The sequence below is a fragment of the Ahaetulla prasina genome, chromosome 10, assembly GCF_028640845.1.
Source record: "Ahaetulla prasina isolate Xishuangbanna chromosome 10, ASM2864084v1, whole genome shotgun sequence".
In the NCBI taxonomy this organism is placed as follows: Eukaryota; Metazoa; Chordata; class Lepidosauria; order Squamata; family Colubridae; genus Ahaetulla; species Ahaetulla prasina.
Genome location: NC_080548.1, coordinates 10,459,910 through 10,522,277, shown reverse-complemented (window position 1 = coordinate 10,522,277; position 62,368 = coordinate 10,459,910). Strand labels below are relative to the sequence as shown.

Sequence of the window (62,368 nt, the reverse complement as noted above, 5' to 3'; positions counted from 1 at the left end):
TAAGTAAGTAAATCAATTTATATGTTTAATGCGCATGTCCAAGATGGCGGCCGCACCACTGAACAGCTGATGCGGCGACGGGCCTATTTCGGGCCAGACCGGGTGGGGGGGGGTCTTTTTGACAGCTTGGACCCCCCGCCCGGGTAGGTGAGAGTCCGGTGAGTCGGAGGATGGGCAAACTGAGGCGGGGCGTCTCCGGGTTCCCTTGGGAGGAGTCCCGGAGCGCTCTCCCTCCGGCGGTGCGGCCGATGATGGCGGCGGCGGTGGCAGCGGCGGCGGCCCGGCCTTTTCCAGCGGCCGGGCCTTTTCCAGCAGCGGCAGCGGTCCGGCCTTCTCCAGGCCGGGCGGCAGCGGCCTGGCTGGGCGGCAGTGGCCCGGCTTTTCCAGCGGCGGCGGTGGCGGCCGGTTTTTTCCGGTGGCTTTCGGCGGCGGTGGCGGTGGCGGCCTGGCTTGGCCCTGCCGGGAGGGCCTGAGCCTCTCCCCTTTGTCCCCCCCTCGTCTGCGGTGCCGGTGGTGTGAGCAGCCTGTCCTTATCCAACAATGGCGGCGGCGGCCGAGTTCTTCGGTGGCGGCGGCGGCCTGGCCTGGAGGCTCTTTCTCCCCGGCAGCGGTAGTGTCGGTGGCGGTGGCGGCGGCGGCCTGGCTGGACCGGCTTGGCCAGGGCCTAGCCTGTTGGTGGTTGACTGGGTCCGGTGAACTGTGGCATGACCCAGCAAACCCGGCGGGTGAGTGGCCTATTCCAGCTGGAGGCCTGGCTTAGCGGCCACGAAGAGGCCCGACGGTCGCCTTCTTTGTCATCTTGAAGGCTGTCCACGGGTCCAGGGGACGCCCTCGCTACCATCTAGAGGACGTCTATAGACCGTCTATGGGGGCTTTTTGAGTCCTTTGCCCCCCCCCCGGACTTTTGGAGAGAGATGCCTCGTCGGTGGAGCAGCTTGGCCCATTAGGCGCGTGTTTCGTCCTCTTTGTCAACTTGAAGGACGATCACGGGCCATGTAGGCACCTTTTTACCATCTCTGAGGATGCCCATGGGCTGGCTGCAAGGGGATCGTCTGAAGACCTTTGGTCCCCAGCTGGGGGAATTGAGGATGGTCCTGGACAATCCTAGCTTGTCTACTGTAGGACTATATCCTCTCCCCCCCCTCGTGCCCATAGACCACCCCTCGGGACTGGAGATGAGGGGTTGGAGCTCTGACTGAATCATGGCGGTCTGTTCATCTACCGCCCAAGACCTATATCCCGTCTGTCCTCTACTCGGAACCACTGGTGCGTCAATTTCCATCTTGACAGGTCCAGGATGGGTCCGTTTGCCGGATTTTTATCATGCGGACATTTACAGCGGCTGACCTTCTTGCCCTCGAGATTCCCTCTCTCATGGTCTGGCCCCCACATTATCGAGGCCCATCTTGAGGATGGGTTTTGGAACCCGAGAGATGGCATGCCAAAATAGGAGACTCAGGGATTTTTAATTAATTATTTTAATAGGGTTTTAAAGGGAATTTTAATGGGAATTTTAAGGGAGGTGGGAACTGACGGGTCTGGGTTGGAGGGAGGTAGTGTCGGTGGGGTGGGAGGGTTAGGGTGGGTGAGGGGTAGCCCGTCGGGAGGAAACCAGTTCCAGCGCATGCTCGTGGCGACTATCAAATGGGTTCGGAGGTTATGGAAGTGTGTTCCTTTGTGTGAGGTGAGTCTATTTGCACGGTAAGTGGGAGGGGCAGATATGGCGGAAGGGGATCGTATCGACATAGGGGTCACGCGTTCGATGTCTGCAGGCGATCGCGTGCCCGATCTGACTTCTCCGTTCCCGGATGGTCAAGACCCTCAGAGCCTGGGCCTCGTCTGATGTTATGCAACGCACGGTCCGTGGCCAATAAGGCCCCTAATACATGATCTGATTCAGGGGTGCAGCGGATATTATAGGCGTTCGGAGACCTGGTTGGGCACTGAAGGGTGTGCCCTGGTCGAGATGTGCCCACGGGTTTCCGTGCATTCATCAGCCGAGGCCCAGGGTAGGGGTGGAGGGTGGCGGTTGCTATTAAGAGAGTCTAGAGCCGAGGGAGACCACTGTACCTCAGATTGCCGGGTGTGAATCCCTCTTTGTGAGGTGGGGTCATAGATGTCAGATGGGCTTGCTGGTCGCGTACCTGGCTCCTTGCTGCGTGACAGCTGCCCTGCCCGAGCTCCTGGAGGTGCTTGCTGGGGTGGCAGTGGAGACCCCCAGACTTTTAGTCATGGGGGACTTTAACTTGCCATCTGCCGGCTCGTCATCGACAGTAGCTCGGGAGTTCTTGGCCTCCATGACGGCCTTGGACCTGACTCAAGTAGTGGATGGCCCCACTCACATCGGGGGAGGCACACTGGACCTGATTTTTGTCTCTGGTCAGTGGTTGAGAGATCTGGACTTAAAGGAAATAGTCATTGAACCTTTGTCATGGTCAGATCACTCTCTCCTTCGCCTGGACTTTCTGACCGCTACCCAACACCGCAGGGAGACGGAACCATTACGTTGGTACCGTCCCAGGCGCCTGATGGACCCAGAGAGGTTTCGGACGGAGCTTGGGCCACTTCCTGAGGGTCTGGCTCACGGCACGGCAGAGGAACTAGCTGCAGCCTGGGAACGGGCTGCGGCTGGGGCTTTAGACCGTGCCGTGCCTTTGCGCCCCCTGCCCCGGCGCAGACCCCACCCGGCCCCTTGGTTCCCGGAGGAGCGGAGGGGGATGAAACGCCGGAGAAGACGCCTAGAGAGTTCCTGGAGGTCCAGCCGTTCAGAGGCTGATCGGACACTAGTTAGATCCTATACTAGGACCTACCTAGTGGCACTGAGGGAAGCGAGGCGTTCTCGCCTCCTCCCTCATTGCGTCGGCAGATAACTGCCCAGCTGCCCTGTTCGGGTGACCCGCTCCCTCCTTCACCAGGGGAGCGGGATGACCCGCTATGGGACGTGCTGAGGAGTTTAACGGTTATCTATACGATAAAATCGTTCAGCTTAGGGACGGTCTGGACCAAAATTGTGGCGATTCAGGCGGGTATCTGAGGCGGTCTTGGTGATGTTGTTTGGGATGAGTTTGACCCTGTGACTCCGAGGACATGGACAGGTTGCTGGGTAGATTGAATGCCACCACGTGTTTACTGGACCCGTGCCCTCCTGGCTGGTGCTGGCCACTCAGGAGGTGACACGAGGCTGGCTCAGGGGATTCTGAGTGCTTCCTTGTTGGAGGAGTCTTTCCGGCCGCCTTGAAAGAGGCGGTGGTGAAACCCCTCCTCAAGAAGCCTTCCTGGACCCGGCTGTTTTAGGTAATTATCGTCCGGTCTCCAACCTTGGCGGCGAAGGTTGTAGAAATATGGTGGCATATCAGTTTCCCCTGCACCTGGAGGAAACTGTCTATCTGGACCCGTTCAGTCCGGCTTCCGACCGGTTACAGCACTGAGGCGGCTTTGGTCGCGTTGGTGGATGATCTCTGGAGGGCCAGGGATAGGGGTTATTCCTCTGCCCTGGTCCTATTAGACCTCTCAGCGGCTTTTGATACCATCGACCATGGTATCCTGCTGCGCCGGTTGGAGGGATTGGGAGTGGGAGGCACCGTTTATCGGTGGTTCTCCTCCTATCTCTCCGACCGGTCGCAGACGGTGTTGACGGGGGGGCAGAGGTCGACCCCCCGGCGCCTCACTTGTGGGGTGCCGCCGGGGGCGGTTCTCTCGCCCCCTCTGTTCAACATCTATATGAAGCCGCTGGGTGGGATCATCAGTGGCTTCGGTGTGAGGTACCAGCTGTACGCTGATGACACCCAGCTGTACTTTTCCACACCGGGCCACCCCAATGAAGCTATCGAAGTGCTGTCCCGGTGTTTGGAAGCCGTACGGGTCTGGATGGGGAGAAACAGGCTCAAGCTCAATCCCTCCAAGACGGAGTGGCTGTGGATGCCGGCATCCCGGTACAGTCAGCTGAGTCCGCGGCTGACTGTCGGGGGCGAGTCATTGGCCCCGATGGAGAGGGTGCGCAATTTGGGTGTTCTCCTGGATGCACGGCTGTCTTTTGAAGATCATTTGACGGCCGTCTCCAGGAGAGCTTTCCACCAGGTTCGCCTGGTGCGCCAGTTGCGCCCCTTTCTAGACCGGGATGCCTTGTGCACAGTCACTCACGCCCTTGTGACGTCTCGTCTGGACTACTGCAATGCTCTCTACATGGGGCTCCCCTTGAAGGGCATCCGGAGGCTGCAGTTGGTCCAGAATGCAGCTCTTGTGGTGATAGAGGAGCCCTCGTGGCTCCCGAGTGACACCTATCCTGCGCAGGCTGCACTGGCTACCTGTGGCCTTCGGGGTGCGCTTCAAGGTGTTGGTGAACGTCTTTAAAGCGCTCCATGGCATAGGGCCGGGTTACTTACGGGACCGCCTGCTGCTACCGAATACCTCTCACCGACCCGTGCGCTCTCACAGAGGGACTCCTCAGGGTGCCGTCGGTAGCGACAGTGTCGTCTGGCGACACCCAGGGAAGGGCCTTCTCTGTGGGGCTCCGCCCTCTGGAGCGAACTCCCCAGGACTTCGTCAACTTCCGGACCTCAGACCTTTCGCATGAGCTCAAAACTTACTTATTTATCTGCGCTGGACTGGGTTAGTTTTCTTAAGTTATGGGTTTTTAATGGGTTTTATCTCTAAATTTTAAGTGTGGCCAATTCAAATAAGTTTTTTATTAGTATTTTAATTGTATCTACAATGTATTCATTTTTTACTTGGCTGTGAACCGCCCTGAGTCCTTCGGGAGAAGGGCGGTATACAAATTTAAATAATAAATAATAAATAAATAAATAAATAAGTTGCTTCTCTCCTTGATTAGTTTCTTGTCCTGCCTTCAGGTGCTTTGGAGAATGTTTGACTCCCACTTCTTTGTGGCAACCCCTGAGATATTGGAACACTGTTATCATGTCTCCCCTTGTCCTTCTTTTCATTAAACTAGACATACCGAGTTCCTGCAACCGTTCTTCATATGTTTTAGCCTCCAGTTCCCTAATCATCTTAGTTGCTCTTCTCTGCACTCTTTCTAGAGTCTCAACATCGTGGCGACCAAAATTGAATGCAAATTAGGTGAGGAAGGTCAACCATGCAGAAAATATGTACAGTTAACACGCGTGACATAATCCCCGAAGTTGACAGTCATTGTTTCAGTTTCTAGCAAACAGCTGGATTTTGTATATTAAAGATAACCATGGGAAAGCCACCTAGCTGCTGGGATGGATATGTTGACATTCATCTTTCTCCAAATGGCACCCCACCACTCTGTCATGCTGGCTAGGCAACCTTGGTGGGGATTATGGGGATTTTGTCCAGGAGATGTTTCATATGCCAAGAGAGGATAGACTAATTGAAAACTCAAATTTTGAAGGATAAAGTTTGCATTGAAATTAACCTGGGAAAAGGCCTTGGCAGGATTCACAGGTTTGAACTAAGCCAAGATACATTTTAGATAAGGTTGGTTAAACAAATCTCAGTGGCTGAGTTCACGCATCACTCTAAGCAAGAATGTTTTTCAACCTTGGCAACTTTAAGATGGATGGAGAATTTTGCCTGTTGGAAGTGCTCTGATCTTAAAGTTGCCAAGGTTGAAAAATACTATCGTGAGCCATAAATATGGTTTAGAATCCACGGGGATAGAATATGAGCATCAGGCTAAGGCCCTGAGCATTTTTAAAGCATTATTTATATTTTAACATGTGTGCAGCGGCATCCGAAGAGGGTGTTAAAACCAGCAAGATGCCAGACACAATGGTATCTCTGCCATTTTGACTTATGGGCATGGCTGAACACATAATTCTGACCAGTTGTGACTTATTCAATTGCTTGTTCAAACAAGCTATGGATTAGTGCAATGCATAAACCAGGCTGATACATTTTTTCTTATGATTTGACACATAGCTTGGCTAAAACTCTCTGAGCCCATCTGTGCTGCTAAATAGGGGCAGCAAGAATCTCTCAGAGTGGCTTACCAAAAATAAGCTGAATACAGATAGTCCTTTACTTACAACCATTTCATTAGTGACCATGTGAAGTTATAATGGCATTGAAAAAAATGACTTACAACCAAAATTTGGGCGCCTGGTAACTGACCTGTGTTTTTTGGTGGTTGCAGTGTCTTGGGGTCACATCAGAGGTGGGTTTCAGCAGATTCTGACCAGTTCTGGAGAACCGGTAGCGGAAATTTTGAGTAGTTCGGAGAACCGGTAGTAAAAATTCTGACTGGCCCCATCCCCAGCTATTCTCTGCCTCTCAAATCCCAGCTGATCAGAAGGAAATGGGGATTTTGCAGTATCCTTCCCCTGCCATGCCCACCAAGCTACGGCCACCAAGCCATGCCACACCCATCAAGCCATACCCATCAAGCCACACCCACAGAACCACTAGTAAAAAAAATTGAAACTCACCACTGGGTCACATAATCACCATCTGCAACCTTCTCAGCCAGCTACTGAGAAAAGTCAATGAAGGAAGCCGAATTCAGTTAATGACTGCATGGTTTACTTCACAATTGCAGAGCTTCACTTAACAACCCTGGCAAAAAGGATCACAAAATCAAGCATGACTTTCTTCACAACCGTCTTGCTTAGCAATTAAAATTCTGGCCCTGATTGTAGTTGTGAGTCGAGGACTACCTGCATGAATACCAGTTTCCAAGCTTACAGTTGAAAAGATACAACACACAAGGAATCAGGGAAGGGGTGAAGAAGAAACTGTATGAATTTCAACATATCCATCCCAGCATTTAATTTGTCAACGTAATTTGGAGTATAAGACGCTCCAGACTATAAGACACACCTACCTTTTTGGGGGAAGAAAACAAGGGGGAAAAATCTGCCTCTGCCTCTGCCTCCCAGCAATTTTCCTCCTGGCAGCAAACAGCAAACAGCCTGTTTCAGTTTCAGCACAGCCTGATTACCACAAGAAAAAAAATCTGTCTCTGCCTCCCAACAATTTGCCTCCTTGCAGCAAATAATGGCAGCAAAAAATGGGGCACGTGGAGGTGGCAATAGGCTATGGCAATCCTTGCAGCCTGAAACAGCTGATGATCCGGAGGCTGATCCAACTGACAATCAGCTGCTTGTGCTAATCAGGCTGTGCTAAAGCTGAAACTGAAATGGCCTATTTACTGTTTGCTGCAAGGAGGTAAATTGCTGGGAAGCACAGGGTGGGAGCCGGTGGGTCGGTGGGGCTACATTCGGTGTATAAGCCGCACCCAAATTTTCACCCTCTTTTGCGGGGGGAGTGTGTCTTTTACTCCGAAAAATATAGTAGTTCCTATATTGGTCAGTTAGGGCAAGGAGGGTAGGAAGCCTGAAGAAATAGCAAAAGGTTTTTCATCGTAGACGATGTCATAAGAACAAATTAAACTTGAGTATTTTTCTTCTCCATCTTATCCATAATGAATTTCCTGGTGTTCCTAAATAAGGTTTTTTTGTGTAATTGCCCTGCTTTGTGCACAGAATTTGATAGGCAACTAGACAACCAGGTTCCTTACTGCCTTTAAAACTGAGAGAGCTTCTAATGCACTTGCCTTTATTGGAACAGTTGGAATACATTCAGAGATGTTTCTGCCTTGGAAACAGCTCATGTTGAATTGTATAGTACAGGGGTCTGCAAACTTGGCTCTTTTAAGATTTGTGGACTTCAACTCCCAGAGTTCCTCAGCCAGCTTTGCTGAAGTCCACAAGTCCACAAAAAAGCCAAGTTTGCAGACCCCTGGTATAGTAAAATTAAACATCAGCACAGAAAATATTTTGTGGCATTTTGTATTAATGTCATAAACTAAATGTCTGTGGAGATTGTCAGTCATCCAGGTCACAGTTGTCCCAAAGGTGTTTTTTCAAAAGACAACTGGACTTTGGTTTTTTCTTGAAGATGTTTCATTTCTCATCCAAGAAGCTTCCATTCCCCAGCATTCAGTCAGAAATGAAGAAGCTTCTTGGATGAGAAGTGAAACGTCTTGAAGAAAAAAACAAAGGAAGTCCAGTTGCCTTTTGAAAAACCACCTTTGGGACATGTCATAAACTGTTTTATGGCAATGTTTACATCATAATATTGCTTTATAAAATTGGCCAAATTTCGATTTTACAATCATGGGTCCTAGATTTTGGATGATTCTGAGTTAGCCCATTTGAGGTATTTTGGTTCAAAATACCTTATTTGCCCTATGATGCACTGTTTTGCCCAGCGGAATGTTATGGGAACAAGAGCTTTAGTGCTGTATAGATTCTGATCTTTTCACCCTTCGGGTATAACCAGTGGTGAAATCCAAATTTTTTTACTACCGGTTCTGTGGCCGTGGCTTGGTGGGCATGGCTTGGTGGGCATGGCAGGGGAAGGCTACTGCAAAATCTCCATTCCCACCCCACTCTGGGGCCAGCCAGAGGTGGTATAGTATTTGCTGGTTCTCCTAACTACTCAAAATTTCCGTTACCGGTTCTCCAGAACTGTCAGAATCTGCTGGATTTCACCCCTGGGTATAGCCTTCCCATTTTTCCCACTCCTGTCTTCCCTCTCTTGCTGGGGATCAGGAGGAGGATTGGGCCAGTCCGTCTGGAATCACCTGCTGGCAGCTTTCCTTTACACAGCCGGTTAAAATCAACTGAGCAAACTTCAGTACTTGATTGCTCTCTTTTTAAACCTCCCATCCCAGCCTTCCGCCTCCTTCATCTCCTCCTCAGGGCGAAAAATCTTGCAAAACTGCTCCTTCCCATCTAGACCATTAGCCTCTGCATATTTTCAATTTTACATGACGGGTGTGCTCATTAAAATCCCCGAAATCCAAATATTTTGGCGAGCTTAATCAGTTTGATTTAGAGGTCACTGGAGTAAGAATTCACTGCAGTTTGACAGATTTTTAAGTAGGGAGTATCCTTATCTGGACAGAAGTTGCTCTTGGTGAGCATTTTGAAAATGATCCACAATATTTTTTTAAAGGTTAGAAACTTCATTTTTGCTATTTCCAAGGACAAAAGAGTTGGCACCTCATTCCCTTCTGTACTAACCTCCTGCATTACCTTTACCACGAGTGGAGAGACCCATGTTTAGGGTTCCTTTGGTCATAGAATTTCATGGGACACTGTTAGACGGTCACAACCTCTCAGCTTAGCCTCCTTCACAAGGTTGCTACTCTAAAGATAGCATCAAAGGAGATCCTTATTTTTATTGTACTTATTTATCTGTAGGTACATCTGCCTCGATCACAGAGTGGCTTCAGGGGTTTGGAGAGTAGGAGTACAGTGAAACAAGAAGGGAGGAAGGGAGGGAAATGCAAGCTATGTATTGGAGAAGGATAGCCAAGCATTTTCCCAGTTGGAGTTCCCTCCAACTTCCAGAGGGAAAGAATAATATAAGTATAATCAATCAACCAATGAATAAAGAGAAAATATCGCTATGCAACATTCCTAGGTACACTACTATTGAAATGGGCAAGTTTATTCTACAGTTTCCTCCTTTCTTTTCCTTTCCTTTCCTTTCCTTTCCTCTCCCCCTCCCCTCCTTTCCCTCCTCTCCTCTCCCCTCTCCCCTCCCCTCCCTTCCCCTCCCCTCTCCTTTGCTCTCCCTTCCCTTCCTTCCTTCCTTCCTCTCCTCTCCTCTCCTCCTCCCTCCCTCCTCCTCCTCCCTTCCCTTCCCTTCCCTCCTCTCCTCTCCTCTCCTCTCCTCTCCCCTCCCCTCCCCTCTCTTCTCTCACCCCTCCTTTATTTCCTTATTTATGGTAATATATATTTATATTCGTGGCACACTCTTCTGCCATTTGTCCTCCAGCCTCTCAATGAGGAAGTTTGGGGTGAGAGAGATAGAAAATTGCTCAGAGTCACCCAGGGAGCTTCTATGGCAATCTGATGCAGTGACTTCACCCATCATATTTTAGGTGCCCACTGTGCCCCTGAGGGTCTTCTAGATCAGGGGTTTCCAACCTTGGCAACTTTAAGCCTGGTGGACTTCAACTCCCAGAATTCCCCAGCCAGCTTTGCTGGCTGGGGAATTCTGGGAGTTGAAGTCCACCAGGCTTAAAGTTGCCAAGGTTGGAAACCCCTGTTCTAGACAAGCCCTTGGTCACAGATACTATTCATCTGGGAGAATGGTTACCCTGATTTTCTTCTGGAATCTTGACCTCTCAACCATGCAATGGATGAAATGGGCCTGGGACAGCCACAGTGTGAATATGAGTGTGTGGACGTGTGGATGTGTGAGTGTCAAAATAAATAAATAAATAAAGATGCAGTTTGAATAAACAGAGTTTCTCCATTTCTGAATGCAGAGTACACTGTCAATTTAATTTTGATGTTCATCCAGTGTTGTCCATGTGTAGAACTTTTTTTAGATTGTTGGAAGACAGTGTTTGCTGTAAACATTAACTTTTCTTGGCTGAACTCTACTCATTTCACTCCTGTTTCGTTTTGTACATTGAGGGAAAACTTTCTCATTATTCCAGATGTTAGTTTATGTTCAACTTCTATATTCCAGGCTCCTATAATTACTATGATGGCCCTTGTTCTAATCTGTATCTCCAGTATGTTGCAGCAGGTCTCCATAGAATAGTTCATCTTTCCATTTTTTTGAATCTATGTAGCACTTCAATCGTTCTATTCTCGAATGGCTTTTTTTGGATTGGAATCAAGATCGTTCCATAATTTGGAATGTCGAATCCAAGCACTTACTTGTGTTAATAACGAAGGCTTCCCGATTTCTTTTATAATTTTCTCATCTACCATAAAAACCTGGAACTCCTCTGAAAGGACCCATTCCTTCCCATTTCAGTTTGCTGATTCCTAGACAATCTGATTTCAGTCTTCACACTTCTGTCCTAGCACAACAATTTGGCCAATGTTCATTCTTCAAAGATTTCAGGTGCCAAGGAAATCTTGCAAGATCGTACTGTCCTTCTGCTTTTAGGATGTCTCTTTCACTTTTGAGCACATCACAAGCACTACTTCTATTTGTGTTTTCCTTCTGCACTTCTTCACCAGCTCATTGCATTCTATACTCCCTTATCTTCAGGTATCATCTTGAGAGAGACCTGGTTGCAAAATCCCATTCGGTTTGTTTGCTACTATACTGGTAGGGGGAGGGATTTTATTTCCTTCTGTGAGCCATCATCCCAACAGTGGAACCTGCTCCTTTGTTTTTGCAAAGTAATCATAGCGATAGTTCATCTTTTAGTAGCCTTCATTTCTTAGTGTCTATGGAGATCCAGGTCATGGTTGTCCCAAAGATGTTTTTTTCAAAAGGCAGCTGGTCTTGTTTTTCCTTGAAGACGTTTCATTTCTTATCTGAGAAGCTCCTTCAGTTCTGAAGAACTGAACTAGAGAAGCTTCTTGGCTGAGAAGCGAAACATCTTCAAGGAAAAATGAAGTCCAGTTGCCTTTTGAAAAAGCATCTTTGGGACTTCATTTCTTAGCTTATCTCTTTTACAGAAATGTTTCTCTTTTTAAATAGGGACATGAATCACCAACAACAAGCATTCCCATCACGATAAACATCTAATCATCTAATCAATGAAGTACGTGTCCCAATGTTCATCTTTAGGGGGGAAAACATTGCAGCTTCTCCTCACTTATTGGAATGGCCTATCCTGTGAAATCCATGTCTAAATACTCCATATCTTTAAGGCTAGAGAGGCCTATAGATTGTGGATACTTTGGAAATAATTCCGAACAGAGGTGAGGGAAGAGCACAGGTAGTTTTTGACTCCTGACCAGTGGCTTAACAACTGTTTGAGGTTACAACGGACCCTCCAAAAGCTACTTACATCCCGGTTTTGAAGTTCCAATGTCCATTCTCCCGGGGTGATGTAAGGCACTTTTCAATTGACCCATATTTATGGCCATTTGCAGTGCCCCGTGTCACATGACTGCGATTTACACCAGTGTTGCTGGAAACCAGTTTTTAGTTCTGTTTTCCAGCAAAACCAGCCCATCACAAACAATGGTTTTGCTTAACGACTATGGAATTTGCTTAATGACCACTGTGAAAAAGATTGTAAAATTGGATCCAGTCATGTTTTATAACCCTTTTTATAACCGCCAGCCTCACAGGAGGAGTAACTCGAGGAGTAACTACGATTAAAAAAAAAGTCAGTCAGATTACTGTGATAGTGTAATGAAGTTCTATCCTTTTTTTATTGTGTGTCACACATAATGAGGAGAACAAAAATAGCATTTGAACCCAGCCTCTCACAGATCCTCAATGGTAGAGGTACCACACTGGTTATTTTTCTCACTTGAGCCAAACTGAGTCCTATTTCCATTTTGTGCCATTTTCATATCTAAAACCAATTGCTTTAAGGTCAACTGCAGCACAACACGTATGAAAGTTACACTCAGTGGAAAGTTGGATAAGATTTTCCTCATCAGTTTGAATTCCAATTACTTGTAGCTGAGTTATTATTTTGAACGTTGAGCCAATGTCCTGGTTTGAATGGCTGGCTTACTGTTCATTTTTTAAAAATGGTTTTCTATAACTGTCAGCCTGATTTGTGAGATAGTTTTACTGTTGTTTTTAAAGTGAAAAAAAAGTGCAACGTTGCATGGTTTGCTTTATGCAAGCCACTGTGGGAGGCAATTTTGAAAAGTTGGAGGAAAATATTGAAAACAAACCCAGCAGTGCTTTTGGGGTTCGTCTGAATCTTCTTCCAATCTAGTAACTGGACTGTTGCTGACCATATCAATGGCCACAAAAATGTAAGAAAAAAAAATAGGCTGCCCTTGAATTGAACTCAAATCTTGGTCACCATAGACGTGTCCGAGCAGTGGTGTTGGCAGCAGGACAAAAATGGCTGAGAATTGATGTCTGAGATGTTTTTTCAAGGCCCTATTTTAGTCCATAACTCTGATGGTATCCTGATGGTATCATATTAAAGTGCTAACCAGAACTCAACTATGTTTACTTCTAAACTCAAACCAGGCTCTAGCAATTTCGCATCACAATAATATAGGTAGATCTCACGATACAACCATAATGGAACCTGCCCATTATGGTCGTATGTTGTGAAAGCGATTGTATGATTTTTTTCATGGCTGTGATTGTTAAGTGAACCTTGTGGTCTTTAAGTAAATCAGCGGTTCGCTATAGGCACAGTTTTGTCCCAAACCAGAAAGGCAGCCAGGTGCCTGAAGTTTGGTCACTGCAGAACGGGGACTAGACCATCAAAACTTTGAATCCAGATTGTAAATTCCCTTTCATTGGGTTAGTCGTAACTTTGAATGGTCGCTAAGCAACCGCTTGTAACCAAGAATTATCTATACTATCAGCTTGGAAATAATCTTTCTTGTTTAGCAGTGATGAAGCATGCCATCCAAATGTAGGTTATTACCACTTTAGATTAGTTGTGTGGGGTTTTTTTTCCAATTTATTTAAACTCACCTACCATAAAATATGGTTTCACTCTCTGGTTTCTGATCCTTAGAAATAGTTGCACACAGGCAACCCATGTGGCCAGGAGATGGCAAAAACCGTCTGAGTTCAGGTCCCATCATCTCCTCTAGTAGCTTGACCACAGCACATTTCAAAACCCACAAAATCTTGTGAGATCTCACACCGATTCTCCCACATTAATGAAACTTGTGAGATTTCTCCAGGAGGCTTCTGGATTTACTTATGAGTTGTTAAAGAACTTTGCAAGGAAGGTATGGAAGTGCCTCTTAAGGATTTGAGGCTGCCGGATTTCTCAAGCAGTAAAAAATCAATCCAAGGAGCAGCCCTGGTTTTTCTCAGGTTTGTATGATTTATCCAGGAAAAGTAAAAGGAACAACAGAAGAATTGTGACCTACTATATTTTACTTTCAGATTAGAAGCATTTATATACATTAATCCATTCTTGAATAATTCTCCTCCTCCTCCTTCTTCTTTTTCTTCTTCTTCCTCTTCCTCTTCCTCCTCTTCCTCCTCTTCCTCCTCCTCCTCTTTTTCTTCTTCCTCTTCTTCCTCCTCCTCCTCCTCCTCTTCTTCCTCCTCCTCTTCTTCCTCTTCCTCCTCCTCCTCCTTTTCTTCCTCTTCCTCTTCCTCCTCCTCCTCCTCTGTGGGATGGCTGCTTCTTTGGAAAAAATGGGACAGCCTGTATCTGCAGATCATTGAGAACCAACTCTCAGAGATACATTCAACGTCACGCTGCTAAGCTATTCAATAAAACATTGCCATGTACTAGCTGATGATTTGAACAAAATCAGTCCTTTTCCATCTACTTGTGAAGAATAACTAACATTTTGCAGGGCACTTACAATACTCCTGTTCTGTAATTAATACAGTTGTGTAATTAATACTAAGCTAATTTGGTGTAGTGGAAAAGGCATCAGGCCATAAACCAGGAAATCCTAATTTCTAATCTTGCCTTAAGGCACAAAGCTGGCTGGGTGACCTTGGTCCAGTCACTTTCTCTCTCTCAGCCCCAGGAAGCCGATAATGGCAAAACCACTTCTGAAATCTTACCAGGAAAACTACAGGGACATATCCCGCAGTCTTCAAGAATTGGATCCGATTAAACAGAAGACGCTAATAAGAAAACAATTAATGCTATAATCATGCATACTATGTTCCAACCATCCTTTCATTCTGCACACCTCACATACATCACAACATTGGAAATCCCCAGGTCTGAACAGATCCAGATGCAAAGCATAGATTTCTCACACTGCTTGGCCTTGCGGTTTGGCCCTTGTCAAAAGGTAGACCTTGCCTGTCATTTGGTTTAAAATTAAAATTCCATTCCACCCCCTCTCTTTTTTTTAAGAGTCCACTCAAATCAACAAGGTTTTTGTGGATGCCTTCGGCGTTTCCCAGATTTTGGCTTGAGATGAAGAGTGGTAAGGGCAGGCTTCCCAAAGTCAAAACTACAAAAGAAAAAGATGAATTGTGTGGAATGATCTCACCTGGGCCAAGAACCAAAAGCAGCATAAAGCAGCAAATTCTTCTCTCCTTCTTGAAAAATGATTCCAAGGGCATCAACAGGAGGAGGGTCAAAAAAATAATAATCAAGGTGTGATCCAAAATCTTATGGTCACATCTTGAATTTATCCCTGCACCTACAGACTCCATTGAAACATTCCATTACTAACCAGGCTGTATAATCATCAACTTCAATTCCAATCACACAATGACTCCAGAGTTGAGTGTGGATTAGAACCTGGGTCTCACCAACGCCAAGAGGTCCTGATGAAAGATGTGCAGTTGACAGGGGTAATTTATAAAAGACTTTGGAGGTGTCCTTGGGCAAAATCTGAAAGAGCCGTTAAGAAGAGAAGAAAGGAAGAAACCATCGAAATAGTCATAGAAGCAATTACAGGTAGTCTTGGCTTATGACCACAATTGGGATCAGCATTTCCTTTGCTAACCAAGGTGGTGTTAAATAAGCTGCACTTGATTTTATGACCTTTTTTGCCATGGTTATTAAGCAAATCACTGCAGCTGTTAAGTGAATCATTTGGTTGTTAAACAAATTCAACTTTCCTCTCCCCTTGACTCCGCTTGTCAGAAGATGGCTGGAAAGGTCCCAAAAGGTGATCACAGGATCCCAGGACACTGCATCCATCATAAATTCATACCAGGGCCAGGCGACTGAATTCTGATCAGTGTGGGGGGATGCTGCAACAATTCATAAGTGTGAGGACCGGCAATGAGCAATGTAAACGAATGGTTATAAGTCAAGAACTATCTTTAGACAATCCGAAGATTGAATCAGGCACAATACAGAAATTCATTACAATGCTATCCTGATACTGTTCAATATTAGAAGGAACAAGAGAAAACTGGTCAGGCTTTCATGATTACAGTATGTTAATCCTGGATAACAATAATAAAATAGTATTATTTGAAACCTTGCAGTGTCTGTTTCTTGACCTGAGCCACCAGGTCCAGGAATAATTTTAGGAATTTGGGTCTTTATTATCTTTTATCCAACATTTGGGAGTAGAGCAGGGGTCAGCAACCCACGGCTCTGGAGCCGCATGTGGCTCTTTCATCCCTCTGCTGTGGCTCCCTGTTGCTGGTCGGCTCCACCATTGATGGGGCTTTCAGTTAGGACAGCTAGAGGAAAAAGGATGCTGAGCTAGGAGGAGACTCTATGGTGGGGGAACCAACTTCCAGTCGGCAGAAGAAAAAGGACGCCGTGCTAGGAGGAGACTATGATTGGGGAACCGGACTTCCAGTCGGCTCCAGAATTGAATGGGGGCTTCCAGTTAGGACCTTTGTGGCTCTTTGGGTGTTTAAGGTTGCCGACCCCTAGAGTAGGGAAATGCAAGTATTATTAGGAGAGTAATACATCCCCTTTGAGGATGTGAAACAGCCATGTTGGAAGCTCACTGTTAAGATATCTGAAAGCACCCAGTTGAGAGTGGCTAGTATATATTTTACTCATTTGAATTCAATTTGTGCATTGAATGTATAAATGATGGTTCTTCCAAGAACTTAAGATTGGATTCAGAGCATTGATTGATTGATTGGCTCAAAGTCACCAGTGAATTTCCATGACTGAAGGTGGAATTCAGGACCATCCATGGATGGAAATAGAAGAAGTCAAGATGATGCCTTTGACTGCTGAACGGAAAACCCCATTTATTTTTATTTTATTTATTTAATTTTGTCATAACAATATACACAAGCATTACACAAAAGATTATATAATATATAAACATATATATGAGGAGAAATAAGGTAGTATAAGCATATATATATATATATATATAGGGGAAGAAACAATAGGACAGGAACGGTAGGCACATGCTCTTATGCACCCATCTTTTTTCTGTGTCTAGTAACATACGATAAGGCTTTGGTCACCCACTCATGGGTACCATCTTGTTTTTTTTTTAACTCTTGTTCCAAATACTCCTGAGTGGGTTGAACCTGGGTCTCTTCTTTCCCTATAATTAAGATTTAAAAAATAAGCCAGCCATGACTAATCCAGATGTCACTTCCCCAGGCCAAAAAGTCTGCAATTTTCTTGAGTAGAGAAAGAAGAAACAAGGAAGGAAGGGAAGACCAATCTGTATGAAATTCCATGGGTTGGAGCCATAAATATTTACTGGAATTAATAAGTCTAGATTGACCTTCGCAGGAAAGAAGAGTGTTTTTGGCTTTGCGTTAAAACATTTTTCTAAGTAAACAGATTGTACTCAAAGAATGCAATTTAGAAATCTAATTTCAAATGGAAAGTCTTTCAGTTCAAGATATTTACATAGGCTTGTTTTCATGCAGAGTGTCTTAAGAAGTGTCATAAGTACAGAATAAGTACAGTTGGCTTCACCCTTTGCCCTATGTTTTCATCAAACTATGGTTTGATGAAAAAGCCATAACTGAATGCATTCAGACAACAGTCTGTTTCCAGGCATAGGGTTACAAGATTAGCAGGAGCCCATGGGATGTTGTTCATTTGTTAGATGCGTGGTTAGTATAGGTTTTATATCTTAATTGTTTGGGAGAGGGGTTTATTTTATTTGGCATTTAATCTCCCCCAATGCATTCTTTGTAACTATAATTTGTTTAAATTTTAAGTACTTTTGCTTTGTTGACACTAATCATTTTAGATACTGTTACTTCGTTGTAACTTTAGATGTTATCATTACTTTTTTATTGTAATTTAATAGAGGCTATATCCTGGACCTCACATATAGATGTTAGATTATTTTACAAATGTATTTTAATTCTGTCTTAAGTTTTATTCTGTTTATTATCTGGATTGGTCTATGACAGCAATTGAATTGAATTGGAATATATGGCATTTTATTAACATAAACCATAAGCCTGATTTACAAACCAGAATGGTAAGATTTACAGATACGTCATGAACCAAACCCAAATCAAATAATATTACTGGTAGTCCTCAACTTATGACCACAGTTAACCCCAGAATTTCCATCACTAAGTAAGTCAGTTGTTAAGTAAATCACTGCAGTTAATTTTTAGCAACATGGTTATTAAGTGAATCTGGCTTCTCCATTGACTTTGCTTGTCAGAAGGTCACAAAAGGGGATCACGTGACCCCGGGACACGGCAACCATCATAAATACATGCCAGTTGCTGGGTGTCCAACTGTTGATCACATGACTGTGGGGATGCTGCAATAGTTGTATGAAAAATGGTCATAAAATCACTTTTTTTTCAGTTGTGAACTTCAAACAGTCACTAAGCAAAATGGTTGCAAGTTGAGGACTACCTATATAGCACAGTGTGGTTATTTATTCAGCCAGAAGATTAATACGGAAGTGCTATTGAATTATTCTGCAGAAAGTATGAAATTACTGGGGAGGTGTTTATACAACCCGCCCCACACTCCAAAGGCACACCCATGGCAACATTTTCACAGATTCAAAGGTATTTTCACAGCAGGATCGGTGAGCAAATGACAAACTCAATCAATCAATCAATCAGAATAGAGCTGGAAGGGACCTTGGAGGTCTTCTAGTCCAGCCCGCTGCTCAAGCAGGAGACCCTATACCTTTTCAGACAGTCCAGTCTCTTCTTAAAAAATTCCAGTGATGGAAAAGGAAGGGAGGGAGGGAGGGAGGGAGGGAGGGAGGGAGGAAGGGAGGAAGGAAGGAAGGAAGGAAGGAAGGAAGGAAGGAAGGAAGGAAGGAAGGAAGGAAGGAAAGCAGAATAACAGAGTTGGAAGGGACCTTGGAGGTCTTCTAGTCCAACCCCTGCTCAAGCAGGAGAACCTATACCGTTTCAGACAGGTGGTTGTCCAGTCTTTACTTAAAAACTCAATTAATATGCTTAGAATCCCTTTCCGATGATGAAACTGAACACATGAAGATCTGAAATGGAGCCTCTTCTTTCCACTCTCTTCTACCACTTTGTGGGGGTGAGGGTGAAATGGAATTGGCACGTTTAAGCTTAACCTTAAATAGAGAGTCCTGAGGATGCTTTTCAAAGAGCAACTGGACTTTCTTGGGTTTTTTTCCTTGAAAACATTTCGCTTCTCATCCAAGAAGCTTCTTCAGTTCTAACTGACAAGTGGGGAAAGGAAGGAGTTATATTCTTTGCAGTTAGCTGGTCGTTAGAGTGCCGAAAATCCAGATGACTGCAAAGAATATAAATCCTTCCTTTCCCCACCAGTCAGTTACAACCATTCATTTAATGACCATTTGAAATTACAATGGTACTGGGGAAAAAAAAGTAACTTTCACACTTACGTCTGTTGCAACATCCCCACAGTCATGGGATCAAAATTAGGACACTTAGCAACTGGCTGATATTTATGAAAATTGCAGTGTCCTGGGGTCAAAGGTTTTGCAACCTTTTGATAAGCAGCTTCACTTAACAACCATGTTACTAACTTAACAATTGCACTGATTCTGTTCTGTCCCGTCCCCCCCACCTCAGTCCGGGAGGTACGAGCGATGACTTAATTAGCGAGCAATTCAGTCCACGGCAGCTATCAGCTCTGGCAGCAAACTAGAGAGCGTCTTCCAAGTTTCTCTGTTATCTTTTCTTGATGCTGGTGAGTCAACTAGGAAACCAGGAATAAACAGTACTTCAGCTCAAGTTCTCTCTAAGCAGTTGATTTGTTCGCCATGGAGTAGTATAGCAGCCCCTGCTGCTTTTATACCCTGTGGGATGTGGCTCCGTGACTCAGCACTTCCTAGGCCTGCCCCACCCCTGCTTCTGTTGTTCCCGCCTCTCCTGTCTACGAAACCTAGGGTCCAACCAGGACTGATTGTCCTCAGCTGGATCTGGGAGCATTGCTTGGGCGGGGCGAGATACAGGAGACAGAGGCCTCATTATTTCTTCCATCTGGCCTGCCTCTGGCTCCTGGAGCTGAGCCAGAGAGGCCGGCCCTGCAGAAGGGAGCCCTGACGGCCCTTCCCCCTCACTCTCTGAATCACTCTCTGGCAGGGGACCAGGCCCTGAACGTGGGGGCTGGAGCCACAACAGATTCACTTAAACACTGTGTCAAGAAAAGTTGCAAAATGGAGTGAAACTCAATAGCTATCTTGCTTAGCAACAGAAATTTTGGGTTTATTGTAGTCATACTGTAATTCATCATTCATAACTCAGATGCTTCCACAGGTCTTTTAAGAAGAAAGGTGCTTCGCAGCTCTGCAGCACCATCTCCCATAGGAGCTGCCGGGATTTGGGTGCTCTGCTTAGGCAAATATCCACTTTATGAAGTAAGAGTGTGGTTAGAAGGTGTAAGCAATTTATTTTATTCTCTTTTTTATTCCAAATCCTACAGCAGCTTCCGAGAGTCTAGACCATAAATTGCACTACTTTTTAAAATGTAGCAGAATTTTGTTTAGATTCCTCCAGTCAAACTCAAATCCTACATGAAAGGCCCACATAGGTTTTTTTGGCAACTGTGCAAATGGTTTTTCTGGAAGTTTCTTTACTTTCCTAGCCTACAAGTTGGAATTTTCAGGTAAATAAATTTCCCATCCAAACATTCAAACAGGTCCAGTCCTGCTGAACTTCAGGTGTCCTAGATGCTGCTGACAGCTGAGCAACCATTATAGAAATTGAATTGGGTGGTCCAATTGACTTTAAGGGAGCTGACATTCTGGTAAGACTTCTAGGTACGACCATAAGTATTGATGTAAATGCTGCAAATATTATGGATTATTGTTGGGGCAATATGTTGACTCTGTAAACCGCTTAGAAAGGGCTGTAAAAGCACTGTGAAGCAGTATATAAGTCTAAGTGCTATTGCTATTGTCCAGGTTTCTTATATGTTATTATGTTTAGCATATTATGTTATATACTAAAAAATATAAAGAACGATTGCAGGAACTGGATATGTCTAGTTTAATGAAAAGAAGAACTAGGGGAGACATGATAGCAGTCTTCCAATATCTTAGGGGCTGCCACAAAGAAGAGGAAGTCAAGCTGTTCTCCAAAGCACCTGAGGGCAGGACAAGAAGCAATGGGTGGAAACTGATCAAGGAGAGAAGCAACCTGGAACTAAGGAGGAATTTCCTGACTGTTAGAACAATTAACCAGTGGAACAACTTGCCTTGAGAAGTTGTAAATGTTCCAACACTGGAAGTTTTTAAGACGAGATTGGACAACCATTTATTTGAAATGGTATAAGGTCTCCTGCCTGAGCAGAGGGTTGGATTAGAAGACCTCCAAGGTCCCTTCCAATTCCTATTCTATTCTATTCTATTCTATTCTATTCTATTCTATTCTATTCTATTCTAGTCTATTCTAGTCTAGTCTAGTCTAGTCTAGTCTAGTCTAGTCTAGTCTAGTCTAGTCTAGTCTTGGGAGTCTTGAAGGGAGGAGGAGTTTGTAGTTGCAAGAGTTTTTACTGTGGGTGAATCTTCATGGTTCTGTGGGAATTGGAATTTTATGGTTCTGAAGAGCTGGAAGAAGTTTCCATTCCTGGAAGAGAGACCCCCACCAGCTAGGGCCCTAGACAGCGGGTTGGACTAGATGACCTACAAAGTACCTTTCAACTCTGTTATTCTATTCTATTCTATTCTATTCTATTCTATTCTATTCTATTCTATTCTATTCTATTCTATTCTATTCTATTCTATTCTATTCTATTCTATTCTATTCTATTCTAATTCCTATCCTATCCTATCCTATCCTATCCTATCCTATCCTATTCTCACGCCCCATCAGGAAAGGAGGGTTCTCAAATTTCTTCTTCACCCCCAAACTCCGAAACATTTCTGCGCAGCCACATCCTGACATCCCGGCGATTCCTGACCGGTCCAGCCTGCCAGGAACCCCGCTCGTTGGATCAAGGCGCAAAAGGTCCCGGCCGGGGCTGTTGACTTAGGAGCGCGTGTTTTGGCCCTCCAACGATCTTCTGCGAAGCGGGTCTCGCTCGATTCGGCCCGGGCGGGCTTCCAAAAGCCAGCAGGGGGGCAAAGGAGGGAGGGGGCGGGAAGAGGCGGAGGCCGGAGTGGGTGGGAAGGCTTCAAGCCCCCACCCCCATCCCCCCCCGCCACCCCCACCCCTTGCCCACAGGAGGCGGGGAGCCAGAGATCGCGGGGCGTCCGGACTTCTCAGGAGGAAGGCAGACCAGAGCCCGCTGGAAACCACGCAGGAGTTTGCCGGCAGGTCCTGCCGAGGAAGGTCAGGATGGGAAGCTGGAAGGTCCTGGCGTATCTCTTGCTGCCCGCCTGGGCAGGGATGCAGCCGGGGGTGCTGGGCAAGGGGTCCCCGGAGCGCTCTCAGCATCGCCTGCAACACGGATCTTGCACCTACACCTTCCTGCTCCCCGAGCTGGGGGGCTGCGATGGCGCGTCCGCTCCTGCTGCTGCCGCCGCCGCCCCGTTCCAAGTGTCCAACTCGCTCCAGAGGGATGCGCCGCCCTTGGCCGAAGCCCAGTGGCCCGTCCAGCGACTGCAACAGCTGGAGACCGTCATGGAGAACAACACCCAGTGGCTGCAGAAGGTGGGGAGGAGGAAGGCGAGGGGGCTAAGGCCGAAGGACCTGGGCGAAAGCTGCAGGGATCAGCCCCTGGGGATTGGGGGAGGCAGCTGGGGAGGAGTGTGTGCAGTGGTGGGATTCAGCCAGTTCGCACCACTTCGGGAGAACCGGTTGTTAACTTACTGAGCAGTTTGGCAAACTGGTTGTTGGAAGAAATTATTAGGGCAGAGAACAGGTTGTTAAATTACTTGAGTCCCACCACTGGGGGTGTGTGTGTGTTGGCTTGGCTTGGCTCGGCTCGGTTCGGCTTGACTTTGGGGTGTGAGTGGAGGAGTAAAAAGCATGGTGTCAACTCAGAACAGTCCATGATCTGGTGCAATGTCCAAAAAATGGATTCATTACAACCAGGGTTAAGTGGTGTGTGTGAATGCAGGAATGACTTTCCCTGGTTGGGGACTCGGGCCGTAATAGCTCAGGCTGTTAGAAGCCTGTTATTAGAACACAGCAGCCTAAAATTACTGCAGGTTCAAGTTGACTCAGCCTTCCATCCTTTATAAGGTAGGTAAAATGAGGACCCAGATTGTTGGGGGGGCAATAAGTTGATTTTGTAAAATATACAAATAGAATGAGACTATTGCCTTATACACTGTAAGCCCTCCTGAGTCTTCAGAGAAGGGCGGGATATAAATGTAAATTTAAAAAAAAAAGGTAACTATCTAAGGTAAGGACATCCTTTGGTGGAGGTCTCAGCACTGGGCTGTGCTAGTGTCTTTGCAACAGTGGCCCAGGCGAGACAGACAGACAGACACAGAGAGAGATGTGGGGGGGGGGCGGGAGGTCCTTCATCTGCACTGCATTGAAGCCTTGCAAGAAAAGCAACAGACTATGAAAAGTGCCTATGGTGGCCGGCTGATTTTGCAGTTAGCCATGCAGCAGCTTGCTTGTGGTTTAACGCAGGGGTCTCCAACCTTGGCAACTTTAAGCCTGGCGGACTGCAACTCCCAGAAAGCCCCAGCCAGCAAAGCTGGCTGGGGCATTCTGGGAGTTGAAGTCCTCCAGGCTTAAAGTTGCCAAGGTTGGAGACCCCTGGTTTAACGTATTCTGAGTCCCGCCATAACGGTTTGTAAGGATTTATGACTTAGGATGCTGTGCAGACCAATGGCAAGCAAGTCAGTCAACCAACATGTGAAATCAGGACTGAGACGTTATTTATTTATATATTTACTTTTATTGGTTAGAATTTTATCTAGAAGTAATCAGTGGAATGGCTTGCCTCCAGAAAGGAGCACCAACACTGGAGATTTTTAAGAAGAGACTGGACGACCGTTTGCCTGAAAGGGCCTAGGATGTTCTGCTTGATCAGGAGTTGGACTAGAAGACCTCCAAGGTCCCTTCCAACTCTTGTTATTCCGTTATCTCAACTTTATAAGTAACTTAAGGCAGCAAACATACTAATGCTCCTTCCTCTCCCAAAATCCCCCAACAACCTTTTGAGGTGAGCTGGGCTTAAGAGAGAGTATCCGGCCAAAGTCACCCAACCAGCTGTAATGCATAAGGCAGGATTAAAACTCAGTGTCTTGGTGATTGGCCCAAAATTACCCAGTCAGCTTTCTGCCTAGAACTAGAACTCACCGTCTCCAGGTTCCTAGCCTGGTGCTTTAAACTACTGGACCAGATAGATTGTCTCTAGTGATATGGTTTAATGGGTAGGTTCATGCAGTATACTAAACTAAAACCAAGCAAATCACATTTTGGTTTGACAGCAAACAGTACTCCTTAGTAGTACTGATGATGTTACCTTGTTTGGTAATGAAACGTCTTCAAGAAAATAAGGAAGTGCAGAGAGCACCAAGGATCCCTCATTTCAACCCTGAGCTCCAAATATTCTCCTTGATTGGTATATTTTATTGTAATGGGTGACTCAAACCAAACTTCTGATCCTTAAACTTTTATTGTGGTTCTTCTTCTTGTTGTTGTTAATACTCTGTGTCATTAAGTCTGATGGCTTTAATTTTAATCAGTTTGGGTGAAACAACCACAAGGGACTGGCTTCCTCACCCTAAGGCAGGGGTGGCATATATTTGAGTGACTAGGCCTTGCTGTTGGGGAGGGGGGGAGAATTCATTGGGAGGAGTCGTGATCCAAGATGAGTGGGTGGGATTTTCACAAAAAGTGATCAGGGCTGGGATCTTTATTTCTTTCCCTATTACTTGGAAAGGAATTTTCTTGGCTTTTCAAAAACTTTCTACTGCAGTTTTGATACAGAACGGCAGAAAACCCTGACTATTAAATAGCAGGGGGGAAAAGAAACTATTGATTTTTGACAGAGATTGCTCATGCCTGGCATTAAGTGGGCACGATGTTGTGGGTTCATATTACATTAACTTCAATCCAACAAATCATATTATGGCTTTGGGGGAGGTTGTGGGGCCAGGAAGAGGCATCGAAAAGCTGTCGGTCTAGAATCTGGATAATTTTGGTGGCCAAGATTTTTTGCCCCTTCAAAATTAGTGTGTGACAGAGTAGCAGGAGAAGTGTGCATCACTTAGAAATGAGCTAGTAAAGGACCTCCAGATCTAGTATGTGTGTTATTGCTGTACTTTATTGGCATAACAATTCAGGCCCTGTAAGATTTTGGTCCTCAACTTATGATCACAATAGGTACAGATAGTCCTTGACTTACAACCGTTCATTTAGTGACTGTTCGAAGTTACAAAGGCACTGAAAAAAGTGACTTATGACCACTTTGCACACTTACGACTGTTGCACCATCCCTGTGGTCACGTGATTTACATGCAGATGCTTGACAATGGGTTCACATTTATGACGGTTGCAGTGTCCTGGGGTCATGTGATCCCCGTTTGCGACCTTCTGTCAAGCAAAGTCAATGGGGAAGCCAGATTCACTTAACAACGGTATTAATAATTTTAACAACTGCAGCGATTCACTTAACAACTGGGGCAAGACAGGTCGTAAAATGGGGCAAAACTCACTTAACAAATTTCTCATTTAGCAACATCAGTCTTGGGCTCCATTGTGGTCGTAAGTCAAGGAGTACCTGTACTAGAAAATTCATCATTAAATAATGTAGTCGTTAAGCAAGGCATCACAGGACAATGCTCAATTTTGCAACCTTTTTGCCGCAGTCGTTAAATGAATCACACAGTTCCCTATTGACTTTGCTTGCCAGAACCCAGCTGGGAAGGTTGCAAATGGGGAGCACATGACCAGAACACTGCAACCGTGGTAGATAAAATGCTGGTTGACAAGCAACCAAATTTTGATCACGTGACCATTGGGAGGTTGCGATGAATGGAAGGGCGGGATCTGGTCGTATGTCACTTGTTTTTCCAGCAACATCATAACTGCAAATTGATTCTAAATGAATGGTCATAAGTCGAGGACTTTCTGTACATTCCTTGAAAATGTAGCCAGAGAAGAAAGAAACTGGGAACTGTAGTTCATTAATACCTCAGATTCCTTATCTCATCTTGCAGGTTCAAAAGATCTCACAGTTGTGACCAAGGCCCAAGTAGTGATTACCAAACACAATTCAGTCCTGAACAAACTTAGTTTATTAAAACAGCTGAGAATTAATTCATTCTCAGCTTAGTCCAAAACAAATTATTTATAAACAGTCCTTTGGCCTTATCACCAACCTTTGTTGTCTTTGGCAACCTGCCAAAGGCTTTTCTTGGCAAAACCAAGAAACCACAAAGTTCAAGAGACGGTGACAAGAAGCACTGGAATCAACATTGCTTTTCCACAAAGAACCCAAAGGCTTGTTGCTGCTCTTTTAAGCCTTATGGGAGTGGCCAGTCATCTTCTGGCCTTACTCCCAAGTCGTCCTTTTTGCTTCAGCTGCTCTTGCCTTCTGGCAGCTCTTCTCATGCGTGCACTAGGAACAGGCTCCTCCTGTTCCTCTGCCTCTCTGCTGTCTGCCTCTGGAGGCTCCGGAGTCTGTGCATCGTTCCCAGATGGCCCTGGCCCAGCGGTGAAGTGCTCCCGGTTCGGACCGGATCGCGTGATCCGGTAGCGATGGGGGCAGGTAGTTTGGAGAACCGGTAGCAAAAATCCCTGCCCTCCCCCACTGATCAGGCCTCGTTGTTCCTCTTCTCTGTCCCTGAAGCACTCGGTGGTGATATAGCTGCAAACGGCCTGAAATGATTGTCGTGGCACTTCAAAGGGCCGCACTACAGCTGATCAGCGCTGTAGGCAGCTTGCTTCTATTTTTAAAGAAGGTAGACTGGTGCCTGCCAAAAAAAGGCAGTTGGTAGACCAGGGCCTCTCAGTAAAAGGCAATTGATAGACTGGGGCCTCTTATTTTTAAAGAAGGTAGACCGGTGCCTCCCAAGTTTTGTATACTTTATTATTTTTATTATTTATTATTATTGACCGTGCCCATTCAGTCATCTGACCACCAAGCCGCACCCACCAATTAAGCCACACCCACAGAACCGGTAGGAAATTTTTTTAGATTTCACCCCTGCCCTGGCCCCATCTCTGCCTCCGACGTAGTCTTCATCCGGGCCTTCCCCTGACTCCAGGACTGGCCCATCGTCCTCCCCAGCCTCCTCACTATCCGACTCCACTGCCAGGTCCGCAGGCTGCTGGCGGACCACAACACTCACCTCCTTTTTATATCAGCTTCTGAATAACCTACATTGTTGTTGTTAGTTGCGAAGTTGTGTCTGACCCGTCATGACCCCATGGACAACATTCCTCCAGGCCTTCTGTCCTTTACCATCCTCTGGAGTCCATTGAAGCTCACACCTTCAGTGACTCCATCCAGCCACCTCGTTCTCTGTCGTCCCGTTCTTCTTTTGCCCTCAATCGTTCCCAACATTAGACTCTTCTCCAGTGAGTCCTTCTTTCTCATTAGGTGGCCAAAGTATTTGAGTTTCATCTTCAGGATCTGGCCTTCTAAAGAGCAGTCAGGGTTGATCTCCTCTAGGACTGACCGGTTGGATCGCCTTGCAGTCCAAGGGACTCTTCGGAGTCTTCTCCAGCACCAGAATTCAAAGGCCTCAATTCTTTGGCGCTCAGCCTTTCTTAGGGTCCAACTTTCACAGCCATCCATTGCAACTGGGAAAACCATAGCCTTGACTATATGCACTTTCATTGGCAGGGTGATGTCTCTGCTTTTTAACATTGATCATGAGCTACATTGGGGACTTAGCAAAATCTATTTTCATGCTTACAGTTCAGGGTTGGAATGAGCTTCACTGGGGCTGCCAATTCTTGGATTCCTGAAAATCATCTGAGCAGGAAGGAGAGGCAGTGTGTGTGTCTGTGTGTCCTCGACTTATAACAGTTCATTTAGTGACCGTCCAAAGTTACAACGGCACTGGAAAAAGTGTCTTTCACACTTATAAACACTGCAGTAGCCCCATGATCCAAATTCAGACGCTTGGCAATGTCCGCTACAATGTCCCAGAGTCATGTGATCCCCTTCTGGGAAAGCCAGATTCGCTTAAAAACCGTCCTACTAACTTCACAGCTGCAGCGATTCACTTAACAACTGTGGCAGGAAAGCTTGTCAGATGTTGCAAAATTTACTTAACCAATGTTTCACTTAGCAACAGACATTTTGGGCTCTGTTGGGGTCATATATCGAGAACATTCCCTCGCCAGACTAGTCAGTGCTCACAGCCATGTCGGATCCCCGAGTAAGAACACATGGCAAGTTTCCCATCCTTAGAGTCCTGCCAGGGGTGAAATGCTCCCGGTTCGGACCAGATCACCTGATCCGGTAACAATGGCGGTGGGTGGTTCGGAGGAAAAATCCCTGCCCCGGCTCCAGCTGAGCCTCACGATCATCAGAGGTTTTTTTGTTTTTACTTTTAAAAGCATTTTTTCTTCTGCCGAAAAAATGCTTTTAAAAGTTAAAAAAAAAAAGCCACTGATGATCGCGCAGGTCAGCTGGGATCGTCAGAACCCTTTAAAAGCATTTTTTCTACAACCTCTTCGGCCAAAGAGGTTGTAAAAAAAAAAGCTTTAAAAGGCTCCTCTGGCGATCCCAGCAGAGTTGCCTGATTGCCAGAACCTTTTAAAAACATGTTTTCTACAAGCTCTTCGGCCGAAGAGGTTGTAGAAAAAATGCTTTTAAAAGGCGATCTGGCGATCAGGCAACTCAGCTGGGGTCGTCAGAACCCTTTAAAAGCTTTTTTTCCCTCTGGCGATCCCAGCTGAGTTGCCTGATCATCACAGGCTTTTAAAAGCATTTTTTTTACAACCTCTTTGGCCAAAGAGTTTGTAGAAAAAATGCTTTTAAAAGTAAAAAAAAAAATTGGCCACACCCACCCAGTCACCCCTGAGTCCTGCCCATTCCACCTCTCCCCCACCCCCATTTCTCAGCCTTTAACCCCGGCGAGATCTTCAGATTGCAGCCTTGGAGAATCCCATGGATATAAAGGCACCAGAGGAAACCAGACCCTTTCTCTCCATTTCCATCCATTGGCAGAAGTTAAAATGATTTGGGAAGCCACATAGACTGGTGGAACCAGTGATGCTTCTGCCTAAATTTTTCAAAAATATCTGAATGGTGGAGCAGAAGTGGGCAATTTCCTGCCGTGGAACCTCTCTCCATTTCCCAGCAACGCCAGTTATTTAATTAGCATTCTTGGTCTTAAAATAACAAGCTGGCCAGTTATCAGCACACAAGCACACATACTGGCAGGAAAAGGCAAGAGCAGGAGGAGGAGGAAGACGAGAGGGTGATATTTTTAGGGCTGCTTTTGTAGCTACTGTTCGTCTTCCAGGCTATGGATTTTGAAAATGGCCTAACCTTCCATTTGAAAATGTGCGTGCTGTGTTTTAAAGCTGATTAAGACACGCTTAGCTTACGGTAATCGTCAAGATTACATAAGTTTTAAATTTTAAATTAAAATTATCATCATTATTACAAAGAAAAATAGATAACTGGGAAATGGGAAAAGGAACGATGGAGAAAAGAAGAGAGTGGGAAAGGGAGTGAGGGGAAGCATTAACTTCCAGTACAGGTAACCACAATTGAGCCCAAAATGTATGTTGTTAAGTGAGCCAGTTGCTAAGTGAATTTTGCCATTTTGCAACCTTTCTTGCCACAGTTGCTAAGTGAATCATGGCAGGTGATAAACTAGTAACCTGGTTGTTACTAGTTGACAACCCCATTGAGTTTGCCTGTCAGAAAGGCGCAAAAGGGGTTCCCATGACCTTGGGACACAGCAACGGTCATAAATATGAATCAGTTGCCAAGCATCTGAATTTTGATCACATGAATGTCCGGATGCCGCAAAAGTTGTAACTGTAAAAAACGGTCATAAATCACATTTTCCAGTGCCGTCGTAATTTTGAACGGTCACTAAATGAACTGATGTAAGCCAACGACTACCTGTATTTTTCAATGCAACAAAGTCCAAAATAAAATTACAGCCTCAACCTTTTCCTTTTACCAACTTAGTAAGTACCAAACAGATCAACAGATGATGCTGTTAATATGGCTCTGCACTACATCCTACAACATCTTGAGTCTCCAAAGACCTATGCAAGGGTCCTTTTTGTAGACTTTAGTTCAGCATTCAATACCATCATTCCAGACATTCTTCTAACTAAGCTAAACCAGCTACAGGTACCGGAACAGACTTGTAAGTGGATCACAAGCTTCCTAACAAACAGGAAGCAGCAGGTGAAGCTAAGCAAGATCACATCAAATACCTGTACAATTAGCACAGGGGCCCCCCAAGGCTGTGTGCTCTCTCCACTTCTCTTCTCTCTGTATACCAATGACTGCATCTCCAATGATCCATTTGTTAAGCTACTGAAGTTCGCAGATGACACAACAGTGATTGGTCTCATTCGAGACAATGACGAATCCGCATATAGACGAGAGGTCGAACGACTAGCCTTGTGGTGCAACCAAAACAATCTGGAACTGAACACACACAAAACCGTAGAAATGGTGGTAGACTTTAGGAAAAACCCTTCCATATTTCCACCTCTCACAATACTTGACAACACAGTATCAACAGTAGAAACCTTCAAATTTCTGGGTTCTATCATATCGCAAGATCTCAAATGGACAGCTAACATCAAAAACATCATTACAAAAGGACAACAAAGAATGTTCTTTCTGCGCCAACTCAGTAAGCTCAAACTGCCCAAGGAGCTGCTGATCCAATTCTACAGAGGAATTATTGAGTCTGTCATTTGCACCTCTATAACTGTCTGGTTCGGTTCTGCAACCCAACAAGAAAAACACAGACTTCAGAGGATAATTAGAACTGCAGAAAAAATAATTGCTACCAACTTGCCTTCCATTGAGGACCTGTATACTGCACGAATCAAGAAGAGGGCCGTGAAAATATTTGCAGATCCCTCGCATCCTGGACATAAACTGTTTCAACTCCTACCCTCAAAACGACGCTATAGAGCACTGCACACCAGAACAACTAGACACAAGAACAGTTTTTTCCCGAAGGCCATCACTCTGCTAAACAAATAATTCCCTTAACACTGTCAGACTATTTACTGAATCTGCACTACTATTAATCGTTTCATAGTTCCCATCACCAATCTCTTTCCACTTATGACTGTATGACTATAACTTGTTGCTGGCAATCCTTATGATTTATATTGCTATATTGATCATCAATTGTGTTGTAAATGTTGTACCTTGATGAACGTATCTTTTCTTTTATGTACACTGAGAGCATATGCACCAAGACAAATTCCTTGTGTGTCCAATCACACTTGGCCAATAAAAATTCTATTCTATTCTATTCTACCATCCATTTCTATAACAAAACCCAAAGTCAAGATTTCTTTCTTTCTTTTTCTGTCTTGAGCACAAAGTCCAGGAATGGTTTCCAAGTAGAAACAATACTGGATATATTCCTGTCTCTGATTAAAACAGTTAATTTTGCCATCTCTGCTAGTTCCATCACTTTTTCCATCCATTCTTCCATTGTAGGGATTGATGCGATCAGCTTGATCATGATTTATTAACTAAATTAGATGTCTGGATTCGCATTGCATACTAAGCCCTGAATTATGTCTTGCAAATATGGGTTTGTAGGGTAGGACCAGAACAAATTAGGATGTAATGTGTTCCAGGAACCCTGCCAAAGAGTTAAAAGGTTGAGTTGATTTGTTGAATATCATAATGGTCCAGTTTTGACAATGTAATAAAGCGTAAGCTGTGTTTACAAAGTACGATGATTGGATTCATACAAAACACTAACCTGTAATACGATTTATTTAAGTCAGATTTAAAAAGTTGGATGAATTTGACGTTTGTGATTAGAAAAACTTGGCTTACAGCTCTGTACGTTACATGAACCAAATTGTAGCTTATTGACTAAGCCAGTGATTGTGAAATTTTTTTGCTGTCATGTGCCAAAAGCAGGGGGAGCATGGGCGGGAGGGGGTTGTGTGCATGCGTGTCCACACCCATAATTCAATGTGTGTGTCCACCCCCCACATGTGCATGTGACCCCACCTGCTCCTCCTGCTTTTCGCATGTGATGACACGGTGGGCCTGGTAGGCCCATTTTTCGTCCTCCCTAGGCTCCAGAGACTTTCTTGGAGCCTGGGGAGGGCGAAAACAGCCTTCCCCACACACCTCCAGAGGCCCTCCAGAGGCTGAAAACAGCCTGCTTGCCAACATGAGTGCCAGAGTTGAACTAGTACAATGCTCGCATGCCCACCGATATGGCTCCACCTGCCACCTGTGGCACGCGTGCCATAGGTTCGCCATCACGGGACTAAGCCATCGTTAGAGAAAACAAGATTTAAAAGTTGTGTGAGCCCAGCCAGCCAATCGATCTTAATTCACACATCGTACAAAGCCATGATTTGCTGGCTAAGACACCGCTGCAATCTCAGATCAGATTAAGCCATAAAATATAAATTGCAAAGTACCATGGCTGATTTTTGATAACATGCTACTATCTGGCTGGAGAATTCTGGGAGATGAAATCCACTCTTCTTAAATTTGCCAAGGTTGAGAAACACTGGACCACTAAACTAAGGCAATCCCTATATCTCTAAACAGTGCAAAGTGCAAAGACCCAGCCTGCTTGGCTGTGACCTCAAGCTGGGGAAGGATCAGCATAATTCTCCCAATACAAATTCCCTGTGTGTCCAATCACCCTTGACCAATAAAATTCTATTCTATTCTATTTTTTTAATTACTTCATTCCCAGTGTAGTTCAACTAAATTAAAGCAAATTCCACCCAAGACAAATTCCTCAGTCCTATCACTAACCTTCGTCCAATTAGGCAAACTGCCAAAGGCCTTTCTTGGCAAACGTTCAGAAGTCACAAAATCAGTGTGACTCTATTTCAGTGGTTCTCAACCTGTGGGTCACGACCCCTTTGGGGGTCAAATGACGATTTGCCAGGGGTCACCTAAAACTATCGGAAATATGGGAAGTATACTTGCGAGTCAAAGAATCGCGCTCCAATGGTTGACTCCACAAGCCAGCTGCAGGCTCTTCAAATCGCTAGCCGAATTTGGCTTCAGGCGTGATGAATTAAAAAAGAGAGAAATCTTTGCTCTGATGTCTCCCTCTCAAGCCAGCTGCAATCACTCCCAATCGCTAGCCTAATCTGGCTTCAGGCGCAATGGATTAAAAAGAGAAATCTTTGCTCTGATGTCTCCTCTCAAGCCAGCTGTAGGCTCTTCAAATCGCTAGCCTAATCTGGCTTCAGGCGTGATGAATTAAAAAGAGAGAAATCTTTGGTCTGATGTCTCCTCTCAAGCCAGCTGTAGGCTCTTCAAATCGCTAGCCAAATTTGGCTTCAGGCGTGATGAATTAAAAAGAGAAATCTTTGCTCTGATGTCTCCTCTCAAGCCAGCTGCAATCACTCCCAATCGCTAGCCAAATTTGGCTTCAGGCGCAATGGATTAAAAAGAGAAATCTTTGGTCTGATGTCTCCTCTCAAGCCAGCTGCAGGCTCTTCAAATCGCTAGCCAAATTTGGCTTCAGGCGCAATGGATTAAAAAGAGAGAAATCTTTGCTCTGATGTCTACATTTAAATATTTTATTATATCACTGGCCAGCAGGTGGCAGATGAGAACTGAAAGAGTTCTATTTTTGGTGCTGCCATCTACTGGTGGTAGGTATTTTTGTAGCCTAATTGGGGTAGCCAACTAGAGCCAGTACTACGGTAGTATCTGATGACAGATGCTAACCTTCAGGTGTTCAAAAAGTCCCCACCCCAAAAACAAACCATGAAATGGAGCCAGGAGATTTTATTTCAGTAGAGTATATGTGCGAGTGTACATCTACAGACACTCCTCAATTTACAACCATCCATTTAGCAACTGTTTAACGTTACAACGAAAGTAACCTGCCACCAGTCCTCGCACTTACAACCATCGCAGCATCCCCAGGGTCACATGATCAAAATTTGGGTAGTCGGCAACCGTCATGTGTTTGCAACACTTGCAGCCTGCCAGGGCCATGTGATCACCTTTGGTGACCTTCCCAGTTGCCTTAGGACAGGGGTCTGCAAACTTGGCTCTTTTAAGACATGTGGACTTCAACTCCCAGAGTTCCTCAGCCAGCTAGTCTTAAAAGAACCAAGTTTGCAGACTCCTGCCTTAGGACAAGCAAAGTCAATGTGGGAAGGTGGATTCCCTTCATAACTGATAATTCACTTAACAACAGCAGAGAAACCTTAACAATTGTGGCCCCCCAAAAAAAGGTCACAAAATCAGTGTGACTCTATTTCAGTGGTTCTCAACCTGTGGGTCGCGACCCCATTGGGGATCAAATGACGATTTGCCAGGGGTCGCCTAATCGGAAATATGGGAAGTATACTTGCGAGTCAAAGAATCGTGCTCCAATGGTTGACTCCACAAGCCAGCTGTAGGCTCTTCAAATCGCTAGCCAAATTTGGCTTCAGGCGCAATGGATTAAAAAAGAGAGAAATCTTTGGTCTGATGTCTCCCTCTCAAGCCAGCTGCAATCACTCCCAATCGCTAGCCTAATCTGGCTTCAGGTGCGATAAACTTAATAGGGGAGGAGTCTCTGCTTTAATGCCTCCGTCCTCAAGGCAATCGCAAGCAGTTCAGATCGCTAGCCAATACGGCTTCAGGTGCGATAAATTCAAAACAAAAATAATTTTACGGTTGGGGTCGCCACATCGTGGGGAATTGTATTAAAGGGGTCGCCACATCGTGGGGAATTGTACTAAAGGGGTCGCAGCACTATAAAGGTTGAGAACCACTGCTCTATTTTGACCCGAACTGTTGTTGTAAGTCAAAGAATACTGGTATTAGCAAAGGAGAACCAGTTTGGGGTTTGGGACAATGGCCAGGTCTTGGGTTGTATCTGTTGTGACCCAAGCCCAAGTAGGAAACTCAATCAGTGAAAAAACAATCTTTATTCGAGCAGCTGAGAATTACTTCATTCCCAGTGTAGTTCAACTAAATTAAAGCAAATTCCACCCAAGACAAATTCCTCAGTCCTATCACTAACCTTCGTCCAATTAGGCAAACTGCCAAAGGCCTTTCTTGGCAAACGTTCAGAAGTCACAAAAAATAAATGCAAGACGTAGACGAAGCAGAAGGCGAAGCTACCAGTGTTGTTTTCTGGCAAAGCCCAAACACAGTTGCTGGTCTGTTTTAAGCCTTATGGGGGGAACCAATCATCTCTTGGCCCTACTCCCGAGTTGTCCTCTTTGCTTGAGCTGCTCTTGCCTTCTGGCAGTTCATGTGTGCATTAGGAACAGGCTCCTCCTGTTCCTCTGCCTCACTACTGTCAGCCTGTGGAGTCCGCACATTATTCCCCAATGGCCCTGGCTCCACCTCAGCCTCATCGCTGTCTGACTCCATTGCCAGCTCCGCAGGCTGCTGGCAGACCACAACAGTATTGTTGTATGCATTCTGTCAGCCCTGAAGCCATTTTGGAGCATCTTCAGGGCTGCCACAGTGAGGCTGGTTGGAGCTGTGGGAATGGGAGGGTGGAGTAGAGATAGCTGGGGACTTGTAGCCAAAATAAAATTCTTGCTTTGCTGGCTGAGGAATTCTGGGAGTTGAAGTCCACAAGTCTTAAAGTTGCCAAGGTTGGAGACCCCTGGTCTATGGGTTGTCAGCTGATGCAAAATGCTGTCTGGAAAAGTCACATTTTGACTACCGGTAGAGGCTGTCAAAAAGGGGACGCGGCTCAGAGGCTAGAACGTTGAGCTTGTTGATCGAAAGGTCGGCAGCTCGGCGGTTCAAATCCCTAGTGCTGCCGTGTAACAGGGTGAGCTCCCGTTACTTGTCCCAGCTTCTGCCAACCTAGCAGTTTCGAAAGCATGTAAAAATGCAAGTAGAAAAAATAGGGACCACCTTTGGTGGGAAGGTAACAGCATTCCGTGCACCTTTGGCGTTGAGTCATGCCGGCCACATGACCATGGAGACGTCTTCGGACAGCGCTGGCTCTTCGGCTTTGAAACGGAGATGAGCACCGCCCCCTAGAGGCAGGAACGACTAGCACGTATGTGCAAGGGGAACCTTTACCTTTACCTTTAGAGGCTGTCAAAGGGCTGCAAGAAATAGAACCAGAGGCAAAACACAGAACTGCCGAGAAGATGGGACAACCCTCTGTCTCTTTTCTGCTGTCTGTAAAAAAATGGGACACCATATAATAGCAATAGCACTTAGACTTATATACTGCTTCACAGTGCTTTGCACAGCCCTTTCTAAGCGGTTTACAGAATCAGCATCTTGCCCCCAACAATTTGGGTCCTCATTTTACCCACCTTGGAAGGATGGAAGGCCTGAACCTGGTGAGATTCACCAAGGATGTCCATGGGAGGCATAAAGAGAGAAGGTTGTTCCCCCCCACCACTGGCAGTATTGGCCAACCCAACAGCCTCCAGCTATATTGGCACACGGTTACTCCCAGATTTCCAAACCAGACTCTGCTCGTCCGGAAATTGCCTGGGATCAGAGGGCAGGAAGGAAGGGACAGGCATAATCTTGGAGGCCTCCCACCATTGTCTCCAAATTATCGCATTTAAGGTGATAAAATGGGAAACTTAATAAAAAGCAAGAGAAATGGTCATTCCAACTGTCCTTCTCCAACCCAACCGTAATTCTTCTGTCCAGCGGGCAAGGTTAATTCAGCTGGGACAGAACTGGCTGAGTCAGCAAATATGAAATGAGACGCTCAGGATTTCTGATACTTCTCTCCAACATTGGTGTTTGAACCCCGAAGATTATATAATTGTTGGATCTGTATGCTATCAAATTCAAAGAGACTCATAGCAGTTTTCAGAAGCATCTGCAGCTTAACACTCAGCCATCCTCAGTAACTTAAAACAATAAACTAGGCTAGTTATCAATAAAACATCCATGGTCAACGCAGGTAAATGAACGGACTTACAACTGTACATTTAGAGACCATTCAAACTTACAATGGCACTGAAAAAAGCGACTTACACCTTCTCCTTGTACTGTTGCAACATCCCTAAAGTCACGTATTCAAAATTCAGGCACTTGGCAACCGGTTTGTACTTATGACGGTTGCAGTATCCTAGGGTCACGTGATCACCATTTGTGACCTTTCCAGCCGACTTCGAACAAGCAAAGTCAACGGGCGAGGCCAGATTCTCTCAATGACCACGTGTTTCAATTACTAACAGTGGCAAGAAAAGGTCATAAAATTTCTGGGATGAGAAGCGAAATGTTTTCAGAGGAAAAAACAAGAAAGTCCAGTTGCCTTCTGGGGGGGAAAAAAGCACCTTTGGAACAACCTGGATGATTGAGAATCTCCACAGACATTGAGAATCAAATTAGATGAAGTAGCAGAGCAAACTACGATCTCTTTATCCCAGGTGGAAAAATCCCAAACTTGGACTATGGTCTCTTTGCTGATTTTCCTTGCTTTGTTTCGATCCATATCAGCCACTCTGCTGACTGGGGGGTGGGGGGGCCTTCTAGGAAATATTTTCACAGGTCTGGTTTATCTCTTCAAAAGACACCCACATGTTACCACTGCAAATGGGGTTACACAAATATGCTTGGATTAACTGGAGTAATTTATTCATTACAATTCAAGCATGACGAATCTGTTTCTCTCCTGAAATGTGCTGATTTCAGGAGTTTGTAGAAGCAGCTGTTTCTTCAGCTTGCTGACAGATTTGAAAGGCTTGGATTTCCAGGTATGAAATTGCATTGAGAAATAAATCACACTCTGGAGCAGAAGAAGAAAGGAAAGGCAGAAGTTTCAGTAAATTGCTAAATTACTTTAGGGAGGCCATTAACCATCATTAGAGAATTGATATTCAAGTATTCAAAATATCCAAAACTAAATTGACCATAGCAATAGCTCTTAGACTTATATACTGATTCCTACTGCTTTACAGCCCTCTCTAACTAGTTTACAGAGTCAGCCTATTTCCTCCAACAATCTGGGTCCTCATTTCACTGACCTTGGAAGGGTGGAAGGCTGAGTCAATTTTGAACACGACAGGATTGAACTCCTGGCAGTGGGCAGAGTCAGCCTGCAACACTGCATATATCGGGCCTTTATTTCAATGTCAGGATAGTTATGACCTGTACAACGTTTTTTGACAGACGTAACTAGATATTTTTATTTAGTTAGTTGTGTCCTGCCTTTATTAGTTTTACAAATAACTCAAGGCAGCGAATGTATTCAACACACCTTCCTCCTCTTATTTTCTCACAACAGCAACCCTGTGAGGTGGGTTGGCCTGAGAAAGAGGGACTGTCTAAGGTCATTGAACTGGTTTTCATGGCTAAGGCAAAACTAAAATTCACAGCCTCCCGTTTTCTAGCCTTAACCACTAGACCAAACTGTCTCTCCGTTTGATTAACAGAGGCAACCAAGGCCAACCAAAGCACATCTTATTCAGGGGCTTCTATTCTGCAGGGGCTCATCCCATGATCTGGGCTCAATCCACTAGACATGTTAGCTGGAGAATTCTGGGAGTTGAAGTCCACCCATCTTAACGTTGCCAAGAAGAGGAAACTAACTTTCTTTCTTTCTTTCTTTCTTTCTTTCTTTCTTTCTTTCTTTCTTTCTTTCTTTCTTTCTTTCTTTCTTTCTTTCTTTCTTTATTTATTTTGTCACACAGAATATATAAGCATAAGCATAAAGTAACTATACAATATATAAGCATATATAAGTATGAGTATGTAATAACTATATTAATTGGATATAATGAAAGGAAACAATAGGACAGGAACGGTAGGCACACTTGTGCTCTTATGCACACCCCTTACAGACCTCTTAGGAATGGGGTGAGGTCAATAGTAGATAGTTTTTGGTTGAAGCTTTGGGGATTTTGGGAAGAGACCACAGAGTCAGGTAGTGTATTCCAAGTATTTACAACTCTGTTACTGAAGTCATATTTTCTGCAATCAAGATTGGAGCGGTTAACATTAAGCTTAAATCTATTGTGTGTTCGTGTATTGTTGCAATTGAAACTGAAGTAGTCTTCGACAGGAAGGACATTGTAATAGATGATTCTATGAGTTAAACTCAGGTCATGTCGAAGGCGGCGGAGTTCTAAATTTCCTAAACCCAGGATTTCAAGTCTGGTGGCATAATGTATTTTGCTGTATTCAGAGGAGTGGAGAAACTGCTCTAGAGAATTGCTGGGTCTTTAAGGCTATGTGGAAGGGTGGAAAGATCAGGCTTATCCAAATTTTGATGATAATGGTGTTTCATAAGGCAGGATCTACAACAGAGAAGGGATATCCCACAGATCCTACAGGTGACAATATTTTCTGAAGAGAGATAAAGAATGCCCACTCTAGGACTGGGAACAGGCAATCTTGCAAGTACAGGTAGTTCTCAAGTCACAACCACAACTCACAACCACAACCACGACTGTGGGAACGTTGCGATGGTCATTGCGAGGACCAATTGTAAGTCACTTTTTTCAGTGCTATTGTAACATTGAATTTTATTTATTTATTTATTTAATCAAATTTGTATACCGCCCTATCTCCCGAAGGACTCAGGGCGGTTCACAGGCCAATAAAAAACATATAAATACAGATTAAGATCACAATTAAAAAACTTATTCTAAAGCCAAATTAATTAAAATGATATAAATACTAAAACCAATTAAAATCAATATAAATTTAAAACCTAGTCCAGTCCTGCGCAAATGAATAAATATGTTTTAAGCTCGCGGCGGAAGGTTCGGAGGTCCAGAAGTTGACGAAGTCCTGGGGGGAGTTCGTTCCAGAGGGTGGGAGCCCCCACAGAGAAGGCCCTTCCCCTGGGTGTCGCCAAACGACACTGCCTAGCTGACGGCACCCTGAGGAGTGGTTGCTAAATGAATGACATAAGTCAAGGACTGTTTGAAATTGTTTCTGTATGTCTTGGCCAAGTCACCTAAAAAGAGAAGAAAGAAGAAGTGCTAGGGATTTGCCAAATAGTAAAGATAAGATTCAGCAAAGCCTCCTGGCAAATGTATAGTTCTTAAGCTCCCCTTTATTTAAACTTTTCAATCAGAAAATGTTGGTGATGCAAGAATCAAGCCAAAATAAAGTTGCTGTGTAATGTACATATCTAGGAAGATATGTGCAGATGCTTTGCAAGCTGGTTAGCCTTACTTAGCATACAAAATGTAAATAGAGAGTATGAATAGAGTTGGAAGGGACATTGCAGGTTTTCTAGTCCAATAGCGTTCAGAAAAAATCTAATCTGTTCCTAAAACTTCCAGTGATGATGAAGCTTCCACAACTTCTGAAGGCAAGCCATTCCACTGATTAATTGTTCTCATTGATGGGAAATTTCTCCTTAATTCTAGGTTGGATCTCTGTCTGGTAAGCTTCCATCTGTTACCTTTCTCCTGTCCTTAGGTGCTTTGGAGAATAGGGTGACCCATCTTCTCTGTGACAACCCCTCAAATTTGATCCCCGTTGCTTACATTCTTTCAGTTGGAGAGTTACATCCAGGACAATGTGAGGATGGAGATGTCGGAGACCCACTTCAGTTCTGTACAGGACCACACGGCGGCCATGTTGGAAATTGGGACCAACCTTCTTAACCAAACTGCTGAGCAGACCCGGAAACTCACCGATGTAGAGATACAGGTAAGCCGATCTTCTTTTGGTAGCCTTTTCCTGGATTTTATCTCTGGTGATTATTATTATTATTATTATTAGAGCAAGGCTATTTCTGTTTCCCAACTGAGGGACCTTTGGAAGAAGTGCTCAACTAGGGAGGTCTGTCAGATGGTTATTCTCGGTTTGCATCAGAATTACTTCAGTTCCTATTGTATTTTAAGCCACCAGTTGTGATTTACAATCACACACTAACCCAGGGGTCTCCAACCTTGGCAACTTTAAGACTTGTGGACTTCAACTCCCAGAATTCCTCAGCCAGCAAAGCTAATGAGCTTTGCCTTCTTCATACATCAGTTCAGCGGTGAAATCCAGCAGGTTCTGGAGAACCGGTAGCAGAAATTTTGAGCAGTTCGGAGAACCAGCAAATGCCACCTCTGGCTGGCCCCCGAGTGGGGTGAGAATGGAGATTTTGCAATATCCTTCCCTTGGAGTGGGGAGGGAATGGGGATTTTGCACTATCCTTCCCCTGCCACACCCACCAAGCCACGCCCACCAAGCCACGCCCACCAAGCCATACCATGCCCACCAAGCCACGCCCACAGCAAAGCTGGCTGAGGAATTCTGGGAGTTGAAGTCCACAAGCCTTAAAGTTGCCAAGGTTGAAGATCCCTGCACTAAACTGAAGTCAAACCACCTGAAGATTGAGCATGATGCATAAAGGCCAAGAAAGGATATAGGAGACTTTCTCTGCTATTTCTGTTCTCCGGTGTAACCAGGTTTTCTAACAACCAGGTTCTCAACCAAACGTCCCGCCTGGAAATTCAAGTTCTGGAAAATTCCCTGTCTACCAACAAGCTTGAGAAACTGCTTCTTCTGCAGACCCACGAAATCAGCAGACTCCAGGAGAGAAACAGGTTAGTCCTGTATGGCTTGATGTTTAATTCATCAGGAATAAGTGAAGCCCACTTAATCCAAGTGCAGTTGCATAATCCTAGTGCGGTTGTGGCATCGTAGAGCCCTGGAGAGGACGGAAATATTGAGAAGCCATTACAAAAATGAAAAAGAGCTGGAGCCCCAGAAAAGATGCTAGTGTTAGGAAGAGACTCAGACTACCGCTGCTGACTGTTGGGGGCGAGTCATTGGCCCCAATGGAGAGGGTGCGCAACTTAGGCGTCCTCCTGGATGGACGGTTGTCTTTTGAAGAACATCTGACGACCGTCTCCAGGAGAGCTTTTTATCAGGTACGCCTGATTCGCCAGTTGCGCCCCTTTCTAGACCGGGATTCCTTATACACAGTCACTCATGCCCTCATCACTTCTCGCCTGGACTACTGTAATGCTCTCTACATGGGGCTCCCCTTAAAGAGCACTCGGAGGCTCCAGTTGGTCCAGAATGTGGCTGCGCGGGTGATAGAGGGAGCTACTCGTGGCTCCCATATAACACCTCTCCTGCGCAAGCTGCACTGTCTACCTGTGGTCTTTCGGGTGCAATTCAAGGTGTTGGTTACCACCTTTAAAGCGCTCCATGGCTTAGGACCAGTGTATTTACGGGACCGCCTGCTGCCACCGTTTGCCTCCCATCGACCTGTGCGCTCCCATAGGGAGGGTCTCTTCAGGGTGCCGTCAGCCAAACAATGTCGGCTGGCGACCCCCAGGGGGAGAGCCTTCTCTGTGGGGCCACCTACCCTCTGGAATGAGCTTCCCCCAGGACTTCGACAACTTCCTGACCTCCGGACCTTTCGCCGCGAGCTGAAGACATACTTATTCTTCCATGCAGGACTGGCATAAAATGGAAATCCACTATTAATTTTAATGGGGTTTTTTATGATTTTACTCTGTATTTTAATTAATGGGCCAAATTGAATAGGTTTTTTAAAATTGGTTTTAATTGTATATTGTACTTTTTACTGTGTTTTACTTGGCTGTAAACCGCCCTGAGTCCTTCGGGAGAAGGGCAGTATAGAAATTAAATAATAATAATAATAATTATTATTATTATTATTATTGTTATTGTTATTATTATTATTATTATTACCTTTTCACTGGCTCACTGGGGTAAAGGACGGAGAAGAGGAAAACCACCACCAGTCTTGCCAAGTCCTGTTAATACATCTTATCTCAGTATAGCTGAGTTCTAGTCTTCTTCTGGAGTCAGCTTCCTGATCTGGATAATTTTGAAGGGAGGACAAACATTTTGGTTTCTTGTGGCGAGAGAATTCAGCACCTCTAGACATAGCTGGAGAAAATTTTGTTGGAAAACCAGTCGGTAACTACAGGTAGTCTTTGACTTACAATCAGTGGTGGGATTTAGCCAGGGGTGAAATCTAAAAATTTCCCCTACCGGTTATGTGGGTGTGGCTTAATTGGTGGGCGTGGCTTGGTGGTCAGGTGACTGAATGGGCATGACCAATAATAATAAATAATAAAAATAATAAAGTATACAAAACTTGGGAGCGCACCGGTCTACCTTCTTTAAAAATAGAGGCACCGGTCTACTAATTGCCTTTTTTTGGGAGGCACCAGTTTACCTTCTTTAAAAATAGAGGCACCGGTCTACCAATTGTCTTTTTTTGGGAGGCACCAGTCTACCTTCTTTAAAAATAGAGGCACCGGTCTACTAGCCGCCTACAGTGCTGATCAGTTGTAGTGCAGCCCTTTGAAGTGCCGCGGCAGTCATTTCAGGCTGTTTGCAGCTATATCATCACCGAGAGCTTCAGGGACAGAGAAGAGGAAGAAGCGAGGAGTGGGTGGTGGTGGGGGATTCTTGCTACCGGTTCTCTGAACTACCCGCCCCCATCGCTACTGGATCGTGTGATCCGGTCTGAACCAGGAGCATTTCACCCCTGGATTTAGCCAGTTCAGGCCAGTTCGGGAGAACCGGTAGTTAAATTGCTGGCTGGCTCTGCCCCTCCCCACCCCAGCCCTTACAGGAATCCCCACGCTTCCCATTTTGGTTCCCAGGCAAGTGCAGGGAGGCCTTCTAGTCCCAAAATGGGGTGCGGGATGGGGGTGGCGCTGAGTGCTCAGGAGGCTGAGTGCTGCCTGTCACACCCCTGGGCACGCCCACCCAGCTGGGCATTAGGACAGAGAACTGTTTGTTAAATTATTTGAATCCCACCACTGCTTACAATCCTTCATTTTGTTGTTGTTGTTGTTAGTTGCAAAGTTGTGTCCGACTCATTGCGGCCCTGTGGACAACATTCCTCCAGGCCTTCCTGTCCTCTACCATCCTCTGGAGTCCATTTAAGCTCACGCCGACTGCTTCAGTGACTCCATCCAGCCCCCTCATTCTCTGCCGTCCCCAATCCTTCATTTAGCCACCATCAAAAATTGCAACAGCACTGAAAAAATTGAATTACAACGGTCCTCTCGCTTATGACCGTTGCAGCATCCCCACAGTTACATCATTAACACTTTTGGCAAAGAAAAATCATAAAATCAGGTGAAACTCATTGAACAACTGTCTTGCTTGGCAACAGAGATTCTGGTCCCAATTGTAGTTGTAAGTTGAGGACTACCTGTACAGGGCAAGACAGACAAATTCAAGGAACATGTTGAATTTAGAGATGTCTCCATATTTTTTTTTAAAAACCAAGAAAACAGCCATGGCAATGCGTCTTTTATGGTTTAATATCAGCTCTGCTTATCTTAATTATTAATCAGTGTTCTAGGGTTTCAAAATTCCTTGAACCACAAATTATAAATGTTGTGCAACAGCTTCTCCTACGTTTTTTCTTCAACCTAGTTAAGCTTGTTGGGTGAAGATATAAAACTTCACATGGAATTCGTTCCATGGTGGAATTCTAGAAGCAATTGCCCTGAAATGAAGACTAGGTCAGGGGTCTCCAACCCTGGCAACTTTAAGACTTGTGGACTTCAACTCCCAGAGTTCCTCAGCCAGCAAAGCTCTCCGTGGAAAACTTCATATACAGTATATCACCCTAAAATTTAAATATATTGTTGAGCTTTGACCACGAATAAGAATATTCAGCAATCTTTCCCCAGAGATGACAAGGGAATAACAATAAGTGAACATAAAAGTATAATCCAAGATTATAAATCTACAGTAACTCTATTTTTCTAGTGCTGAATTATTTCTTTTGCTCCCCAGCAAGCTTGATAATTCTTTAGATAATTCTTCTAAATGACAGGTACGGCATTCAAAAGTGATTTCTCCAAACAGCAGTGGTCTGCAAAACATTAAATAACAAAATAAAATAAGCCCCGATCATGTGGGGAAGTCAACCTACCCATCCAATTTAACCTACCCATCCTTGGAGTGAACTAACAGAATAATAGAAGGGAATATGGAGGTCTTCTAGTCCAACCCCCTGCTCAAGCATGGGATCCTATACCATTTTAGACAAATGGTTGTCCGGTCCTTTTTTAAAAGCTTTCAGTGTTGCAGCACCCACAACTTCTGAAGGCAACTTCTGTTCCATTGGTTGCACTAATGATGTTACCTAGTTAGATAATGAAAAGTCTGCAAGAAAACAACCAGGCTCAGAGAACACCAAGGATCTGACAGTTCAAACCTGGGTTACAAATATTCTCTTCCGTTGGTACACAAAGAATCGCATCAACTCTGTGTCAGGGTTCCAAGTAACACCCCCAACGAAAGAAAACTCCGAGGCTTGATTTTCCTCAAAGCTACATTTTATTAGAGATGTCATATTGGCACATCTGGGAAAACCCAAATCTGAAAGTTCCCAGGTTTTCCCCACCCAAAGAAAAGTTCAAGTCCCTGCCCAGCACCCACATGTCCATCACATGGACCAATCAAAGCACCATCCCAACTGGAGATGTCTCCCAGTTCCAGCCTTCTAGGTGCAGGGCAAGATGTCCTTGACTCTCTGAGAAAAGAATGTTATTTTGACTATATATATATCACCCATGCTCCATATAATCCCCCCTCCCAATTTCCCCACAGTAGTAAATGTGGCAGGTCTGAAGGCCCAATACAAAAGATGGCTTCCAGGCCTGACACTCTGAGTTTGAGAATCAGAATTAAATCGTCTCTTTTCTTCAGCTTCCTAGAGAAGAAAGTCTTGGCTATTGAAAACCAACGTGAGGTGGAGCTACAGGGCCTGAGGACCGAGAAGATGGAAATGCAGAAGCTTCTTTCCAAGCAGGTGGACCTTGTTGGGCATCTGGAGCAACGCCTGGGTGTTGCCTTGCTGAACAACACAGCCCTCCACAAACAACAAACCTCTTTGGCAGAGACAGTGAAGCATCTGATAGGCTTGGTGTCCCAGTGCAATCGTAAGTAACTTCCCCTAAGTTTCAAGACTTGTCGTGTCCCACTCCTCCGCTGACGGCCGGGTCAGGGAAATCCGAATCAGGCTTGCCTCTGCAGCTCTGCCCAAAGTCCTAGCAAAGTCCTCAGAGCAGGCAGGAGACCAGTAAGTGACTTCAGCAAGATAAGTTCGACTTTTGCCTGACTCAGAGACTGCCAGAAAGCAGATCCTTTATATAGGCCATGGGGTGTGGCTCCATGACTCAGCACTTATCCAGGCCTGCCCCTCCCTTCCTTCTGTTGCCTCCGCATATCCAGTCTTCTGATGCGAGGGTCACTCCAATCAGCGGTTGGTAATAAACCCTCCTCAGGCTCACATGCTGTGGAGGAGGGGGAGGGGTCTAGCTGCTCCGTTTGCCTGGGCATGGAGTCAGGGCTGGGGCCAGGAGGTGCTCCTTCTTCTGCAGTTTGTCTGGGCATGGAGCCAGGACTGGGGCCAGGAGGCATACATTCCTCCGTGTTCGGGAGCAGATAAGAAGGCCCCGGCTGCTCTGAGGGCGGGCAAGACACAACAAGACTTGGCCAGCTGGCCCAACTGGAATTGAAAATCTGGTGAGAAGAAGCAGGACAATACTAGCATCATGTAGAGCGTGTCTTTTTGCAGAAAAATCCATGACAAAGTGGCTAAGAGACCCCCCAGTCTTGATAAACTCTTAGCAGTATGTAGCTCTTTCCCTTCCTTCTTAGCACTTCTTAAAATTTGGAGTCCTTCCTGCTCTCTCAGCTGGGCTGGTTTGTTTGTTTTTTGCAGATGTTTCATTACCCAAGTAGCTAACATCTTCAGATGACTGGGTAATAAAACATGCGCAAGAAAACAGCCAAGTTCAGAGAACACCAAGGACTTCACAGTTCAACCCTCAGCTATAAATATTCTCTTCTATTCTTACTTCCTAAAATCTCTAAATGACCTCACAAGTTGCAGGTCACGTGGGCGTTCCAGGAAGCAGCAGCCCTAAACAAACAGAGTTTAGGGTCCACAGCATCTCCGGGTCTACTTGAAAAACTGTTTTTGCTCCTTGGAAACCTTCCATCTGCTCTCCAAGGTCTCTGGGTATCCCTAACCCAGACACATTTTATTACAGAGAGGATGAATTCACCTTTACAACAATGTAACTGATGAACCTTCCTACCCTAACTGGGCAATTGTATTTAGAATGGCTTTTGATCTCACCCCACAGATGTTTCGTTCACCCTGCCAGATGAGCAGAAGGTCTTCAAGGATTGTGCAGCTGCATACAAAGCAGGGGTTTCTACCAGCGGAGTCTACACCCTTCGGGTCCCCAATACTACAGCCACTGTAAAAGTGAGTGTATGGACTGTATGAGCTTTGCCTTCTTCATACATCAGTTCAGGGGTGAAATCCAGCAGGTTCTGGAGAACCGGTAGCGGAAATTTTGAGCAGTTCGGAGAACCAGCAAATGCCACCTCTGGCTGGCCCCAGAGTGGGGTGGGAATGGAGATTTTGCAATATCCTTCCCCTAGGAGTGGGGAGGGAATGGGGATTTTGCAGTATCCTTCCCCTAGGAGTGGGGAGGGAATGGGGATTTTGCAGTATCCTTCTCCTGCCACACCCACCAAGCCACGGCCACCAAGCCATGCCCACCAAGCCACGCCACGCCCACCAAGCCACGCCCACAGCAGTGCTTGCTGAGGAATTCTGGGAGTTGAAGTCCACAAGTCTTAAAGTTGTCAAGGTTGGAGACCTCTGACGTAGCCAATTGAAAGGGAAAAGAAGATCGTAGTTTGAATTTAAAGACTAAAATGTCCCACTCAGTATTCTTTTTTAAATTAAATCTGGAAGAAAACTGATAGTGGAGTTTTCCACGTGCTCAACCAGTTGTTTGTCATAATTTGGGGAAAGTGCTCTTCCATTGATGTTCTGCCACTCTTCCAGGTGCTGTGTGACATGGAGACCAGTGGAGGAGGCTGGACCGTTATCCAACACCGCAAAGATGGTTCTGTGGATTTCCAGCGCACCTGGAAGGAATATAAACAGGTGAGAATTGATATACCCAAAGTCTCTCTGACTTAACGTGACGGAGGTGGAACTCAGAATGAATTGGATTCAGACTGATTATTTTGCACATTGAAAATGAGATGACCCGGAGAAGATTGAGCAAGAAGCATTCTTCCTATTTTCTATGCGCAAGCAGAAAAATCCATCATCTGAACTTCTACCGCAATAGAAGTAGAAATAGAGCTCAGTCACAGCAAGTGCTGGACTTTTGTTTAGCTTCTGCAAGGTTGCCAGGTGTTTTCTTGGTCAAAGCATTTGTGCCTCTGAGCCAGGCTAGTTCTAGGGTGGCACTTAAGCCACTCGGCCTTCTTTAGCTCATACACAAAGAGCTCGTGGCACTGAGATCTTGCAGACTCCAACTTCCAGCGCCTCTTACCTTTAACCATGTTGTCTGGCAAACCAATCCAGCAACATCTGGAAACCAACCAGCTCATTATCCCAGTGAAGTCTATGCTAAATATAATTGAGGTGGCTGCTAGATTGATGACAGACTCCACCTCCCCTGCTCTCAACCTGTCGTGTCCCACTCCTCCGCTGACGGCCGGGTCAGGGAAATCCGAATCAGGCTTGCCTCTGCAGCTCTGCCCAAAGTCCTAGCAAAGTCCTCAGAGCAGGCAGGAGACCAGAAAGTGACTTCAGCAAGATAAGTTCGACTTTGCCTGACTCAGAGACTGCCAGAAAGCAGATCCTTTATATAGGCCATGGGGTGTGGCTCCATGACTCAGCACTCATTAAGGCCTGCCCCTCCCTTCCTTCTGTTGCCTCCGCCTATCCAATCTTCTGATGCGAGGGTCACTCCAATCAGCAGCTGTTGGAAGTAAACTTTCCTCAGGCTCACATGCTGTGGAGGAGGGGGAGGGGTCTAGCTGCTCCGTTTGCCTGGGCATGGAGCCAGGGCTGGGGCCGGGGGATGCTCCCTCCTCTGCAGCCTGCTTGGGCATGGAGCCAGGGCTGGGGCCGGGAGGTGTCCCCTCCTCTTCAGCTTGTCTGGGCATGGAGCCAGGACTGGGGCCGGGAGGCATACATTCCTCCGTGTTCGGGAGCAGATAAGAAGGCCCCGGCTGCTATGAGAGCGGACAAGACACAACACAACCCATCCACCTTTCTGCTTATCATATTGATGTATTATTCTCATTCTGTGCCTTTGTCACTGATGATTTTATTTTTCTATTATTTTACTTCTACAGGTAGTCCTCGGCTTACGACCATCATCGAGCCCAACGTTTCTGTTGCTAAGTGAAACATTTGTTAAGGGAGCTTTGCCCCATTTTACAACACTTCTTGCCACAGTGTTAAGTGAATCATTGCCGTTGCTAAGTTAGTAACACGGTTGTTAAAGTGAATCTGCCTCCCCGACTAACTTTGCTTGTCAGAAGGTTGCAAAAAGATGATCACATGATCCCCAGGTCATAAATAAGAGTCAGTTGCCAAGCTACTGAATTTTGATCACATGACCAGGGGGGAATGTTGCAACACTCGTAAGTATGAAAAATGGTCATAAGTCACTTTTTTTTTTGTGTCGTAACTTTGAATGGTCACTAAATGAACTGTTGTAAGTTGAGGGCTACCTATATTCCTTTCCTTTTTCTTCCCTTTTATTATTGTAAGCCGCCTAGTGTCGCCCTACAGCAGAGGTCTTCAAACTTGGCAGCTTTAAGAGTTGTGGACTTTAACTCAGGGGTGAAATCTAAATTTTTTTTGCTACCGGTTCTGTGGGCGTGGCTTGGTGGGCGTGGCTTGGTGGGGCTCATGTGACTGGGTGGGCACGGCTATGTGACTGGGGGATCAAAAAAGAGAAACTCACTAACAATGTCCTGCTGGAGCAGGGTTGGACTAGATCAGAGGTCTCCAACCTTGACCACTTTAAAACTTGTGGACTTCAACTCCCAGAGGGAGTCTTTAAAGTCTTAAAGTGACCAAGGTTGGAGGCCCCTGGACTAGAAGACCTCCAGGTCCCTTCCAGCCCTGGATTATCCTCTGAAGCTGCATCTAGTGCCAGGTTTGTACCCCTTCCTTCCTCTCCTCTTTCCTTCCTTCCTTACTTCCCTGCCTCCCTCCCTCCTTTCTTTCTCTCTCTCTCTCAAAAATGACCCCCTCCCACACAACCCATTTTTCCTCCCAGCCTACCTGAAGCCTGCTAGCCACACCAAAAAATAGGGTGGGGGGGAGAAGTCTGTTTTTCCTCCCAGCAGGCTTCAGGGAGCCTGCTGGAAGGAAAAACGGACTCCCCCACCCACCCGTTTTTTGGCTAGCATCCAGCTGAGCTGCGCGATCATCAGAGGTTTTTTTTTTTTTTTTACTTTTAAAAGCTTTTTTACGGCAGAAAATGCTTTTAAAAGTAAAAAAAAAAAAACCTCTGATCGCGTGGCTCAGCTGGGGTGGCGGGGCAGGGATTTTTGCTACCTGTTCTCGAACCATCCGTCGCCATCGCTACCGGATCGGGCAATCCGGTGCAAACCAGGAGCATTTCACACCTGCTTTAACTCCTAGAATTCTCCAACCAGCTATGCTTGTTAAGATTCACTGAACAATGACACTACTAACTTAACAAATGCAGTAATTCACTTAACCATTGTGGCAAGAAAGGTTGTAAAATGGAGCAAAATTCACTTAACAAATGTCTCGCTTAGCAACAGAAATTTGAGGCTCAACTGTGGTTGTAACTCGAGGACTACCAGTACATGTTTTACAAGATATACCTCGGTATTCTATCTTCTTAAACTCTTCTATATAATGAGGTGGACAAGTAAATAAAGTCCAATATTAGAAAGATGATGGTGTGTTAGAAACATAGATTAAAATACACTGCTATATTGCGCAATGTATTGCATTAGAACAGAGTTCTTCAAACTTGGCAGCTTTAAGACTCGTGGACTTCAACTCCCAGAATTCTCCAGCCAGCATAGCTATGAAGTTGAAGTCCACGAGTCTTAAAGCTGCCAAGTTTGAAGAACTCTGCCCTATGGTGAGGTAGGTGGCAAATAAATTTAACAAATAAATATTTTGTACCAGACCTTTTTTCAATGTCTTCTCACGCTTCCTGATAGGGCTTTGGGTCTCCACCTGGAGAGTACTGGTTGGGCAACCATTTCATCCATTTGCTCACCGCACAGAACCGTTACTCTCTCCGGATCATGCTCCAAGACTGGGAAAACAACGAGGCTTATTCTGCCTTTGAGCATTTCCAAGTAGGCGCCGAGGAGCAGAACTATCGGTGAGGCTTTTCATGGAACATCTGTGGTCTCTTTGCTTAGCTGTTTGTTGAACAAACTTGAAAACTGGAATCCTGCCCCAACAGATGGATGACCTTCCACTCCTAAAATGTCCCAAGGCCACTGCTGAGAATTCTGGGAGTTGATTGTCATACCGGGACAGCACTAGGAAGATCATTTGGGAGTCCTGTAAGATTTGGGCCAAAATGTAATTTTCAAAATCTCTGTACAATTTTATGCCTGTCCCTTGTGAGTTCTTGATTGTGAGCACTCCGATGATTGTGAGCACTGTTTCCAACCCTTGCACAATTTCAATCTCTCCCTCCCTCCCTCCCTCCCTCCCTCCCTCTCTCTCTCTCTTTTGGTTCCTACAGGGGTGTGTGCCTCAAACTCAGATAGCAGTTGAGAAGTTCTTTGAAGCTTGAATTCCAGACCTTCTCACTGTTGTTCCACCAACTAATCTGGGTGGAATCCAACATGGAATTTCCCATACTAGATAGACCAATATTTCCCACCCTGGTACCCTCAATGCTGGCTGGGACTTGGGACAGTTGCAATCTCTCATGCCAGGCGAAATGTGTTGCGTTGGGGAAGGCTGGTGGAGTCCAACTGCACAAGAGAAGAGGAAAAAAGAAGAAGAAAGGAACAGCTGTCTCTCGAGCAGTGTTTCTCAGCCTTTGTAGCTTTATGATCTGTGGACGTCAATTCCCCAGCCGGTATGTATTCTGGGAGTTGAAGTTCACACATCCTAAAGTTGCCAAGGTTACGAAACACTGCTTTATAGGTTGATTTCAGTGATAGCTCCTTGAGCCAGGATCTCACCTAGGAATTTTCTAAAACGGGGGTCTCCAACCTTGGTCCCTTTAAGACTTGTGGACTTCAACTCCCAGAGTCCCTCAGCCAGCAAAGACCCCTGTTCTAAAATAAAATGAAATTCTAATCTCCCTCCAGCTAGACTTGAGCTCCTGCAGAACTGCCCTATCTATGTTATTTTGGCTTTCAGCTGATCAGGAAGGAGAATCACAAGTTAAAACACAAGTTAAATCAGGCTAAGCCCCTCCTTTTTTAAAAAGCCCGTCTAAGAGGGCAGCTTTCTTGCTCCCAATGGGTACCTCATAGTTTATTTTTCATCTCACTTGTCCATTCATCTGGATTAATCATTCAGGACAGTGGTGAAATGTAAAATTTGTTACTATAGGTTCTGTGGACGTGGCTTGGTGGGGGGGTAATGTGACGGTGGTCAACTTTTTTTTTTACTTTTAAAAGCATTTTTTTTACAATCTCTTCGGCCAAAGTGGTTGTACAAAAAATGCTTTTAAAAGGTTCTGCCGATCCCAACTGAGCTGCGCAATCATCAGAGGCTTTTTTTGGGTACTTTTAAAAGCATTTTTTCAGCCGAAGAAAAAATGCTTTTAAAAATAAAAAAAATATCTTCTGATGATCGCGTGGCTCAGCTGGGCATGGGCGGGGTGTGTGTGTGCACGGTTTTTGCTATGGTTCTTTGCTACCGGATCGGGCGATCTGGTCCAAACCAGGAACATTTCACACCTGGTTCAGGAGCTCCTTTAACTGTCGCTTTGTTCCATTCACTGACTGTCTCCCAGTTCCCATACAAGCAACAGCAAATACAGACTCTCCTTGACTTCCAATATCTCAGGGGCTGCCACAAAGAAGAGGGAGTCAAGCTATTCTCCAAAGCACCTGAGGGCAGGAGAAGAAGCAATGGGTGGAAACTAATCAAGGAGAGAAGCAATTTAGAACTAAAGAGAAATTTCCTGACAGTTAGAACAATTAATCAGTGGAACAACTTGCCTGCAGAAGTTGTGAATGCTCCAACCCTGGAAGTTTTTAAGAAAATGTTGGATAACCATCTGTCTGAGATGGTGTAGGGTTTCCTGCCTGGGCAGGGGGTTGGACTAGAAGACCTCCAAGGTCCCTTCCAACTCTGTTATTCTATTCTATTCTATTCTATTCTATTCTATTCTATTCTATTCTATTCTATTCTATTCTATTCTATTCATTACCAAAATTTGGTTGATAAGCAAGACAGTTGTTAAGTGAGTTTTGCCCCATGTTATGGCCTTTCTCGCCATAGTTGTTAAATGAATCGCTGCACTTTTTATGTTAATAACCCGGCTGTTAAGTGAATGCGGTTCCCCCATTGACTTTGCTCGTCAGAAGGTCGTAAAAGGTGATCACATGACCCCAGGGCACGGCAAATGTCATAAATATGAGTCAGTTGCCTAACTTCCAAATTTTGATCACACAACCACGGGAATGCTGCAATGGTCGTAAGTGTGAACAAAGGTCATAAGTCACCTTTTTTGGGTGCTGAACAACTTCACTGAACAACGGCTATTAAATGAAAGATTGCAAGTCGAGTACCTTGTAAGCATCTTGTGCTTTGGGCCTGAGAGGAGAATCAAATTGTGAATTGCAGTTGATGGTGGCTTCTTTACTCTACCTTCGGCAGGCTTTATGCGAGGAGATTCAGTGGTACGGCTGGACGCACCAGCAGCCTCAGCCCCTCGGGAACCGACTTCAGCACCAAGGATGCGGACAATGATCGATGTGCGTGCAAGTGTGCCCAGATGGCAGGTGGAGGTAATGAGGGGAGAACGGGACATCCTACTTCTGTATTTTTATTTATTTTATTTTATTTATTTGTCACAACAGTATATGTAAGCGTAAGTATGAAATAACTATACAATATATAAGCATATATATAAGCATAAGAAAAACTATACGAATTGGATACAGTCAAAGAGAACATTAGGACAGGAATGGTAGGCACGTTTGTGCTCTTATGCACGCTCCTTACAGACCTCTTAGGAATGGGATGAGGTCAATAGTAGACAGTTTTTGGTTAAAGCTTTGGGGATTTTGGGAAGAGACCACAGTCAGGTAGTGCATTCCAAGCATTAACAACTCTGTTACTGAAGTCATATTTTCTGCAATCAAGATTGGAGCGGTTCACATTAAGCTGAAATCTATTGTGTGCTCGTGTATTGTTGCGATTGAAGCTGAAGTAGTCTTCAACAGGAAGGACATTGTAACTGATGATTCTATGAGTTAAACTCAAGTTATGTCGAAGGCGGCAGAGTTCTAAATTTTCTAAACCCAGGATTTCAAGTCTGGTGGCATAAGGTATTTTATTGTAATCAGAGGAGTGGAGAACTCTTCTTGTAAAATATTTCTGGACACGCTTAATTGTATTAATGTCCGAAATGAAGTATGGGTATGTAGGTCTATCATTCTGAGAAGTAGCCCAGAAGGGCCATCGGTAAAAAAAAAAAAAGGTGCCTGTAAAGCAGGACTTACGGTAATTTGTCTAGTTGTAGGCAAAATCTTGGCATCTGATACATTCCCTTCCTCCCCTCCCGAACTGACCCTGAATTCAAAGAACTTTCTGAAGTTTAAGTGGGACAAGCCCTGAAAAGTGTAGAATCTCCCTAAGAGCTACAGTTTGTGCTACATGTTAAAATAAGGCTTAAAATACGCAGTTTATTCTGTTCTTAATACGAGGGCTTTTAATGGCTTCAGCCAGCTAAGATTAAGGGGTGATGGCCAGAAGCTCACAATGAAGGAGCCAGGAGCCCATTTTCAGATCCTAGGACCTAGGCCAATAGATTATCATTGGGCAGAAATCACTAGCTGGTATTAGTGTGCAAATTTTCCCCTCTGTTTCTCAGATTATTGCACTGGCTGGCTTTATGTACAACATGAAGCTATAGTTTGTTATTTCAGGAAAATACAGTAGTGGGTTGGGTTGGGTTGGGTTGGGTTCACACATCAGCTTAAGTCTCTGGTGGCTCAGCAGACTAAGTCTGTCTGTTATTAACACAGCTGCTTGCAATTACTGCAAGTTCAAGTCCCACCAGGCCCAAGGTTGACTCAGCCTTTCATCCTTTATAAGGTAGATAAAATGAGGAGCCAGATTGTTGGGGGCAATAAAAGTTGACTTTGTATATAATATACAAATGGATGAAGACTATTGCTTAACACATTGTAAGCCGCCCTGAGTCTTCGGAGAAGGGCGGGATATAAATTCAAATAAAATAAATAAATAAATAAATAAAAAAATCGTAACCGTGCTTTATATACCAGTTTGTACAACACTCTGTGCCAGTGCTGTCCCAAGTCACAGCAGCACAATCAAAATCCTGCCATTTTGTACCTCCACATGATATTGACTCACATACAAAAGGTCTTATTGCTGCAACTGCCAATTTGAGTTTTTCAGCCTCCTGCGGATGCTTCTTCTGGAAGCCAAACTCATGGCTTAAAGGTAAAGGTAAAGGTTCCCTCACACATATGTGCTAGTCATTCCTGACACTAGGGGGCGGTGCTCATTTCCATTTCAAAGCCAAAGAGCCAGCGCTGTCCAGAGATGTCTCCATGGTCATGTGGCCGGCATGACTAAATGCCAAACAAGGGCCGTGGTGGCTCAAGGCTGTAAGAAGCCTGTTATTAAAACCAGCTGCCTGCAATTACTGCAGGTTCTAGTCCCACCAGGTCCAAGGTTGACTCAGCCTTCCATCCTTTATAAGGTAGGTAAAATGAGGACCCAGATTGTTGGGGGGGCAATAAGTTGACTTTGTAAATATACAAATAGAATGAGACTATTGCCTTACACACTGTAAGCCGCCCTGAGTCTTCGGAGAAGGGCGGGATATAAATGTAAACAAAACAAAAAATGAGGACGGAACGCTGTTACCTTCCCACCAAAAGTGGTCCCTATTTTTCTACTTGCATTTTTTACGTGCTTTTGAACTGCTAGGTTGGCAGAAGCTGGGACAAGTAATGGGAGCTCACCTTGTTACGCGGCATTAGGGATTCAAACAGCTGAACTGCCGACCTGTTGATCAACAAGCTCAGCATCTTATCCATTGAGCCACCGCCTCCCTCTTCTGGAAACCAAACTCAAATACACCATATTATGGCTTAGCAGAGTAGAAACACCCTGTTTGGGTCCTGTCTACCACTTGGAGGAACAAAGCAGCCATCATCCAGCAGATCATGAGGGGCAATGTGTTGCTGCAAATCTTTTCTCCTTTCCTACGTAATTTGCTGCAGAATAGTTGGTCTAAAGAGGGAATTTCCTTGTTATGGCTTGTTAGAAGAACTGACTACCCCCAAATGGGCTCCTATAGCAACTGTGGAAAAAGCAGTAGGATGATGGAAGGAGGAAGTGCGAGAAGAAGGGATAAGACCTTCTCCTATGTTAAGCAAAACCCACTTCTCCTGCTTCAGATACCATATGCTTGTGGGGTGCACCCAACTGAGCTCAGGTAGCAGTTGAGAAGTTCTCTGAAGCTTGAATTCCACCTCTTCTCATTGTTGTTCCACCAACTAATTTGGGTGAAAACCAACACGGAATTTCCCATGCTAGATAGACCAGTCTTCTCACCTTCAGTGATGGCTGGGAATTGGGGCAGTTGTAGTCTCACATGCCAAAGAATTGTGCTGGATTGGGGAAGTCTGGTGCACCCCAAAACACTTGCACATCAGCCTACATTTCCTAAACCTACAGAGAGAGGTTCAACGAGAGAAACCAATGATGTGATTCAAAACTTGCTTAATCCAAACTATTCTGCAAATGTTTCTTAGAAAGTTGAGAGAACCATTTCTTTTGATGTTTTGGCCAAATACTGTCCGTTCTAAATAGTTTTCTTTTCTCCTTTTTCCCCCTTCTCTGCCTCCTTCAGGTTGGTGGTTTGATGCTTGTGGACCTTCTAACCTGAATGGCATCTATTACTCTCCCAATCCTGCCACAATCAGATACAATGGCATGAAGTGGCACTACTGGAAGGGGCCCGGACACAGCCTCAAAGCAAGCACCATGATGATCCGTCCGGTGGATTTCAGAGAGGAGCAAGGGGGGATGCTGTGATCTGTCACATGGCAGAAGGAGTGGAGACCCCCTTCAGAAGGTCCCCTTCTGGCTTGCACAAAATTTGTGGACAATTGCAAGTCCTTGCCATGAACTCAACTTCTTCTAGGTAGATTTAAAAAAAAAAAATCTGCATGGCAACAGTTCATTGTGGAAATTTCACAGGAGATCTGGAAGGTGTTGCTTTTTTGTTGCTTTCATGGGGGGGACGGGACAATTAGGCCTGAGTCTCTCAACCTTATCAACTTTAAGAGGTGTGGATGACTTCAACTCCCAGAATCCTAAGCTGGCTGAGGAATTCTGGGAGTTGAAGTCCACACCTCTTAAAGTCGTTGAGGTTGGGAAATACAGCATTAGACTGAAAGGGAGAGGCAAATGGGTGCCCTTAAAGCAGGGGCAATCAACCTTTTTATACCTACCACCCAATTTTGTATCTCTGTTAGTAGTAAAATTTTCTAACCGCCCACCGGTTCCACAGTAATGTGCCATGTATTGTTGTCTGCGCCTGCCTCTCGCACATTGTAGATTGGGTTTGGTGGGGGGGGGGTCTACCAGCTCTGCTTGTCTGTTACAGCTGGGTGATGTGGGGGGAGATGCACGAGCTATTCTGGGACGAGGCTCTTTTGTTTGCGGTCGCACTCTAGCGCCATTTAGTTTCACTTACGGAACGTGAACTAAACATATGCACCGGCGATACAAATAGTATATTTTCAGAAATTTAAATTGTCATGGGGAATTTTATGAAAACCTAATGAAAATGTTTTTAAATAATGCTATGAATTTTTTTAAAAAAGTCAATTAAATTAAAAAAAAGGAAAGTGCTTCAGTATCGGACAAAATCCCTTACCGCCCACCATAAAAGCTGGAATGCCCACTAGTGGGCGGTAGGGACCAGGTTGACTAGAATAGAATAGAATAGAATAGAATAGAATTTTATTGGCCAAGTGTGATTGGACACACAAGGAATTTGTCTTGGTGGAAATGGTGGAAACCTTAAAGGAAATGATCCTAGCCTTTGTATAATACTTGTTGCCCAAAGATAGCAGTGTGATTTTGGGCTGCCCTGGAACAGATCAGAAATAAGTTTGAGGGGCTGAATGAGAATTACCTATCCTTGGTTTAGGTAGAAAGACTAGGCCAGTGTTGGCAAACCTTTTTGCTGTCGCATGCCAAAAGCAGGGGAGCATGGGGGTAGTGTCACATGCGCGTGCCCACACCCATAATACAATGCGCTCTGCCCTCCCCCGGTGCATGCGCACACAACCCCCCCCCCATTCCCCCTGCTTTTGGCACTTGACGGCACGGTGGGCCCAGTAGGCCCGTTTTTTGCCCTCCCCAGGCTCCAGAGACTTTCTAGGAGTCTGGGGAGGGCAAAAACGGCCTTCCCCACTCCCACTCCCGGAGGCCCTCTGGAGGCAGGAAACAGCCCGTTTCCCAAGTCTGGTGGGCCCGGAAGGCCTGAAAATCAGTTGGCTGGTGCATACACACGCGCTGGAGCTAAGCTAGGGCAACACTCACGTGCCCAACGATATGGCTCCGCGTGCCATCTGTGGCACACATGCCATAGGTTCGCCATCACAGGACTAGGCACGAAACTGTGAAACTACATTGATAAAAGGTATTTGGGAGTCAACATCGACAATGACATTCCTTGCCTCCCCACCATTCCTTCTGAACTTCTCAAAGTGTGAACCATGTGCGCTAGTATCTCAAGACAGCTGTAACTTTTAGCACCAGAATTCAGGAATTCCAAGAAATGGCAACTTGACCAACAAGGAAACTGTGGGTGGGTGTTTGTGGTGGGTGTGTCTCTGCTCAGCAGGTGTGTCTGTTAGACCTGCGTAACTATGATTCTCAGGGGAAACAGGTACAGGTAGTCCTCAACATACAACCACAATCAGGACAAGAATTTGTGTTGCTCAGCAAGGTGGTCATTAAATAAATCACACTAATTTTATGACATTTTTTGCCACCAGTGGATCGCTGGAAGTGTTCAGCCAATCATGTGGTCATTGAGCAGATCTAACTTCTCCGTTGACTTTGCTTATCAGATGTCAGCTGTGAAGGTTGCAAATGGTGATCACATGATCCCAGCTGCTGCAATCGTTATAAGATCCATGCCGGTTGCCAAGCATCTGAATTTGGATCTTGTAACTATGGAGAAGCTGCAATGGTCATAAGTGCGAAGTTGCAAGTCACATTTTTCAGTGCCGTGGTTACAACAAATGGCGGTTATGCCAATGGTTGTAAGTTGAGGACTACCTATATGCAAATTAGCTACCAATTTTCTAGCATATTATATCTGCATCCTTGCTCTCTCGGAGCCATTTGTTTACATATTAATTGCTGAGCTCATGAAACCTCTTATGCAAAGTTTAACTGCAAATACTTAGGATATTTTCAATTTTTTTTAAAAAGAATAATAATAATACTGGGATTACCTTATTATGATTCAGAACTCTTAGACACTTGGGGCCGTTTTAAAATTCAAGTATTTTATCTACAATATGTTTTTTTAAAAAACTGTAAAAAGGAATCAAATAAAACAGCCGTCTGACTTTTCATAAATAGCATTGTGTTCTTGGGACAGATCATCAAGAGAAGGGATGGGTTGGGTTGCTGGGGGTTCGCGAGGGTTCGGGAGAACCTCTAGCTAAGATTCTGTGCAGTTTGGAGAACCTCCAGATCCCACTCCTGGTTGGCCCCGCCCACCCAGCCCCACCCTTCCAAGGATCCCCACGTGGCCCATTTTGGATGCAGGTAAGTGCAGGGCATGCATGGAGAAAAACAGGCCTACCAGAAGTTTGGGAAGGCCAGAAATGGGCCCTCTTGCTAAATTTGGAGAAGGGTTGGAAAGGTGGGGTGACAGCTGCAGGGTAAATTCCAGATATTTTAAATCTTTTTTTAAAAAAATCAAATCAGCGATTTTCAAAATTGATGACTTTAAGATAGGTGAATTTCAACTCCGGGAATTTTCCAGCCAGCATAGTAGGCCAGGGGTGTCCAACCTTGGCAACTTTGAGACTTGTGGACTTCAAATCCCAGAATCCAGTCCGACTTAAGATTCTCTAAGATTTTAAAAAGAAATGCCTTTCAAAAGTGATAAGCATTATGTCTGGTCCCTGTGTACAAGGATTTCTATATGACTTCCATTTCTTTCTCTTGGAGCTCAATAGAAGGTGAGCTACATATACCATTCTGACAGGTTCTATGGATCTATTCCTGCAAACCCATTGAAGGATAGATTCTGAAGCTAAAGCACTGAATATAGTCATCTAAAGCAGGGGTCCCCAAATTCCAGGCCGTGGTCTGTTCAGAACCCATGGAAGTGGCCCGCGCAGCTCCATTTCTGCGAGTGGTGGGTGCGTGTGCCTGCCGCTTGTGTCAATGGAGCTGCGTGTGTGTGCGGACTCACCTGCCACTCATGCTGAACCATCCCATCTCCCCCCACACCGGTCTGCAAAGCCAGAAATAGACCATGAGTTCACTTTCCAGGAAAGAGTTTGATCTCCCACCTAGAAGAACACCTGGCTATCTACCTCCTATCTACCTCCTATCAGCCTCCTAAGAATGAAAGGGGTCGCATGCTGCGTCCTAATGGCTAGTCCAACATCCCTAACTAGTTTTCCATGTTGCATTGTATCTATTGGCAAATGGCCTACAAACCCTTTCAATGGTTGCAGGATTATGTGAGCACCACTTTCATAGCTGGCATATGAAAAGCAATGTGAATGGAGAAGCCAAATTTACTTAACAACCACCTGATTCACTTAACAATCACAGTGTTTCGCTTAACAACCATGAGAAAAAAAGATCATAAAATTAGGCATGACTCCCTTAGCAATCATCTTGCTTAGCAATGGAAATTCTCGTCCCAATTGTGATTGTTGGTTGAGGATTACCTATACCAAGGGTCTCCAACCTTGGTCCCTTTAAGACTTGTGGACTTCAACTCCCAGAGTCCCTCAGCCAGCAAAGCTGGCTGAAGAACTCTGGGAGTTGGTCCACAAGCCTTAAAGGGACCAAGGTTGGAGACCACTGACCTATACAATTTTTGGGGACAGAAACACACACCTGGAATCGTTTCACCAGGATACTTTCTTCCAACATAGGTAGTTCTTTCTAACCTGGATTCAGGGGTAAAAATTTAAGGCTCCCCTATTAAGCAGATTGAACAGAATAGACTTCTAAACACCACAGGACAGAATGAGACAACTCACCACAGGACAACTTACCCCAGGACAATTCAAGAATTCAATTTTAATTACTTAAAATAATTTTTAAAAATATTTTAACGTTTGCTATTCATGTTTCATTTTGTCCCTCCTTTGGCATCCTTTCTTTAATTATTCTATTCCACCTTTTCTTCTATATTAGTGTAACTATTGTCCCACAACGAGCTGGCCATGGCGAGTTATCCCACAGCAAGTTGACCGCAGTGAATTGGCCATGGCGAGTTGGCCATGGCAAGTTAGTCATGAAGAGTTGGCCATGGAGAGTTGTCCCGCAGCAAATTGGCTGCAGCAAGTTGTCCTAGACCCCCACTGGACCACCATACTACACTGGACCACCATACTACATAGGCAACCTGGTAAAAACCTTCTGAGTATACATTTTTCTAACTGAACCGATGCCTATTTCAAAGCTGCTGGGTTATTTTTTTTAATTATGTGAGGTGGAAAAGAAAAGATAGTGTAGGCCAGTTCAAACCAACATACCTGCAAACCAATCAACCAACTAGCAACTTGAATTTAATTCCCCCTTCTTCACATTGGTACTTTCCAAATGGGCAGGATTTCAACTCTTCTTCTCAGCCAGGGCGTTCCTAGCCATGCTTGCAGAAAGTGAAGAAATCTGCAGTGTAACATCATATGGGGGGGGGGGGGGGAGGGAAGCCAACTTGAAAAAAATTGTCTTCTCTGATGCAAATCAGTCTGCAGTCTGAATACAGTTATTTTATTTCAGACTCAGACTGGGAGGCAACCAGTTCCATCATCAAAGTTGATTGGTGCAACTTACCTTTAATTATAGACATCCAGGTTTCTTTCGCTTTGGGACTGGATCCAGTTTGTGGGCGGTGTGTATGCCTCTGTGTGTGTGTGTGTGTGTGTGTGTGTGTGTGTGTGTGTGTGTGTGTGTGTTGCCTTTACACCTCTCATTGCTTCTGTGTGGCTCCTCCTCAGGGCTGCTCGGCTGATTGATGGATTTAGAAGCCGGTTGCAGGTTCTCTGAGACATGGAATGGACACAAGCTGATTGTTGAATTGGCTGCTTTGAGACTTGTGGACTTCAGCTCCCAGAATTCTCCAGCCAGCTATGCTGGGAGTTGAAGTCCACAAGTCTTAAAGCTGCCAAGTTTGAAGACCTTTGCTTTAGATACAGATAGTCCTCAACCTACCATCATAATTGAGCCCCAAATTTCCATGAATAAGCAAAACGGTTGTTAAGTGAGTTGCCTCATTGTATGACCTTTCCTGCCACAGGTGCACCGATGATATTACCTAGTTTAGGTAATGAAAAGTCTACATACATACAACCAAATTCAGAGAGCACCAACGATCCCCCATTTCAATTCTGAGCTACAAATATTCTCTTTATCAGTTC

At 45.1% G+C, this 62,368-nt stretch overlaps 1 protein-coding gene across 2 annotated transcripts; it reads left to right on the top strand.

Moving 5' to 3' along the window:
- The first annotated feature begins 21,901 nt into the window (after positions 1-21,901).
- Positions 21,902-59,174, top strand: LOC131204739 (angiopoietin-2-like). 2 transcript variants are annotated; one of them, XM_058196271.1, is made up of 9 exons: positions 21,902-22,350; positions 40,220-40,375; positions 41,141-41,262; positions 45,377-45,609; positions 46,822-46,946; positions 47,538-47,639; positions 50,774-50,874; positions 53,346-53,476; positions 56,581-59,174. In XM_058196271.1, the coding sequence occupies exons 1-9, from the start codon at positions 22,036-22,038 to the stop codon at positions 56,763-56,765; spliced, it is 1,470 nt and encodes a 489-aa protein (XP_058052254.1). In that variant the 5' UTR covers positions 21,902-22,035; the 3' UTR covers positions 56,766-59,174. The 2 variants fall into 2 exon arrangements, with proteins under 2 accessions (XP_058052254.1, XP_058052253.1); XM_058196270.1 differs by having other exon boundaries at positions 50,708-50,874.
- The last annotated feature ends 3,194 nt before the right edge of the window (positions 59,175-62,368 follow it).

Coding starts and splice junctions, on each gene's coding strand:
- LOC131204739 (XM_058196270.1), top strand. CDS start 22,036: ATGGGAAGCTGGAAGGTCCTGGCGTATCTCTTGCTGCCCGCCTGGGCA. Junction 40,376..41,140: donor TCACCGATGTAGAGATACAG/GTAAGCCGATCT, acceptor TCTAACAACCAG/GTTCTCAACCAAACGTCCCG. Junction 46,947..47,537: donor ATACTACAGCCACTGTAAAA/GTGAGTGTATGG, acceptor CCACTCTTCCAG/GTGCTGTGTGACATGGAGAC.